Source organism: Bemisia tabaci, chromosome 2 (genome assembly GCF_918797505.1).
Source record: "Bemisia tabaci chromosome 2, PGI_BMITA_v3".
Taxonomy (NCBI): Eukaryota; Metazoa; Arthropoda; class Insecta; order Hemiptera; family Aleyrodidae; genus Bemisia; species Bemisia tabaci.
In genome coordinates this window covers 146676-218764 of record NC_092794.1, presented here as the reverse complement: position 1 = coordinate 218764, position 72089 = coordinate 146676, and the positions used below count along the sequence as shown (strand labels likewise).

Here is a 72089-nt window from a genome sequence, read left to right as displayed (position 1 = left end):
AGGAAACTCTTCGCGCGGCGGTGTTTCCTAATTTGAAGGAAACGTTTTCGTGCTTCAATGTAACAGGAGTTTTGGTTCAAGAAATCGCGTTTTCGTCGACCAAGGCAATACCGTTTTCTTCATTCAAGACTTCGTTTCTTGTCCACTTTTTTCAAGTATCCAATTTTCTTAGGTCAACACGGCGTCGCCTTGAATTTAGGAAACGTTTTTTTCAGTGAATACGACGAACACTACGAACACAACAAATACATCAAACACAGCAAAAACATCAAACACAACAAATGCATCAAACACAACAAACGCATTAAACACATCAAACACAACAAACATTTCGACGGTGCAAGTCGGCAATCACATAACTCGTTTGCGATGTCTGAAAATCTCCGCAACTATGTTACTTTTTTATAGGAGAACACATGGATAGATTCCTTGCAGTTTTTGCAGAATTTTCCTCGCACATAGAAGAAAAATCACGGCAGTTTTAAGGAATTACCGTTGAGTAGTTTTCCGTTTGAAGAATAAAGTATGACAGGAAGTCTGCGACGTCGCAAATCGAGTTATGTGATTGCCGACTTTCACCGTCGATATTAAAGCCGACGAACACTACGAACACAACAAATACATCAAACACAACAAACACAGCAAAATCTTCAAACAAGATAAACACCCCTTTTATCCCGGTTAATATCAATACATCCCGTTTTATTCCTATCTATATCAAATATTACCCATATCTATCCTGATTTATTCCATCTATACCGTTTCAAATTCATTATGCCACTTTCCCATCCTGTTTCATATCGGACAATTTATCAAAGATCTATAAGCAAAGATCGATGTATCGAAGGGTGGGATAACCCTACCTATCCTGTTTTATCCTTATCTTTACGGTTACACACTGATTATTCTCCTTCTCTAAAACTTCCTCCATTTCACTCAATTAATATCAATGTCGTTCCCCATCCCGTTTTATCCATGTCTATCATATTTTATATCGTACTATATATCGAAGATCGATAGACATTACCCTGTTTTATCACTATCTGCCCTGTTTAATTCTAATCTACCCCGTTTCACACTGATTATTCCCCTTTTCTTAAAATTCCTACCTTTTATCCCGGTGAATATCAATAAATTCCGTCTTATCCATGTCTATCCTGCTTTATATCGAACGATATATCGAAGATTTATGTACAATACAATATTTTATCCCTGCGAATGAAACCCCAACATATGATGGTAGGGGTGCAAGGCATGCCATAAGAAAAAAAAATATAAATAAAATTAGTTGGGGGTTGGGGGTACGGGAGTTAGAAAAATGAGCTGGGAGGAGAGGGGTAGAATAAATGCTGGCAAAAAAATTAGAACTAACCTAGCAATGATTTAAAAAAAAAAAAAAAAAAAAGTATAAAATCCGTTGACTTGGCCGAGAAATGGAAATAAAACATCAGCTGATAGCAAACAAAGGTTACCAAGGAAACCAAGGAATGGAACTTTCATAAAAACAGTTTAGTGGAAAACAGCGTAAGTAGGGCACTTACGTTAATTACCGTTTATAAGTAAACGGTAAATGCGATTTAAGCGAAAATCTATACAGTTCTTCATCACATCAAAATGGACAAAATTACAAAATTTGAGACTGTTAACGTAATCTAACGATAGTTATCGTGAACGGAAGAATTGCTGACATAGATCCGGTAACTATTATAGGTGGGATGTGATGGGATTTTTCCTCTTCTTAGAAACGTTACACAACACCAAAAATTAGGTATGAGTGCTTTTTACAAAACGTGTTTCGTAAAAATCGTAGATGTTTTACTTTGCTAAATTATCTGCGGGAACGTAGGATTCTTCTAATTTTTTTTTAAAATAAAATCACCAGTCTTGTTAGTGAAAAATTCAGAATACCTGTTATAAAATTTCACATGACCAAGGCTGATACATTTAATATATCGTTTTGTCATTTTTAAGTATTTTAAGCGATATTTGTAAAATGGATTATAGAACGATATTTGCAAAATTAAAATGATGCAAAACGGTGTAGAAAAAAAACGCTGAAATATGGTTTTGTCATAATAGCATATTAAGTAAAGGTAAAATTGAAAAACGCATAGGTAGGTATGTATTATTATCAAAACGAACATTAATTGTTCGCATGACAGTTGAAGAAAAAGTACTAAATGGTGGTCACATTATCTTTACATTTTATATAAAGGTAAAATTGAACAACACATAAGTAATACAATCAAAATAAACGTTACAAACCAAATTTGGGAAAAGACTTGCGGGGGCCTTCAACTCCCCACCCCCCAAGTTTTAAAACTCCCCGTTGGTGAACGGCTGCAGTACCGATTTCGCTCAAATTCTAGGACATGAATAGTTTGTGTAGAGTGGACTTTTGAAATATATTTGATGTATGCAAAATTCCGTGAAAAGCCATCAGTAAACAGCCATTTTACGAATTATAGCCGCCATATTTTTTTTATCATATATTTTTATCTTGATTCCAAAATAGGACAAATTAAACATCAAATTCGTAGTTCTCGGTGCAAAATACCCCCACATACCAAATATTGTGAAAATCCGTCAATAAACAGTAATTTTAAGATATGGCCGCTACATTCATTCTATCACTTTGGATTTAATAAAAAGTAAAAGATGACTTCAAATTCGCATTCCTTACATCAAAATACTTGCGAATTCGAAGTTTCAAATGAATCCGCCAATCAATACCCATCTGATGGCTTTTGAGACCTGAGATTAGGATTTTGAAGTAATTGAAGTTTAAGTAAATGAATTTTATATCACCATCATATCTGGATTTCTCCGGCCTAGCAATTGAAAGCTTGACTACGAATACTCACTTTGGACCAGAGGTGTGGGTTCTAATCTTGACGCGGACGGGCAAATTTTAAGGTAAGTCAATACAACAACTGGCTCTATGACGTAATGTTCTGAGTGCCAAATTGATAAAAAGATGTTTTGAAAATTAATGGAAGGCGTTTTGTAAAACTACAGACCCGGAATGTTGTTGCCATTTTTTACAAACTAGATGAGGAAACGGGAAGGGAACTTTCCCCGCTGCTATTTTCACTAAAATTTTTTCTCGGTGAGTTGTTTTTATTGTAGGGTGTGCTAAGATGTTCACGGCCGTGGCAAGATGATAGTATTTGCAGAAAAATGAGACGGTGTATGTTTAAGGTCGGAAGGATACTCACGAATTCCTGTGGATTCTATGCGAGATGCGGTATTGATAGTATCACCAAAGAGGCAGTAGCGGGGCATGGCAGTGCCGACAACACCTGCGACGCAGGGTCCAGTGTTGATACCGATGCGAATCTCCAGGCGCTCGTTAGGCCGATGCGGTATACGATACCCGTACATCCCACTCAGCAAATCCAAAGACATCATCGCGATCTCACCTGCGTGACGATTCCCTGTAATTAAAACACCCTGCTACAAATTTCTCATGGGAATGGACAGGGGGTCCCCTGTGCTCCCACGAATATGGCAGAGGATCCCCTCTGTGTTCTCATGGGAGTCTGGGGATCTCCAGTCTCGTCCCTCCGTCCCCGCGCGTCCTGCAGCTTTAAACCTCGGTCGGTGGACCTCTGGCTTCTCGGTTGTTTTTTTTTAATTTTAATTACTTTTTAAACTTTTTTTTTATATATTTTATTCATTTATCTTATATATAAAGTAAAGGTCAGATTTGACCGTTTTCCAAATGGAGGCCATACCGTTTGTCCCATCTTTCCCTAAAATTTGTATACCGAGCCTCTCCATGAGTGACAGTGGCTGTTTCAATTTCCTCCTTGTCGTGATTTCTGGATTTTATCGTCAAAAAATGTTAAAATTGGGGAGAGGAACGGGCCCACGGTTGCAAGCCATGCGTTGCTATGCACCTTCAAGCGCATTTTCGTTGATGATCGGTCGAGCCAAAATGCCGCGACAATGGCGGTGAGATCATAATCGGGTTGTTAAACATTTGAGGTTAAACTTCCGAAATTGATGCTGGTCATCTTCATTAGGTCATTTCTAAACCATTTTTTTGTAGGATCATATTTTGGCTCCCACGTTTGCAAGGTTTCCACCTTCTATCCGTCTGGTGAGTCCCGATGTTGTTCCGAAAAATTATGATCGCGTCAAAACAAAATTCGAAACCGCTTTATCCACCCATTTTGGTTCGACCATTCATCAACGAAAATACGCTTCTTGTTTGCGATGTATATCGCCAAACATGCGATCATCGATCTATACATGGATACGCAGATGTCGATATGCTTTATGTTTTTGGTGTGTTTGTTGTGTTTGATGCGTTTTTTGTGTATTATGTTTTTGATGTGTTAGATGCGTTTTTTGTATTTTTTGTTTGATGTGTTTTTCGTGTTTGATGTGATACATATCGATATACATCGATGCATATCGATATATACCCATATCGACATACATCGATGCATATCGATTTATATCATATTGATATATATCAAAATATCGATATCCATTATTGGCACGCTCTGATGAACTGATTCATTGCCGAGAAAAATCCGGAAAAAAACTTGAATTTGTTTTCCTTAGACATGTTAAACTAACGTTTTTGTTAATTTTCTGACGTTTACAACGCAAAAACTGTTATGCAATGCAAGCGAATACATATATTCATGTAAGTTGATTGGAATTGTTTGGATTTTTACTTCCATTAAAAATTCTGCATTATTTAAAATTCATTTCGTTTTCATTTCATTTCTTCCAGGGTGACTCTCCTCTCTTGTTTTCATGTTATTCTCTTCTTTTTTTGTAGGTATTAAATGAATCAGAGGAAATTTGAAAAATTATTCATTCCCCTGTTAGGTACTTTTTTCGATTTTAATATAATAATTATGGTTCTACTATTTTCTCTTCTATTTGAAATTAATAATAATTCAATTCATTATTATTAATAATTGCATTTTATTAAGAATAATTTCGAGGCAGAATGTCTTACTCTGAATCAAATCATTCAATACAATTCTCTTCTCTTAATGGACTACTAGATAAGGTACGAATTTCAGCATTCTGATACATGTGTCTTAACAAAAATTTTACGTAAAACACGATGCAGACAACGAAAATTACCGAAATTAACTCCTTACGAAGATATTCAATGATTCTTAGTGCGTGAATTCAAACCACCCGCTCATGAAAATTCAATACTCTACGTGATTCACATCGCGCGCTAAACGTTATCATGACAGTCTCTGCGATTTAAAAATCTGGCAACCTCACTCTTGACGCTTTGGCTCAGTTATAGCAAATTGCTAATAGTTTGAACAACACATGGACAGCTTTATGCAATAAGGAACTAGGGTCGAATTTTCGATTTTTTTTATGATGAATTCCGTATCAGAAGGGTATTTACTTACTATTGAGAAAAAGAAAATCCTTAAAAACGATTTTTATCCCGCTTCAGCGACACCGCAAAAATTTTCCGTCGCAGGATCACGCGAAGTTCATTTTGCGATTGGGACCTATAGTGTGGTTCCCTATTGCGTAATGCGAAACTCGGATTTCCCATTTTGCAATTCGGAACTATAGGCAAGGGGCAAAATGCTATCTCGGCATTTTCGGCTCCTATTCGATCGATCTTGCTGATTTTTGATACCAGTGGGTATTTTTCGACGGGAAACTCGAATTTCTGGTCAAATTTTGAAAATTCAAAAATCCAAGATGGCGGATGTGGCCTAAAATGCTATCTCGGCCCCTGTTAAATCGATCTCACTGATTTTTGGTATCAGGGGGTATTTTTCGACGGGAAACTCGAATTTCTGGTTAAATTTTGAGAATTCGAAAATCCAAGATGGCGGATGTGGTTTAAAATGCTATCTCGGCCCCTGTTCAATCGATCTTGCTGATTTTTGGTGTCAGGGGGTATTTTTCGACGGGAAATTCGAATTTTGGTCAAATTTTGAAAATTCGAAAATCCAAGATGGCAGATGTGGTTTAAAATGCTATCTCTGGCTGCTCAATCGATCGTGGTGAATCTTGGTTGTGTAAGGGGTATTTTTGGACGGGAAACTCTAATTTCTAGCCGAGATTTGAAAATTTGAAATTTTTTCAAATGTTTACAATGAACCTGTTAAGTAATTTTTGATTTTTGCGTTTTTTGAAGTATTTACTACGCATAAGCCACAATAATTTTCCCTGAAATTTTTCGCATTTCAATCCACGAAAAACAAGTTTGAGGTTGCGTCTTCTGAGCTCCCCTTTAAACACGTGTATCCGAGGAATGAAAGATCCCCCAGGGGATACTTACTCAAGTAAGGTCATTTTCGGCCACATCCACCATCTTGGATTATCGAATTTTTAAAATTTGATCAGAAATTCGAGTGTACGTAAGTATATGCCACTTTTATAGCGCTCTTTGGCGCTCTGCGACCCCTAGCCGCCAAAGTCCCCTATCCTCCCAAAGCCCTTCAGGGAGTTGGCAAACCCTCATTTCCTCTAAAACCCCCTGTCGCCACCCTTTCACTGGGCGTCCCCTTCGTCTCCTTTCAGGAGGATCCCAATCAAGCAACCTCTTTGGCAGCCTTACGTCCGTCATTTGACATGACCATACCAGACAAGCTGTCTGGTCATGACGTTGAATATGATGTCATTTTCGACTCCCATGATCTGATGCACTCTTTCATTGCGGACCCGATCTCTCCTAGAAATTCCTGCAGACCTCCTCCAGAAATCCATCTCCGTTGCTCTTAGCATCCCCTGTGTCCGCTCCTTCAGCTGCGAAACTTCACATCCATATGTAAGAATACTCTTGACTAAAACGTTGTAAATTCTCCTCTTGTTCTCCTTGGAAATCCGCAAATCCCAGAGGATTCCATTTAACATCGCTGTAGCCTTCCTTGCCAGGGTGTTTCTTTCCTTAATCGCCTGATTAGTTCTTCCATCCTGGGTCAATCACACTCCCAAGTATTTAAAATCCGCACAGCCTCTGATCTGCTGCCCATCCTCCAACTCAATGCTTTGCTGATCACCTCCCAAAGTCAGTTTCTCGGATTTAGAAATACTGACTTCCAAACCCCACTTCCGATACTCCTCTACCAACTTGCACATCGTGTACTCGGCGTCATCTTGATCTTGTGCAATCACCACTTGGTCATCAGCAAAGCGCAGAGTGAACAAAGTTTCAACCTCACTCGAGGGGAAACCCATCCCTCCACATTTTTTCTTCCATTCTTTCAACACATACTCAAGATATATTTTGAATAATGTTGGCGACAAACAACATCCCTGTTTTAAACCCTTAGTCACATAAAAACTCGCTGACAACCCCCCGTGGCACTTAACTTTGGTAAAACTCCCTTTATAAAACCGCTTGACAGCATCTATCAACCCCCCGTCAAAATTCGATTTTTCCAAAGCCTCCCAAAGTTTCACCAACGGCACACTGTCATACGCCTTCTGGAGATCCACAAAAATCAAATGCAGCTCCTGAGCCACGGCCATTTTCTTTTCAATGACCTGAACAATAACAAAGAGGTGATCTATCGTAGACCTGCCAGCTCTAAAATCAGCCTGCTCCTCTGCTTCGTGATCTTGCCATTCTTCCTCGATCTTCGCTTTTAGTACCTTTCCGTACACTTTGCTTATTGTCCTGGTCACTGAGAGCCCCGGTAGTTGTTACAATCGTCCTTCCTTTCCTTCTTTTTGTAGATGGCCTTGATCCAGGACTCCTTCCACTTCCCTGGCACCTCGTCACCCCTAATGCATTGCTGCATCAGTTTTCTGAGGCACTCGAAGAGCTTAGAAGTCCCGCTCTTAACCAACTCATCAGAAATTCGAGTGTCTCGTCCAAAAATACCCCCTGGTACCAAAAATCAGTCAGATCGATCGAACAGGGGCCGAGATAGCATTTTAGGCCACATCCGCCATCTTGGATTTTTTAATTTTCAAAATTTCACCAGGAATTCGAGTTTCCCGTCAAAAAATACCCCCTGACACCAACAATCAGCAAGATCGATCGAATAGGAGCCGAGATAGCATTTTAAGAAAAATTCCTAATCTTGGATTTTCGAATTTTCAAAATTTCACGATTCACGGGTTTGTTGACCTATTCAAGGGTTTATCGATCAATTCACGGATTTTTCGAACAAATTACGGGGTTGTCAATCGATTCACGAATTTGTCGATCAATTCGCAGGTTTTTGATCGATTCACGGTCGTCAATCGAATCAGTGCCGATCAAATCACGTCAATCGGTTCACGTTCCAACTTTTCGATCGATCCATGTCGGTCATGTCGGATTCATGACACCGATTTTTCAATAATTTGTCGATCGAGTTGGTGTCGATCGATTCACGCTTTCATTTTTCGATCGATTAACGTCAATCGAATCTATAAACCCTCCCGTCCAAATTGCATGTTAATATTTGCCGCACCATTCTCGATATATGTGTATAATTTAATCACCTTAAATTTCTTTTTTTTTTTAAACTTTTCCCGAAATTTGGGGACTTGCCAACGTAATGTTGAACTAATTTTGACCTTACTGAGATAATGTGGAGGCAAATCTAGGGGAAATTGCCTTTTTTCGCGGGAAAATTAAATGACCTTTGAATTGACGTATATGGGGGTCCGAGCCCCCCCTTAAAATTACAGCGAAGTGATTTCTGCAATTTTTACTAAAAATCGGACACAATTTGGTAAATTTTTCCGTTTTATTTTTTTCTTTACGATAATTTGAACCGGAGTTATGATTTTTTGAAAATAGGTCAAATTTGACCTTTGACCTATCATAAGTCGGTCAAAAAATAAGATATTGATCTGCGGTTTGCGCCAAAATTCTTAGTTTTTTATGCTCTTTCGAATGATGTATCACAAGATAGGGGTTGCCATTTGAAAAAAAAAAGTTGGGGCCCCCCGCGCCCCCCCCTGAGAGGGGACCAAAATTTTGACCCCCCCAAAAGATGGTCCCCTTTGAGATAGGAACATTCCCAAAGTTTCATTACCCTAGCTCAATTCGTTCAAAAGTTAGCAGGGGTGGACGGACTTTTGGTACACCCTGTATAGTTCCTAATTGCAAAATGAGCTTCCCCGGATTCTTCATTTTGCAATAAGGAACTATCGCCTTTTTTTGTAATTTTTGGCAACAGTGTGATGTTTTCGAAGAATCTGTCAACACAGAGTGTTAGAAGAACTCCATAGCTATAAAATGAACCATCAAACCGCAACATCGATCGTTTTGAGGAAAAACGACAATGGTTTTTGCAAAAGTTGCTCTCCTGAAAACCTACCGTACTGCCTATAGTTCCGAATTGCAAAACGCTATCCACATGATGGGAAATGAACAGGGGCGGACTGGCCATGAGGGCGGGGAGGCGATCGCCTCCTAACAATCTGCCGCGGAAGTCCCGAAGGGGCCCCCGCGACGAATTTTTTTCGAGTCATCGTTTTTCCCCGTAATGTTGTAATTTTCCTATCCATTTCAGTCATTAAAAGGCCCTAAAATCCTTGAAAATTTGTCTATACGAGACATGAAAGGTCGCCTAAAGCTTATGTGATGAAGGGGCCCCCGAGGAATCCTGAGAGTGGGTTATTTTGAAGTTCAAGTGCTGTAGAATTTAACTCCAATAATGCTTAAAATTGCGTTAAAAAAGTGTGAAATTTTCAAAATTTTCCGGGGGAGGGCCCCTGGACCGTCTTAGAGCGGCCCCTGAACGACAGGAGGGGCCCCCACATTCAGGTCGCCTCCTAACTTTTCGACTACCAGTCCGCCCCTGGAAATGAACATTGCTCGATTGAGAAGCTTGCTGAAACCGTTGTAGTGGGCGATTTGACTCACGTAGAGTTTTGAGTTTCTTGTGAGCGGGCAGTTCAAATTCGCTCGTAACCAATGTGAAATAAAAACGTTAATATCTTCGTTAGGAGTTGGTTTCCGTAATTTTCGTTGTGTGAATCGTTTTCTACGTGAAATTCTGGTTAAGAAACATGTATCAGATCGCTTAAATTCGTACCTTGTCTAGTGGTCCACCTACTTCATATATTATGTGATGAAAAACGGTTGAGCACTTTTCCACCACTCGGTTTTTTAGTTTTGAAAAACATGAATATATGGAAAATAGTTGGTTATGCGACAGAGGAAAACGAGCAAGTAGCAGAAATTGACTACAAAATAACTGAACATATTAAATCAGAAGAAAAGAAATATTTTTCAATTAATGCCGGCCTGAACGATGATGACAAATTACATTACCTACCCAGCAGAATTCTTGAACAGTTCGGGAGGACCAGGTTTACCCAAAAATGGATTAAAATTGAAAGTTGGCGTACCAATAATTTTACTAAGAAACCTAAACCCACCAACGTTGTGCAATGGTACAAGACTTCGCATAAAAAAATGCACAAAAACTCAATACCTATAGAGGCAAAAATTCTAACAGGGAAATGGTGCAAGAGATACAGTACATTTACCACAAATAGTGATCATACATACCAATTATCCTCTTCAATTCAAGAGAATACATTTTCCAATTAAATTATGTTATGCAATGTAAAGGGCAAGGACAAATGTTCAAGATAGCTGGCATTAATCTTACATGTAGATGTTTTCCGCATGGTCAATTTTATGTATAGTGTAAAGCTCCGTGTACCTCCCGTGTAAGGTCTGCAAAAAACTTATTTATTGTTTGCCCTAATGGGGAGACAGAAAACATACCTAGCACCTATGCAAAGAAGTATTAATTTTACTTACAAATTTTTCTTCTGATTTCAAAATTAGTTTAAAATGTTTTTGATAAAATCAATAAAATAGCTAAAACAGTAACTGTCATCTTATTTTTATGAAAGAGAGACTAATATAAGAAATACGAAAGTGCAAAAAAATGATGAAATTTCAGGCAACACAGCGATACATAACATCATTTTTCAAAAGAGCCGATGAAAAAAGTGCTTTCAAGTGAAGTGCGGCCATTTTTACCGATTTCTAACCAAAAAATATGTTTGTTGTGAGTCGGAAACAAAGACATAAAGACGGAGGGCTAAAAGCAAAAAATGAAGCTTCTTTTCAACCACCTCTACGATTGGCTAGAGGATTGGTGGCGAAATCGGGACAAGTTTGAAATTCAAATGTAGGGCGGGAACTAAATAAAATTGCGGAAACAAAGTATTTTAGGTTGATTTTTGCCCAAATTCAGGTACAAACTCATATTTTTTTAACTCTAGATTAGTTTCCGTCCGTCGTCGACCGATTAATTTCATTTGGGAGTAACGTTGATCTAGAACTGTAACGGCCTGTTTGAACCCGCAGAACCACCATGAGCAGAAGAAAAACTAACTTTATCTGAGATTACTGCCTGTTACCGAGCAAAAGTAGGTGTATTATGTTAGGACGCAGACCGAACTTTCTTAGTATATTCGTTTTAGGAATTTAAAATACGTTTCGAAGAAGAAATGTGCAAAAATCAAGAGGACAAGTTCAAATCAAATTTCCGTTTGCCGCCATGGATTCCCGCGCTCATTTACACACTCACACAAGCGCGCAGCGCCGAACCTAGCTTCACTTTTTCCCCGTGCTTTTAGATACGAGCGCTCCGTCTTTATGTCTTTGGTCGGAAACTCAACCACGAAAGCATGCAGAAGATAGCACTTACGGCTGTCATGCCTAGAAATAACCTAAGATGAAAATGAAGTATACCCCCTTTATCAACTTGAAATAACATCGGTCGAGTTTCAATCATCTAAGAGTGTTTCGAATGAATTCTTGGCAATTTAACAAAGAACAGAGGCTTCTCTCAATAAAATTTCCAACTAAGGCGTATAAAGTAAAAAATAGAATTAGATACATGATTTTGCAAAGGACTATGCAAGGTTCTTATGGAAAATTGCCCCCGGTCAAATGAGTTGAAACTTCAGTTATTGTGCAGCATGTCATCATGAACAAAAGTCCCCAGGGGGCCAAACAAGATCCCATGTGCGGTTTTCGAGATATTCGCCGTTTTATGTGCGTAAACGGAGGTTTCGCTCGCTCCCACCGGAGACCATACCATTGTGCGGCGCCGCTCGTGAACTTCCCTTTTAGTCATCTCCGACCCCTCTCCGCTGCCCCGTCACCTATACCTTGGCTCCTCTACCGCTCGTACTCCGACGCTCACGAGGCTGCGCCCATAATTGGATAGCATTTTGCAATTCGGAACTATAGGCAGTACGGTACTATAGGTTTTCAGGAGAGCAACTTTTGCAAAAACCATCGGCGTTTTTCCTCAAAACGATCAATGTTGCGGTTTGATGGTTCATTTTATAGCTATGGAATTCCTTTAACACCCTGTGTTGACAGGTTCTTCAAAGACATCACACTGTTGCCAAAAAATACAAAAAAAGGCTATAGTTCCTTATTGCAAAATGAAGAATCCGGGAAGCTTATCGCAGAAAATTATTGTGGCTTATGCGTAGTAAATACTTAAAAAAAAATGCAAAAATCAAAAATTACTGAACAAGCTCATTGTCAAAATTTGAACAAATTTCAATTTTTCGAAACTCGGCTAGGAAGTCGAGTTTCCCGTCTAAAAATACCCCCTTTACAACCGAGATTCACCACGATGGATCAAGCAGCCCGAGATAGCATTTTAGGCCACATCCGCCATTATGGATTTTCGAATTCTCAAAATGTGATCAGAAGTTCGAATTTCTCGTACAAAAATACCCCTGGAACCAAACATCAGCAAGATCGATCGAACAGGAGCCGAGGTAGCATTTTAGGCCACATCCGCCATCTAGGATTTTTGAATATTCAAAATTTGACCAGAAATTCGAAATTCCCGTCCAAACATACCCCCTGATACAAAAAATCAGCTAGATTGATCGAACAGGAGCCGAGATAGCAATGATAGCGTATTGCCGTCCTACTTATAGTTCCGAATTTCAAAATGGGAAATCCGAGTCCGGGAATAATATTATGCAATAGGGAACCATAGTATAGGTCCCAATTGCAAAATGAACCTTGCGTGATCTTGCGACAGCAAATTTCTGCGGGGTCGCTGAAGCGGGATAAAAATCTTTTTGAGGATTTTCTTTCTCTCAATAGTAAGTAAATACCCTCCTGATACGGAATTCATCATAAAAAAAAAAAAAAAAAAAAAAAAAAAAAAAAAAAAAAAAATCGAAAATTTGACTCCAGTTCCTTTAGTCCAACTAGTGTCTGTGCTTCCCATGGCGCGTTCCCCTCGTGCCCCTTTTCCTCATTTTAAAGAAGTAGCCCAACAAATTACTGAGACTTTGGCACATAGCGATCAGTAGCATGGGCAATGGTAGGAAGCTTGATGTCCAGTCCATCCTCTCCCTTACACCGAAAAAAAAGAAGTGTTACGCTAACAACTAATGCCGCTGATTTCACGACCCGAGGTTGTGAAAAAAATGTGCCAGGACGGCATGCGTTACTTTTACAGCTTCGGTTAATGTTAAAAATACACACCTGTTATATCGACGGTGAAAGTCGGCAATCACATAACTCGGTTTGCGACGTCGCAGACTTCCTGTCATACTTTATTTCTTAAACGGAAAACTACTCAACGGTAATTCCTTAAAACTTCCGTGATTTTTCTTCTATATGCGAGAAAAATTCTACAAAAACTTCAAGGAATCATGTCCATTTGTTCTCCTTTAAAAAAATAACATAGTTGCGGAGATTTTCAGACACCGCAAACGAGTTATGTGATTGACGACTTGTACCGTCGATATGTATCTTCAACAATTGAGGACGTAAAATGTACGTCCAATGCAAGATGTGAACACAACAATCTCAGATTGTGCAGTCAACGTTCCAAGAATAGTTAAAGCGACATCCCAGGAGGTAAAATTTATTATATTTTTATAAAATTAAAATAAATTGATAAAATAAAATATATTAAAATAAATAAATAAATAAAATAAAATATATTGAATAGATAAATAAAATAAAATATATTAAAATAAATTAATAAAATAAAATATATAAAAATAAATTAATATAATAAAATATATTAAATAAATTGATAAAATAAAATTTATTAAAATAAATTGATAAAATAAAATTTATTAAAATAAATTGATAAAAAAAAATATATTAAAATAAATTGATAAAATAAAATATATTAAAATAAATTGATAAAATAAAATATATTAAAATAAATTGATAAAATAAAATATATTAATATAAATAAATATAATAAAATACATCAAAATAAATTAATAAAATATAATATTTTAAAATAAATTAATAATATAAAATATAATACCATAAATTAATAAAATAAAATGTATTAAAATAAATCAATAAAATAAAATGTATTAAAATAAATCAATAAAATAAAATATATATTAAAAACAATTAATAAAATAAAATATATTAAAATAAATCAATAAAATAAAATACATTAAAATAAATTGATAAAATAAAATATAATAAAATAAATTAATAAAATAAAATATATAAAAATAAATTAATATAATAAAATTTATTAAATAAATTGATGAAATAACATTTATTAAAATAAATTGATAAAATAAAATATATTAAATAAATTGATAAAATAAAATTTATTAAAATAAATTGATAAAATAAAATATATCAAAATAAATTGATAAAATAAAATATATTAAAATAAATAAATAAAATAAAATACATCAAAATAAATTAATAAAATATAATGTTTTAAAATAAAGTAATAAAATGAAATATACTAAAATAAATTAATAATATTAAACAAATTCCGTTATTTTTTTTTAGATCCTATAAGAGAACGTGGGATTTCGTGTGTATTACCATGGGAAATTCTTGGCTGTACCAGCATCCCAGGACGTAAAATCCACTTCCTGAAAGATGCGGACGCAACATTCCTACAGATCGCGCTGTCAATGTTCCAAGAATAGTGAAGCCAGCATCTCAGGACGTAAAATTTACGCCCTAGAAGGTGCGGACGCAACAATCTTAGAGATTGCGTATTCATCGTTCCAAGAATATGTTCGACTAGCATCTCAGGACGTAAAAGAGCGACGCCAAGAATGGCAAAATTTGGGTCAGCGGGGAATTTTCTGAAACTGGGCCCAAACGATACCTTACGATACCCTAAAACTCTGGTAAAAATTTTAGCTCGAGTGTACCCACGGTTTTTGAGAAATGAGGGGGCAAAGTTGCCAAATCACCATCATTCTGGACAGCATTTCTACAGCAAAAAGGCGGGAAAAACGGACGAAAAAGTTACACCTTTGATGGGTTTCAGCTGTAAATGTTCTCATTGGGCCCCCAAGCAATTAACTGTGTTCAGTTTCAAAAATTTTGGTCGCACAGTGGTCCAAAATAGGAAGAAATCGTCGACAAATCAGGATTCTTTGTCAAATTTTTAGAAATGGAAGTAAAATTGTCGGTCTGCTGCAGTTCTCATGGCTAACAATGTTCTCATCGGTCCTCAATGCATAAAATTGTGTTCAGCTTCACAAATTTACATCGCACAGTGGTCAAAAATGGGGGAATTAGTGGACAAATTAATGATCCTCTGTTAAACTTTTTAAAAATGAAGTGAAACTGTTGGTCCCCAGTAGAATTTAGATCCCGGAAAATTCTTTAAAGTCTTTTTTTGACTATTTAAACTTTTTTTTTTAATTTTTTCTCTCCATTTGTCCTTCTTTTATTAAATTTCTGAAAGTTTGCATATTTTATGGAGATAATGCTACAAAGTCTATTCTATAACAACGTTCTATAAACAATACGGTCTGACATGTAGTAATAATTAAACAAATTTAAAACACGAATTTTTCCGGGATCTAAATTCTACTGGGGACCAACAGTTTCACTTCATTTTTAAAAAGTTTAACAGAGGATCATTAATTTGTCCACTAATTCCCCCATTTTTGACCACTGTGCGATGTAAATTTGTGAAGCTGAACACAATTTTATGCATTGAGGACCGATGAGAACATTGTTAGCCATGAGAACTGCAGCAGACCGACAATTTTACTTCCATTTCTAAAAATTTGACAAAGAATCCTGATTTGTCGACGATTTCTTCCTATTTTGGACCACTGTGCGACCAAAATTTTTGAAACTGAACACAGTTAATTGCTTGGGGGCCCAATGAGAACATTTACAGCTGAAACCCATCAAAGGTGTAACTTTTTCGTCCGTTTTTCCCGCCTTTTTGCTGTAGAAATGCTGTCCAGAATGATGGTGATTTGGCAACTTTGCCCCCTCATTTCTCAAAAACCGTGGGTACACTCGAGCTAAAATTTTTACCAGAGTTTTAGGGTATCGTAAGGTATCGTTTGGGCCCAGTTTCAGAAAATTCCCCGCTGACCCGAATTGTGCCAAAAAACGGTCGTTTTTGGCGTCGTTCTTTACGACCTGAAAGGAGTGAAGGCAACAATCTTAGAGATTGTGTAGTCAACGTTCCAAGAATATGTTAGACTGGCATCCATGATTGTTGGGCCAACATCCCTCGTGGGATGCAAAATTAACACCCTGTGAGATCGTTAATCCCACTTTTAAAGCAAGTTATCGTAACAACCACAGCCGTTGAGGCAACAACTAGACTGGACGTATTTTTAACAAACTTTTACAATGTTAATGTAGCACCTTCATTTTTTTCGGTATAAGAACCACGAAAGCATCGTTGCTCCGTGGAGAAGCCTGAACCTCCCAGCAGCAACTGCTCGGACCGCCCGATTCGCTGAAAGAAAATTTTTCCCTAGTCCGCTGATACACAGGGTGATCCAAAAGTCCCTTCCACCCCCTCTAACTTTTTACCTAATTGAGGTAAAAATTTGAAACTTGGGGGATATTCCTAGGTCAAAGGGAGCTACTTTTTGGTCCTCCTAAAATTGTCAGGGGGGCCCCCCTTGGTAGGGGGGGGGGGCAACGGCCCCCAACTTTCAATTTTCAAATGGGAAGACCTCCTTTGTATAGCTCTTTCGAAAGAGCATAAAAAAAGAACACTTTTCGCGCAAACCCAAAGTCAATATCTCAAACCGTTTCAAAATGGCGGCCGGTTAAAGTTCAAAATGGCCGAAAACTCACACCGGTTATTTGTCGATGGATTTGCGCGAAAATCGGTATGTAGGCGTATTTTGACACGAGAAAAACGAATTTGACGTTAGATTTAAAAAAAAAAAAAACCGAAATTTCCAAAATGGCCGCCAGATAAAGTTTAAAATGGCCGAAAATTGTCACCTCGGTTTTTTCCTGATGGATTTGCCTAAAACTTGGAATTTGAGAATATTTTGGCATAAGATAAACAAATTTGAACTTAGATTTTCAAAAAAATCAATTTTTGGTAATTTTGAACTTTAACCGGCGGCCGTTTTGAAACGGTTTGAGATATTGACTTCGGGTTTGCGCGAAAAGTTTTCTTTTTTTATGCTCTTTCGAACGAGCTATACAAAGGGGGTCTTCCCATTTGAAAATTAAAAGTTGGGGGCCGTTGCCCCCCCCCCAAGGGGGCCCCTCCTTCAAATTTTAGGGGGGCAAAAAAGTAGCTCCCTTTGATCTAGGAATATCCCCCAAGTTTCAAATCTTTACCTCAATTAGGTAAAAAGTTAGAGGAGGTGGAACGGACTTTTGGATCACCCTGTATAGGGTTATTCAAAAGTTACGCTCCACTGGCCATAACTTTAGTTCTAATTATGATATAGATTTGCGGTTTGTGGCGTCATTCCTCATATTGAGGGAGAAACTTTTTGAGGTACTTTCCAGTTCTTCGGCCCTCCAGGGGGAGGGGGGGCGGGTGGCAACTCAAAAATTTCAAATGGCAACCCCCATCATGTTAGAAAGAGCATGCAAAAATAAATTTTTTGGCGCAAACCGGAAGTCGATCTGACCCCCTATCAAAAGTTAGGGGGGTCCAAAGGTTATTTAGAGGGTCTGTACCTTCATTTTTAGAGTAGCTTCGGCGGCTCTTGGACGTACCGTTTCTCTTTTCAAAGAGTCCTCGAGTACTCCAAGTCTGATACCGAAGTCTTCATATTGCCCCTGGGCCACAACAGCCCCACCTTAGGGGGGATGGGCCTGTTACAATGAAACATTGCATTAAATGAGAAACAACTTAATCAGCCAAAATACACATAATAAAAGAAAAACTTAATCTGGGGAAAAGGCTGCAAATAAAGAACAAAGAATAAACAAAACCCGGAACGTTTCAAAATAGTTACAATTTTTTAAAATATTGCATTAAAATGCGAAAAGTCACAGAAGAGCTTCAAACTTAGGATGAAGTCTGAGTGGAACTTCTTTCCAATGTGAACGCAAACGCAACCTTACGACATGAAAGTGAGTTTTCAAAACTCTGAGCCCCCTTCCCCCTCATTTTTCGTTGCGGAGCTGATAAAAACCGAGAAATTCGCCAGAAATGATGCCCGAAACTAACTGTCCAACTTGACGAGGACCCTCGAAACGTTGCGACTAGTCGGATTATTGAAATACAGGGACTGCCGCCCCCTTAGTATGCGGAAACATCCAAAATACCCCCGCTGCCCCCTTCATTTTTCGTTGCGAAGCGGTTAAAAACGGGTAAAAACCCACTATTTCAATGCTCCGACTGGTCGCAACGTTTCAAGGGCCCTCGTCAAGTTGGACAGTAGTTTCGGGCAACATTTCTGGCGAATTTCCCGGTTCTTACCACCTCCGCAACGAAAAATGAGGGGGCCAGCGGGGGTGTTTTGAATGTTTCCGTCCTTAAAGTGGGCGGCAGTCCCTATATTTCAATGCTCCGCCTTGTCGCAACGTTTCAAGGGTCCTCGTCAAGTTGGACAGTACCTAGTTTCGGCAGTCCCTGTATTGCAGTCCTCCGACCGGTCGCAACTTTTCAAGGGTCCTCGTCATGTTGGACAGTGGTTTCGGGCATCATTTCTGGCTATTTTCCCGGGTTTTCCCCGATCTGCAACGAAAAATGAGGGGGCCAGCGGGGATGTTTTGGATGTTTCCGTACTTGAAGGGGGTGGCATTCCCTGTATTCAATGCTCCGCCTTGTCGCAACGTTTCAAGGGTCCTCGTCAAGTTGGACAGTACCTAGTTTCGGGCATTATTGGTAGCACCTAGTTTCGGGCATTATTGGTAGTACCTAGTTTCGGCAGTCCCTGTATTGCAGTCCTCTAACTGGTCGCAACTTCTCGTCAAGTTGGACACTACCTAGTTTCGGCAGTCCCTGTACTGCAGTCCTCCGACCGGTCGCAACTTTTCAAGGGTCCTCGTCATGTTGGACAGTGGTTTCGGGCATCATTTCTGGCTATTTTCCCGGTTTTTCCCCGATCTGCAACGAAAAATGAGGGGGCAGCGGGGGTGTTTTGGATGTTTCCGTACTTGAAGGGGGTGGCATTCCCTGTATTCAATGCTCTGACTGATCGCAACGTTTCAAGGGTCCTCCTCAAGTTGGAAATTAGTTTCGGGCATTATTTGTAGTGAATTTCCCGATTTTTACCCGCTCTGCAACCAAAAATGAGGGGGGAAGGGGGCTTAGAGTTTTGAAAACTCACAACTTCGCATTATAATGCAATTTATTAAAAAATTGTAACTATTTTGAAACGTTCCGGGTTTTGTTTATTCTTTGTTCTTTATTTGCAGCCTTTTCCCCAAATTAAGTTTTTCTTTTATTATGTGTATTTTGGCTGATTAAGTTGTTTCTCATTTAATGCAATGTTTCATTGTAACAGGCCCATCCCCCCATACGGTGGGGCTGTGGTGGCCCGGGGGCAATATGAAGACTTCGGTATCAGACTTGGAGTATTCGAGGACTCTTTGAAAAGAGAAACGGTACGTCCAAGAGCCGCCGAAGCTACTCTAAAAAATGAAAGTACGGACCCTCTAAATAACCTTTGGACCCCCTAACTTTTGATGGGGGGGTCAGATCGACTCCCGGTTTGCGCCAAAAAATTTCTTTTTTCATGCTCTCTCTAGCGATGTATCTCATGATGGGGGTTGCCATTTGAAATTTTTGAGTTGCCCCCGCCTCCCCCCCCTGGGGGGGGGGTGGCGAAGAACTGGAAAGTACCTCAAAAAGTTTCCCTCTCGATATGAGGAAGGACGCCACAAACCGCAAATCGATATCATAATTAGAACTAAAGTTATGGCCAGTGGTGCGTAACTCTTGAATAACCCTGTAGATGCGGGAGCTCAAAATCGAAAGCCACAGAAAAATGCGGAAGTAAACTTAGGTAACTTCTTTAAACACGGAAAAGTATCAAGCCAACTTACTTTACGTTTGTTGTGAACTACTAGGATTCTCCTTGCCTTTTGTCCTTTGTCTTCGGGAGTTCGCTCGCGTCCGAGTCCTGGGAGACGCCAGTGAGCTATGCCTACGGGCGCCTGCGTATATTGTCCTGCTGGGGCTGGGAAATCTTTGCTGGGGGATTCCTGACGATTTAGCTTCACTAACTACTAACTGACGTACAAAGTTACAGAAAATGATCACGAGGCAAGTCAAAAAAGTCGAATCCAAGGCACATTTGGCCTCAAATTGGGCATCGTCAGCCGACTAATTACTCTCAACCTCCTTCACGTGATTTGGAAAGAAAAAAAACCCTCAACATCATCTTCCAACAAAAGTTACTTCCACTACTTCCACATGAGAAAAATGAAGAAGAAAAAAAAAGAAAGGAAGAGGGAATAAAATGAAAAAAAAGTTTGTTTTATTTAGCGGTCTCCTAGGCATTCCAACTGAACAACTTTATGCAATAAGGAACTAGGGTCAAATTTTCGATTTTTTTTTTTTTTTTTTTTTTATGATGAATTCCGTAGCAGGAGGGTATTTACTTACTATTGAGAGAAATAAAATCCTCAAAAAGGTTTTTATCCCGCTTCAGCGACCCCGCAGAAATTTGCTGTCGTAGGATCACGCAAGGTTCATTTTGCAATTATTGGGACCTGTACTATAGTTCCCTATTGCGTAATATGCGGAACTCGGATTTCCCATTTTGCAATTCGGAACTGTAAGCAGGACGGCAATATGCTATCTCGACTCCTGTACGATCGATCTTGCTGATTTTTGGTATGGGGCGGTATTTTTGGACGGATAACTTGAATTTCTGGTCAAATTTTGAAAATTCAAAAATCCAAGATAACGGATGTGGCCTAAAATGCCATCTTGGCTCCTGTTCGATCAATCATGCTGATTTTTGGTACTACGGGGTATTTTTGGACGGGAAACTCGAATTCCCAGCCGAATTTCGAAAAATTGAATTTTTTTCAAATTTTGACAACGAGCTTGTTCCAGTAATTTTTGATTTTTGCATTTTTTGAAGTATTTACTACGCATGAGTTACAATACTTTTTTCCGATATTTTCCGCATTTCAATCCACGAAAAACACGTTTGAGGTTGCGTCTTCTGAGCTTCCCTTTAAACGCGTGTCTCCGAGGAATGAAAGATCTCCCAGGGGATACTTACTCAAGTAAGGTCATTTTCGGCCGCATCCACCATCTTTGATTTTCGAATTTTCAGATCAGAAATTCGAGTTTCCCGTCCAAAAGTACCCTCTCGTACCAAAAATCAGCAAGATCGATCGAACAAGAGCCAAGACAGCATTTTAGGCCATATCCGCCATCTTGGATTTTTGAATCTGAAAATTTGACCAGTTTGAAAAATTCGAGAAGACCAAAAAATTCGACCAGAAAAGTTCGAGCTTCCCGTCCAAAAATACCTCCTGATACCAGAAATCAACATGATCGATCGAACAGGAGCCGAGATAGCATTTTAGGCCACATCCCTAATCTGTGATTTTCGAATTTTCAAAATTTCACGATTCACGGGTTTGTTGACCGATTCACGGGTTTATCGATCAATTCACGGATTTTTCGAACGACTCACGGGGTTGTCAATCGATTCACGGATTTGTCGATCGATTCGCAGGTTTTTGATCGATTCACGGTCGTCAATCGAATCAGTGCCGATCAAATCACGTCGATCGGTTCAAGTTCCAAGTTTTCGATCGATTCATGTCGGTCATGTCGGATTCATGACACCGGTTTTTCAATAATTTTCCGATCGATTCACGCTTTTATTTTTCGATCGAATCATGTCAATCGAATCTATAAACTCTCCCGTCCAAATTGCATGTAAATATTTGCCACCATTCTCGAAATATTAGCAAGTCTGTAGGTATCCATATTTTTGGCACACCCTGTTTTTGGTAGAATATCTTTCCGCAGGGACAATGCACCTCCCCCCTCCCTCGTATGACGGGAGAAAGGGGTGTTTTCTCTGTTGGGGTTAACTCTCCAGTGTGTAATAGTGACACCAGGGTCGTCTCCTCTATGCAGTCAGTGCTAAAACAATCTATAGTTCCTAATTGCAAAATGAGCTTCCCCGGATTCTTCATTTTTCAATAAGGAACTAGGGGAGACCGGGGCTATGTTGACCAGATTTTTTGAAAACTTGTGTCTGAAGAAACAGAAGAATAGAATGTCATTTCTTTAATGCTCTAATCCTTGAGCATACAGTGTAAAATTAAAATCAACTGAAAACATTGTACAAAATACTTTAATTTTGTGAGTTTCGTGCGTTTTTAAAAGAAAATCCATTTTGGTCAACATAGCCCCTGCTTGGGGCTATATTGGCCACCCTCGGGGCTAAGTGAGCCACCTGTAAGGAAGCTATGTTAACCTTGTTCAGTTGATTGTAATTGCACTTAAAAAAGCTCAGTATTATGCCCTTACACTTATCTTTCGTAATGTTTGTAAAACTCAATACCTTTGGAGCTGAAAATTTAAAAATTAAAACAAAAAAATTATAAAGAACAGTATCAAATTTAGTAAGTGAGTTGGCGTGAAAAGCAACTTTAAAAAATAATAAGAAGATCTACTTCTCCACTAAATAGGACCATTTTAAACTCAAAGAAAATGGATTTGAAACCTTACTCAAAAAAAAATAAAAAATGTATGTTTTCTTAGTAGGTCAACATAGCCCCAGAAAAATGGTCCACATAGCCCCGATTGAGGTTACCTCAAATCAAAGTCATCCAACTAAGAAACAAGGAGTCAAAAGCCATAAATCCATACACTAAAATCAAAGGAAAGGGGTCTACTTCAAATAGAAATAAAGATTAATAAGATACAAAATAAATACTCGCCACAGCAAACAAAATTCAAAATTAAAAAAATCGCATTTTCGGGCTATTTTCGAAGGTAACACACAGGAATGTTACAGCTTGGAGCATAACAAAGGGGGACACCATCGATGTTGATATTTTAAATTGTTAGTCTACATCGCTGCCAACCTATTTTCTCATCAAAACGTCAAATTTACGTTTTCCTCTACAAAATTCTCACGATGGTTATCAGCCCCGTGACCAACATAACCCCGGTCTCCCCTATGGCCTTTTTTTTTGTATTTTTTGGCAATAGTGTGCTGTTTTCGAAGAATCTGTCAACACAGGGTGTTAAAGGAACTCCATAGCTATAAAATGAACCATCAAACCGTAATATTGATAGTTTGGAGGAAAAACGCCAATGGTTTTTGCAAAAGTTGCTGTCCTGAAAACCTACCGTACTGCCCATAGTTCTGAATTGCAAAATCGTATCCAGTTCATGATGACATGCTGCACAACATACTGAAGTTTCAACGCATTTGATCGGGACAATTTTCCATGAGAACCGTGCATAGTCCTTTTGCATAGTCACCTATTATCTACTTTATTATGTATCATCAATAATAAAATTTAGAAAATTCATTATGAAGTACTATTATTTATTATTTTAATTTATTGACCTATTCTGATTTGGATCTTCATGATGTATCTATGAGTCGGAAAAATTTCTTCACTCAATATTTCTAAACAAATGTAAGAATTTTACCAGGTAAACGCGGCAAGAAGATGTAGATGACACTGTTTGTGCGTAGCACGGGTTAGACTGCTAGTTTTTATATATTTTTCAGGTGTCTTATAGCCAAATGATGCCTTATTTGGAGCGAATCTAAAACTATGAAGGAGAGGCCCCAATTTTGTACCCAATGTTTCAGCGACTTCCCGAAGGCGGATTTCCTTGAAACTTTGTACGCATGTGCGGTTCGTGCTGAAGGGGTGCAATTCGTCGTCCGATTTTCGAAATTTTGATTCTAAGGGTTGAAAACACGCTAAAAAGGGGTGACTCGTGTTTTAGAGCGGTGTTCCGCAATCGATCGTCGTCATCTGGTCGTCGAGGTTTCCCTTCTTTTATTGCGTCTCGATCAGCTGTTTTTTCTGTCTAATTTTGGAGATTCCGAACCGGAGCAGTGTTGCCGAAATCACGAAATCTGTAATTTCACGTTATATTTTTATATGTGTTAAGAATGTTTTGCGTTCATTCTTGAAAGTTGATGTAATTAGAGGATTGTAAATTGTTCGTTCTCGGTCACCTGATGACTCGGCTGCCCGAGGCGTTCGTCGTCATGGATAGGTATTCGTCGTTTATGAAGAATTCCGATTTTTTCGTACAGTGCGCGTCGTCTTTTGAATTTTGTTAATATTTGTCGTGTATGAAGAATCCCGAATTTTTAGTAAAGTGCGCGTATTCGTTTTGATATTGGGAATGGATCGGAGTCGAAAACGTGGGCGTCCGGCGAAGCGTGGCAATGTTTCTCGCAATTTATCCGCGCGACGCGAAGTGCGGCATGATGGCTATCTCAGTGAGATAGATAATGTACGACGTAGGGGTGAACAGGGAAATAACCTCAATTCATTTTGGCAGAGCACTGATAATTTTATCGAAAATGATTATCCGGAAAATAATTTCGGACTTTTAAATGTGAAGTGCCAGTATTGTAATGGAAAAATTATTGAAATTTTATTTTTCCATCGAGAAGCTGGTCATCATAAAACTTAAATTCTCCATGATTTTTCGTATTCGATAGCAGAAAATTTGGTTCAAAATTTGAAGTCGTAAATTTGGATTGTTTCTCATGGAAGAGATGATTTAAGAACGGAAATTTTAAAAAACCGCAACGGATATACGTGGTTTCGCACTTCAGTCGTGCGATACGGACATCCATCAAGTTTAAAAAAATGCATCAAGTCCCCGTCACCGCCGACCAACGCGTTTGTCGATCGAATCAACTACAGGTAGTATGAGCAGGGGGTCAAAACGCCTTCAATTTTTTGAACGCAATACGGACATCCGTCGAGGTTATATAGTTGTATCAAGGCGCCGTAGCAAACGCGTCCCATTGTTTATCGTTACATACGAATATAAGTTGAGAGAGGCCAGTCATAATGCCTTCAATTTTATACATACATATTTTTGGGCAAAATGAGAGACGACGTTTCTTCTTTTGCGACGTTGCAGACTTCCTTTGAAATTTTATTTTTATTTCGAGAAGCTGGTTAACAAAAAAACTTCAATTCTCCATGATTTTTCGTATTCAATAGCAGAAGATTTGGTTCAAAATTATATGAGCTTTGGAAGCAGAGAGAGATGCAAAAGCCATACAACTGTTGTACCTCAAAATGTTGGTCATGAAAATAGGTTTGGAGAAGAGGTCGCGAAGTTGGTCTTTGATTCCAGGCTCGGCAAGTCTGAGAAGACCATTATGACAGCATCTGTTAAAATGGCCGTTCACCGTTTTTACCTTTTAAACACGTTGCATGGTCGGTTATTGAAGGCGCAAATAATCATGATTGAACGATGGTAAGATCCTGATTAAATCATTTTTCATGTCTACTTTTTTACCATCATGTTTGAAACCACGCAAGCATTATGCGACCTGCAGGATATGGTTGTGGATTATTTCGAATTTTTTTTTTTTTAAATGATACTTTTTTAATAAAAAGTAACACAAGTAACAAATCTACAGATGCCCCATTAATTGATGTGCAATTACTAAAAATTATCAAGAAGGAAAAAAAGCTCCAGGAACTCGAACAGAATCATTCGAGGAGCAGAAAATAGTTTCTAAAAAAATCTTGATTGTATCATGACAAAATCATGATTTAATCGCAAAAAATCGTTACTACGTCCCAAGAAAATCTCTAGTAAATCTTGATTATGCAATGACTTTAAAACAACATGAAAAAAATTCAATCAACTCATTATTGTTGTTCATAATTGTTGAAGCACATGTGAAGCGTTTTCAATTCTCTGTGAAAGTTTGATTGCATTAAATTAACATAAAACTTTTTTATAAACAATATTTTTGGTTTTAAAAGTTGGTTGTAGAACAAACAAATTTTCTGGAGAACTAACTCTTGAAAAAACTAAGTATACCTGTCCATGTGAAAAGCAATCATGCCTTAGATCTACACCAACTGTTTTTAACGTTTGACCTTGTGATTTATTTATGCTGATCGCAAAACAAAGTTTCACAGGGAATTGAAAACGCTTAAATTGGAACGGCAAGTGTGATGGAATTATAGGAATTTGGGGAATGAATACAGTTTCTCCTTCATTTGGGCCTGTAATTATTTTTGCTTCAATTAAGTACTTATGTAAAGCAATAATAATTAATCTGGTACCATTGCACAATTTAGGAGGTTTTAGATTTCTTAAAAGCATAATGGGTACACCAACCTTTAAATGCAATGTATGTGGAGAACAACCAGCAGGATTTAAAGTGTTTAAAAATTCAACAGGATAGTGAACTGCATTTTCAATCTCAGTTGTTGAATCAATTGATACGTAAGTATTTTCCGGAGATTCAATATTTTTCAAACGTAAGTTGTTAATTTCAAGAACGTCTTCATTCCTGGCAGACAAAATTGCTCTTTCTTCAAACGATGAATAATGAATTGATTGAATTTTTTTCATGTTGGGATAAATTTTTGCTATTAACTCATAAATTGAATTAACAACTACACACGTGTTATCATCCAACACAATTCTATCGTCAACTTCATACCTTGTGTCGTTGCCAATCTCCTACAAAATTTGAGCAAATTTCTCCATATTTTTTTCAGAAAGTAAATGCATTGTTGCCAAATATATATAAAACAATTCTAAAGAATATAGTGACAATATTAATGTATACTTACGAATTTTTACATGATATAATGAAAAAGAAAATAGCGCGCCAGTACTTCCTCTTTTCTTTTTCCAACTACATTTTTTTTAACTCCTCCTTACTTTCGTCAGCTCCAGCGCCTAATGCTCTTAGCTTCACATTTGGACTGCATTTTGCAATTCGAACTTATAAATTCTGGCTCATTTGAAGAAACACTTATGTGCAAAGGGAAACTAATGGCACATACGTTGTTTTTAAACAAGGCCGGAATTTATAGTTCCTAATTGCAAAATGTAGTCAATTTCACGTTCGCTCTTTAACTCTTTGACAATCATGTAAAAAGACTTTAAATAAATTTTACCTAAAGCGAGTTATTAAAAGACACGGTGTTCGACATAATTTTCGTTGTCCACATCTCAGATTCAAACTTTAACATTTCCCCTTAAAAAACTAATTAAAAACAAATGTAATCTATCTTAGAATTATTACAACGCCAATCACATAATGTTCGCAACTCAAAAACGCATAAAATTAGTTCTAGGAACAAACATTATATACCAATTAATTCAGCTCAAACAATTTTATAAGTATTTTCAGTCTATTTGTACCTCTAAGAACTATTGGACTGATGAAGGGGGGGGGGGGAGAGAGGAAGATTATCATAGCATAGTTGAATGAGACCTATGTATAGGTCTATGTAAAGGTCATAAAAAAAATACATATACAAAAAGAAAGAGTACATAACAAATAAACAAATGGATTTCGTGAAGGAGACATGCTAGCTAATAATATAATATTATAGTGTAATACTATATTCAATACTTACGATGAAAAATGTCCACGTCAAAGTCGACATCCAAAATGAAGTTTTCAAGAGACTTGTAAAACTCTACTGGAACCTCACTTTTAATTGTCCACATACAGTTTAAGCCATTACACCTCGCAACAAAAGACTTGTCAAAAAAATTCACTTTTACTTCCACTTTTGCATTAAAGGTGTTTCTTACTAATAAGAGGACATATACAATCCGCCAAATTAAATATCAGTATTTTTTCCAAGAAATTAAAATCAATCTGCGAATAAATACAACTTCCCAAAAAAAGTGATGAAATAAACTTTAAAAAATCACGTTCACCTTGCAAACGAACCATTTCACAGAATGAGAATCTTCTTTTAAAAAATCCATGGTAACTGTAAGAAATAGTGTGTCTTTGCTTTGAGTTTTTTTCTTTCCTTTTTTTGGTCATCTTTATTTAAAAAATGAATATGCATTAAATCTCCCTCCCCTTTCCCTCTAATTACATCAACTTTCAAGAATGAACGCAGAACATTCTTAACTCATATGAAAATATAACTTGAAATTACAGATTTCGTGATTTCGGCAACACTGCTTCGGTCCGGAATCTCCAAAATTAGACAGAAAAAACAGCTGATCGAGACGCAATAAAAGAAGGGAAACCATGACGACCAGACGACGACGATCGATCGCGGAACACCGCTCTAACACACGGGTCACCCTTTTTTAGCGTGTTTTCAACCCTTAGAATCAAAATTTCGAAAATCGGAAGACAAATTGCACCCCTTCAGCACGAACCGCACATGCATACAAAGTTTCAAGGAAATCCGCCTTCGGGAAGTCGCTGAAACATTGGGTACAAAATTGGGGCCTCTCCTTTATAGTTTTAGATAGAGATAATTTCTTTTACCTACAACACTTTGGAGGGCAGTTATGCATTTATACTTTGATTCTTCCCGGTAACTCCCGTCATCACTTGTAAGAAAACAAAAAATGAGAATCAAATCACTCAGGGTGACCAACTGATCGTTGGTAACAATGTACTAGCGCACAAATTCTCTAACCTCAATATTACGATCTGCATGATATCCATCCGGAATCGCCCTATTGCGGAAGGGGTAATTCCGTCTGCAATGGGGTAATTCCGGATGCTATAAAATAATTAAAGAAAACGGCGCTCCGTGCCGTTTCATTCGGGGGGCTTCGCCCCCCTGACGCACGCTTCACCGCGCTTTTTAGTTCGAGTGTCCGGCCTCAGTTGTTCTGTCTCTTTAAGGGACCTGCGTGTCCACTGCGGGAAGAGTGTATTTTCCGAAGGGAGGGGGATCAATCTTTTGAGGTCATATATTGGCGTTTACACTGTTGGAAAAATTGATTATTCGAAGGACTTCATGTCGCCGGACTGCAATTAAAATCCCAATCTGCAATAATTAAATGTCAGACATGAAAAAATTTCAATAAACGATGTGGCAAGCTTGAATGACGATGGCTCAATCTCCGTGACTCACTGTGCGACAACATTGTCGTCGTGCCCACCAATTTTCAGTTCGTGACCCACTGTGCGACAACATTGCCGTCTTGTCCACCAATTTTCAGTGCGTGACCCACTGTGCGGCCCTGCTCCCCTCTAGCCGCGCACCCCCCGTCTAAAACTTTCAAAGCTCACCATATTTTTAAACGACGCGGCCAGTTTCAATCAAATTCAATACCAGCCTAGTACTTAGTAAGATCTACCTCCTATAAACATTTCGGGGGAAAATCTCGTAATTTGCGCGAGTAATCGCGACCAAAAAATTGAACCTCCCCCTACTTCTTACCCCTACAATTTGAAATCTGATCTGCGATCTCGGTTTTTTTTTCGCAAAACGATTGTCCTGTTCCTCTACTTTCAATCGCAAAAAGTTTTACCCGAAAAACTTTGAGAATGAGGGAAATATAACCCAACAAAAATCGGAAATACATACATAAATAAACAAATATGTAAATACCGGTTGTTTCAGACCACCCGTCCACTATCTTTTTCTCGAAAATGGCAGAAAATTGAGCTTCGGGACTAAAACTTTCATGGGTTGATCGACCCTAAAGAATCGAATGAAAATATTTTCAGCCCCTTAAAATGGCCCCTTGAGGGTGTTTTTTTTTTTTTTTTTTTGGGGGGGGGGGGGGGTATCCCCCGTTTCTCGCGATTTTCAAATTGGAAGGGTATGTTTTGACTTAGGATTCGGCAAAAATTGAGAACATTTTGCTCGTTGCACTTTTTCCCTAAACCTCCATTTTTTGGAATTATGGGGCATTTTCGGGAATTTTTGTAGCAATTTTCAATTCTATGCTGTAAGCGGCCAAATTATTCAAATTTCAAAATCTGAAAGTCTCCTGAGAGAAGAGGTCAATATCTTTTCAATGATGTACCATATGACCGCTGTTGCACCAAAATTTTGGGGGCCACGACCTCCCAAAAATTTTGGGGCTTTAGAGGGTTGTAAGTCGAAATTTTCAAATGACAAGGGCATGTTTTGACTTCAGATATGGATTCTACGCGAAAAGTTACGTAGAATTGATATGACATATGGCCTGTTTGCTTGAATTTTTTTTTATCCCTTATTTTCTCCTAAAATACACGGCTTCTTATGGGAAAATGGGGTTCTTTAGTAATTAGGAGCAAACAGGCCATGCGCCATATCATTTCTACGTAACTTTTCGCTTAGAATCCATATCTGAAGTCAGAACATACCCTTGTTATTTAAAAATTTCGACTTACGGCCCTCTAAAGCCCCAAAATTTTTCTGGGGTCGTGGCCCCCAAAATTTTGGTGCAACAGGGGTCATATGGTACATCATTGAAAAGAAATTCACCTCTCCTCTCAGGAAACTTTTAGATTTTGTTTGAATAATTTGGCCGCTTACAGCATAGAATTGAAAATTAACCCAAAAATTCCCAAAAATGCCCCATAATTCAAAAAATGGGGGTTTAGGAAAAAATGCAACGAGCATAATGTTCTTAATTTTTGCCGTAGATTCCGAATCCTAAGTCAAAACATACCCTTCCAATTTGAAAATCGCGAGAAACGGGGGGGGGGGGGGCACCCCCTCAAAACACCCTCTAGGGACCATTTAGGGGGGCTGAAAATATTTTCACTCGATTTTTTAGGGTCGATTAACCCATGAAAAACTTTGTCCCGAAGCTCAATTTTCTGCCGTTTTCGAGAAAAAGATAGTGGACGGGTGGTCTGAAACACCCTGTGTATATACAGGGTGATCCAAAAGTCCCTTTCACCCCCTCTAACTTTATCTAATTGAGGTATAGATTTGAAACTTGGGGGATGTCCCTAGGTCAAAAGGAGCTACTTTTTGGCCCCCCTAAAATTTTCATGGGGCCCCCCTTGGGGGGCAACGGACCCCAACTTTTAATTTTCAAATGCGAAGACCCCTTTTGTGATAGCTCGTTCGAAAGAGCATAAAAAAAGAAAACTTTTCACGCAACTCCGAAGTCGATATCTCAAACCGTTACAAAATGGCCGCCGGTTAATGTTCAAAATGGCCGAACATTCACACAGGTTATTTGTTGATGGGTTATCACGAAACTCGGTAAATAGAGGTATTTCGACACGAGAAAAACGAATTTGATGTTAGATTTTAAAAGAAACAGAAATTTTCAAAATGGCCGCCGGTGAAAATTTAAAATGGCCGAAAATTTGTTTTTTTAGAAATCTTAGTTCAATTGTGTTAATCAATACCCTAAAATTCTAAGTTTTAGGCAAATCCATCAGCAAAAAACCGAGGTGGCAATTTTCGGCCATTTTGGAAATTTCGGCTTTTTTGAAGTCTAAAGTCAAATTCGTTTTTCTCGTGGCGAAATACCTCTAGTTATCGATTTTCGTGAAAATCCATCGACGAATAACCTGTGTGAATTTTTGGCCATTTTGAACCTTAACCGGCCGCCATTTTGTAACGATTTGAGATATTGACTTTGGGTTTGCGCGAAAAGTTTTCTTTTTTTACGCTCTTTCGAACAAGTTATCACAAATGGGGTCTTCCTTTTTGAAAATTAAAAGTTGAGGTCCGTTGCCCCTCAAGGGGGGCCCCATGAAAATTTTAGGGGGGCCAAAAAGTAGCTCCCTTTGACCTAGAGACATCCCCCAAGTTTCAAATCTTTACCTCAATTAGGTAAAAGGTAGAGGGGGGGGAGAGACTTTTGGATCACCCTGTATATACAGGGTGTTTCAGACCACCCGTAACAGGCCTTTTTCTCGGTTGGTTTAGGTCGTACGAAGTCGGAGACCGCGGGGTTGAATAGGGAATCGACCCCAAGGAATTCGAATTTTGTGGTCCCGAAACCCCCCCTCCCCCCTTTGGGGGGTAAAAGGGGGGTCTTGATGCTAAAAGTCACGGTTCCCGACCGAATTGCGGATCGATCGCATCAGAATTGAAAAGCACGGAAAATTTCACGTGGAATTGACCCCTAAAAATCCAAAATCGGACCATCCAAGGCCCAAAAATGATCCCCTAAAGAGGGGGACAGTACCCCCCTCCATAATTTCTCTTTGGTCTCAAAATTGACGTAAATTTTCCAGAAAAAGACGGTTTCCCAGGTAATCGACCTCGAGAAATCCAAATTTTATGGTCCCGAAGCTCCTCTAGCCCCCTTGGGGAGTAAACGGGGGGGCCCAATTTTAAAAATCGGGGCTCCTTTCCGAATCGCAAATTTATTGCATTCAAATTGAGGAGCAGAACACATTTACATCTTAAGTGACTCCTGAGAGTTCTAATAGACCCCCCTGAACGGCAGAAAGTAATCCCCTGAGGAAGGGGGCCTCACCCCCGCCAAAAATTTCTCAGGATTCCTCTTTGGTCGCAAAATTGACTTCGATTCTCCAGAAAAAGACAATTTCCCATGTAATCGAACCCGAGGACTCTAAATTCCATGTTCCTTGAGCTTCTTGGGGTCGATTACATGGGAAATTGTCTTTTTCTGGAGAATCGAAGTCAATTTTGCGACCAAAGAGGAATCCTGAGAAATTTTTGGCGGGGGTGAGGCCCCCTTCCTCAGGGGATTACTTTCTGCCGTTCAGGGGGGTCTATTAGAACTCTCAGGAGTCACTTAAGATGTAAATGTGTTCTGCTCCTCAATTTGAATGCAATAAATTTGCGATTCGGAAAGGAGCCCCGATTTTTAAAATTGGGCCCCCCCGTTTACTCCCCAAGGGGGGCTAGAGGAGCTTCGGGACCATAAAATTTGGATTTCTCGAGGTCGATTACCTGGGAAACCGTCTTTTTCTGGAGAATTTACGTCAATTTTGAGACCAAAGAGAAATTATGGAGGGGGGTACTGTCCCCCTCTTTAGGGGATCATTTTTGGGCCTTGGATGGTCCGATTTTGGATTTTTAGGGGTCAATTCCACGTGAAATTTTCCGTGCTTTTCAATTCTGATGCGATCGATCCGCAATTCGGTCGGGAACCGTGACTTTTAGCATCAAGACCCCCCTTTTACCCCCCAAAGGGGGGTGAAGGGGTTTCGGGACCACAAAATTCGAATTCCTTGGGGTCGATTCCCTATTCAACCCCGCGGTCTCCGACTTCGTACGACCTAAACCAACCGAGAAAAAGGCCTGGTACGGGTGGTCTGAAACACCCTGTATATATATATATATAACTCTTTAGCCTAACTAGCTCTCCACAATATGAGGAGCTGACTGATTAAAAAAAATGTTGAATTCAATAAGTTTGACCTGTCCAAACCAAAGGTCAAAGTACAAATTAGGTTTCAAGTACCTACCTATCAAAATCGTCCGGATATTACCCAACCGACCCTACATTTCCTAATTGTGCATCTTATGTTGATCAAGATTAAGTTTGGTTCACCGTAAAATTCTAAATAAAAATTTGGAGGAAAGTTGGACCTTAAATTAAACCTTATTTGAAAACACCCACCTATAATTTGCATGGGATCGTAAAACACTAGGATCCAAGTCTAGAAAAAAAAAATATTTCAACGAAAACTGAAATGATAATGACAGTAACTTAAATAATATGGTTCCATCAAGATACATATATCTTATACTAGTATTTTGGTTAGTAAGATACCCGCAGAACGAAAGGCTTAATACCATTCCTTTGAGGAAGCCCTGAGACAACCATGTAGGCATCTCCGATGGTTTCAACCTTATAGACATCGTATTTCCGAATCTTGGAATCAAAGAGTTTGTAGAGAGTATTGAGCATGTTGACCACTTCCATCGGAGAACTCAGCGCTGAAAGCTGCGTGAAGCCTACTACGTCACTGAAGTAGATCGTCACCGACTCGAAGTTTTCCGCTGGAACCTAAATGATCAGAGTACTAAAAATCACTGGTTTTCAAAAATATTAAATTTTCATTGTAAAATAGCCGAATTATAAGCAATCGTTTTATCGAGAAGACTTTAGCGATAAATTTGATAACAGTTTTGAAACTTCTGGCTCTATCTGGCGAGCAAAACACTGCACCTAATACAATTGCAAAAATACGTTGCCAATTGCGGCGACATTCTTTCTAATGTTTTTTCTCGCTTTAATAAAATAAACGTTTCTGTTCAACATAGCAATTTTCTTGAACATTAGAGTCTGTTTTTGGCAGATATTGCCAAAGAATTCATGATCAGTACTGATTTTCTAACGCAAGTTGTTCTTTTGCTCCAAAATCGCGGGGTTGGCGACGCGTAACCGATCGGACATTTTCGGCCTTTGAAGTCTTTTACCTATTATTAAATACCATCATAATTTATCATATTTTTTGTAACAAGGATAAGTTCAGGGACATCATTCCTGTTGGTTTAACTATCAATTTGGATTTCAATCGTTTTGCCTTAAGTCGTTTATAACCCGCACGGCGAAACGACTACCTATTCCTCTTATCGTGAAATCAAAAATCTCGTTTGAAAAAAAAAGTTTTACTAGAATTTGAGTGTCCTGTCACGGTCGTCTCAGTTATTTTGTTGTCTCAGTTACCAGTCTCAGATGTCTCAGTCTCAGTTATTGTTAAGATGCGGCGTGGAAGAAAATAATCACACAATGTATGGTACATTTATATTTTCAATAATTATCGTGTAAGTAGAAATGAGAAATAGGCGGAATAAGTTGTGAAATTTGAAGAAAAATATTATAATTGAATGTGAAGCTGAAAGAATGGAAGACTATAGAGGACTGCTGAGGTACCTAAAGGAATAGTGTTGGTAAACGAGTTGGAGTGCAGTGGTTAAGAATTCAGATCCTAATTGATCGAATATGCCACAGAGGAAAGTTCAAAAAATTATTAAAAATCACGTAGTGGCGATAATTATTTATTGAAAGCAACCCATAGTACCTATTGGCGATTGGATTTTCGTGTAAAGTCTTTTACAGGTACATTTTGAACTATCTAGTTATTTTGAATTGAACTTTTTGTAAAACTGATCTTGTCTGTAAATGATACTTTGACGGGAATAACACGTATCGTTTCGGTATCATTTACTTGAAATCAGTGAAGCAATGGGCCTGATGCAAACTTTTGCTAGAGCAGAATGAGGAGTTGTTTCCTATGGATAATGCCTCAAAAATCATGATGAGCGCATCGGCAAAATCTGAAATGCACTTACAAATTCACAATCTGCGTAAGAAATTTGCGTTATTTTGAGCTTCCCGCTTCAAAAACGATACTACTGCACAGGTGAACATTTTGTTAGAGGAGTCGCTCCATCGTCGGCAATATTCATCATGGCCGACGCTTGCGCAGTTCCTCGCGTAATTCGAGGAGAGTTCAAGGTCAATTAAGGTGGGCGAGGAAAATATGAACGTAAACACGCCGATTGTTATCTGGTTTAATCCTGTTCAGGTGTTATCTCGTCCCATCACACGTGTTTTGGCGGACTGGCGTCGGCCATGATGAGTATTGCCGCCAATGGAACGACTCCTCTAACAAGATTTTCACCTGTACCGTAGTATCGTTTTCGAAGCGGGAAGCTCAAAAAACCGCAAATTTTTTACGTAGATTGTGAAATTATGAGTGCATTTCAGACTTTGCCGATGCGCTCATCGTGATTTTTGAGGCATTATCTGTAAGAAACAACTCTTAGTTGTGCATTATCTGCTATTTCTCGTTGAAATTTTTTCAACTGCCATTGTTTGCGAGTAACGGAATTTCGAATGAAAATGTAAGTAAAATATCCACTATTTTCAAATGAAATTAGGGAAGGTTACCATACTGCCGGGTAACGAGCGCTGCTGCAAAGCGCGGGAAAACGTCACGTAGGTAGAGCGCGGGAATGGAGTTCGATTTACCATCCTGATGGGTCATGTTACCGTGATCTGTGTTTGGTAAAGTTCTTATGATTAATATAGTTCTTATGAAAAGCCGTATATACATGTGCCGTTTTTTTATCACACAGTATGGTAAATCTAAATCAATTCGTGGTTGTGTACCTTATATTTTTTCCGTGTTCCTGAACCATACGGTCATTCTGAACAGTGACGTCCGATTCGAATTTTTTGGATAACACTTTTTTCTGGTAGGTACCAAATATTATAAGAATCCATCAATAAACACCATATTACGGACACAGAGGCCTGCGATGGTTTAAGAGATTGAATTTAGGGGCCCTTTCATATCAAGCCTGGCTGGTCTAGTAGTAAAGTACTAAACTTCGGATCTCAACTCCATCCCGAGGTTTGGGTTCTAATCCCGCCCAAGACAGCGCGGATCTCAAGGTAAGTAACAATTCTTCGAATCTCCTCCTGCTCTACAAACGCAAATGCACAATCGGAAGAAGATTAGTACAAAAAAACGTCTCATAGAGCGCGCGCATTAGGTTATATTTTGCTATTGCAAAAATCGCAAAATGAGATTGCTAGCTTTGGTATCAATAATTTTGCAAATCGGCAATTTTATTCGGCTAATTTTGCATTGCTAATATGTGGATAAACTAGCAAATTTATATTGCGAAAATCGCATTTTTATACTTTGATTTCCCAGCAAAAATTTGTTTTGTTATTTTATCACCCACATTGCAAGTCCCGTTTTTAGCAAAATGAAATTTCTTTTTTACCTACCCTCGTATTAGAGCAATGTTTTTTTTCCGCGAAGGAAAATAAGAGGATAACTAACAAAAAGAGAAGAAAAAATACGAAGAAGGAAAAGGCATTCAAGTTTCCTTGAAACTTTAAGTTTAACTTCCTGTTTCTCAGAACCGTATTGAATAACAAACAGAGAGAGTAGTTGTACTTTAACCTTCACGAACATGAAGAAGCGTGCACCCACACTGCAACAATTTTAAAAGGCCGGGAATGATTATTCTAGAAGAATCGAAATCATGATCCAGAACATAGACATTTGAAGTCTGATGTGAAAATTCTTGTTGAGAAAAAAAAAATTGACCTCCGGCCAATTTATGCGCGACGCAAGCGCCGCGTGCCGACGCCTCGCGCCGGCATGTGGGGGGGGGGGGGCTTCGCCCCCCCCCACCATGGTGCGAGGATCGCACAACACTTCCTCGCTTTTGCCGGCGCAGAGCGCCGGCATAGACACTCATACTGGAGTACTTAGAAAAATACTGCCAATTTCACAAAATCATAAGGTTTGATAGGAATTTTGATCGCAGGATAATAGTTATGAAATTTTTATTCAAACCACTGAACTTTATTGTAAATGTCTTCGTGAATGTGATGAATTCATACAGGGTTATCCAAAAGTCACTGACCACCCCTGTAACTTTTTTCCAAATTGAGATAGAAGTTTGAAACTTTGGCAATGTTCCTCGGTGTAAAGTAGCGACTTTTTGGTCCACCCAAAATTTTGGGGGGGCGGCCCCCCCTAAGGGGGGCGGGGGCTAACTTTTTTTTCAATTAGCAACCCCCCCTTTGTGATATCTCATTTGAAAGATAATAAAAAAGGACAATTTTTGGCGCAAACCGCAGGTCAAAGTGTTGATTTTTGACAAAATGGCGGCCGGTCAAAGTTCAAAATGGCGGAAATTTGGCATCTCCGTTTTTTATCGGCGGATTGGTTTGAAACTCAGAATCTTAGGGTTTTTTGGGGCGAGTAAAATGATTCTGGCATCGGTTTTCCAGAATAGTCAGTCCTTTTCAAAATGGCGGCCTAGAGAGAGAAGTGGATATTTAGGCTGCTTATCGTTGGATTTGCATGAAACTTGGTATCCGGGGGTATTTCGGCACGAGAAGAACGAATCTTTCATTGGATATCTGAAATTCTGACGAATTTCACAATGGCGGCGGAAAAGTGGCGAGAAGTCAGTTTCATGGCTGTTTACCAATGGATTTGCATGAAATGCGATACCGATTATTTAGTATTTCAAGAATTAATGAAAGATTCCTTTTATCCAGCCAAAAACCACCAGGATATCGAATTTCATGCAAATCCATCGATAAACAGCCGTAAAACTGATTTCTCGCCACTTTTCCGCCGCCATTTTGGAATTCGTCAGAATTTCAGATATTCAATGAAAGATTTGTTCTTCTTGTGCCGAAATACCCCCGGATACCAAGTTTCATGCAAATCCAACGATAAGCAGCCTAAATATCCACTTCTCTCTCTAGGCCGCCATTTTGAAAAGGACTGACTATTCTGGAAAACCGATGCCAGAATCATTTTACTCGCCCCAAAAAACCCTAAGATTCTGAGTTTCAAACCAATCCGCCGATAAAAAACGGAGATGCCAAATTTCCGCCATTTTGAACTTTGACCGGCCGCCATTTTGTCAAAAATCAACAAAACCTGCGGTTTTCGCCGAAAATTTTCTTTTTTTATTATCTTTCGAATGAGGTATCACAAAGGGGGGTTGCCATTTGAAAAAAAAGTTAGCCTCCGCCCCCCTTAGGGGGGCCGCCCCCCAAAATTTTGGATGGACCAAAAAGTCGCTACTTTAGACCGAGGAACATTGCCAAAGTTTCAAACTTTTCTCTCAATATGGAAAAAAGTTACAGGGGTTGTCAGTGACTTTTGGATAACCCTGTATATTCGGACTCGACTTGTCGATATTATGATGCATCTTCAATTAAATTTGTAGGTAATTGATTAATGATGCCTCCTATTAAAGACGGCGATCCGTAAAAATCTTAGCTTTTTTACGATTCATTAGGATCCATTAGATTCATTGACATCATACTTCAGATACGATTATATATTATAATCTCTCCTTAAGCACGGTCAAAAGCCATCAAAAATTTACTTTAATGGGTAGAATGACTATTCGCAAATTTAACGATTATCGCTGAAGGTCATTCCGACAAATTTCACGATCATCGGGGAGTGATGCACCGATGCCCTCCATTTTCAGTAAAACACATGCAACATGTGCAAAGGGCAGAGGGAAGGTCCGTTTGGCCGCCGGATTCGGCTCCGCGTTAGTGGGAAATTCTCGGAAGTGGACATCGGGGATGTTGCGGAAATGGCTCGGGTAGGCTGTTACGCTGTGAGACAAAATACATTGATGTGATTTACGACGAGCATGATTTCCGGAAAGGCGGAGACTGGAAATTTCCGGTCGTGGCGGAGGAGTACTGTGATTTGACACCGGGGGTTGCTCTCGGTATCACGCTAGATTTTCAAGACCATTCAAATCCTAGGTTTTGAAGTTAAAAAATCAAGATACATACATGAAGTCGCTTTTATAGCGCCACCTCGCGCTCTGCGACGCCCAATCGCTATTGCCCCCTGTCCTCCCACAGATCATCAAGCAATTGGCAACTTCTGATCTCCTCCTCCACCTCTTGTCGCCAACCTTTCACAGGACGTCCACGCCGTCGCCTTCCGGGAGGAACCCAATCGAAGACCTGCTTGGGCAACCGATCATCTGCCATCCTTCGCACATGTCCATACCAGACCAACTGCTTGGACCTGATATCGTGCACGATGTCCTTCTCCACACCAATTATCTCGCGTACCCTTTCATTGCGGATACGTTCTCTTCTCGATATCCCAGCAGACCTTCGCCAAAAGTCCATCTCAGTTGCCCTAAGCATGTCTTCAGTTCTTTTCTTGAGTTGCCAGACCTCACTCCCGTAAGTTACGATACTCTTTACGATGACGTTGTAAATTTTCCTTTTGGTCTCCTTGGAGATACTCTGGTCCCAGAGAACCTCATTTAGCATCACGATAGCTTTTCTGCCTTGCACATTCCGATCTTTAATAGCACGATCCAAATTTCCGTCCTTAGTTAACAAAACTCCTAGATATTTATACTCTTCACAGTCCAAAATCTTCCGGCCATCCTCCAGTTCAATGCTTTGCTGATCTAAAAAATCAAGATGCCCATTATATTTGTCAACAAAATAACTGTTATTTACGGAGAAATTCATTTATTTCTGTCCTTTTGAGAATCACTCATATGCTTGGCGTCAACAAGAAATTAAATAAATAAAGAAGTAAAGAAGGAGAAGAAGAGGAAAATATCTGCGTTGTTGTAAATGGGTCAGCACTGTGCATTTGAAATTTTTATTTTTAAATGATGGGGTTCTCATAAAGGGGACTTTAAAACTTAAGTAGGTAGATGAAAGCCAGGAGTTTATTTCATTGCAACAGTTCAGTTTCATCTGACAATGTATTTCTTCACGCTAAACAATCGCATTTTTTTTCTTCCTTACTTTTCCTGTCCTAATAAATGAAAGATCCCTCGCAGATAGAATTAGAAAGGGTCAAATAAAATGCATGCTTATGCTAAGAGCCGAGGAAGAATTGAAAAATGTGAAGACAATCATACTTTTCAGCATGTCACCCACCAAGTTGACAGATGAAGAAAATTGAATAACTCCGCTGTTACGTATAGTGTATTCAGTATTCAGTATTCAATATCAATTTTCCGGGTTCCTTTGATTTATGGACGTGACAATGAAGTGGATTTAAAAAAAATAACATTTATTCTGTATTTTCGAAAGGAATCTACGAGTGCAAAATCGTTGATATTTCAAAATTTGACTCATTTTTGTCCAGAGAAATTTTGGGTCGGCGGGCCTGATGGGGCCGATCTTTCCGCTCCCACCAGTTAAGTAGGTATCGATACTCATAAAAGCTCATCATTTCTTACTGTGATTGGAGAATTTGAACCTTTTGGCCTTGTTTTCCCTGTAAAATAGGATTAATCCTACACCTATTTACCTTCTAAGCAACTTAAGAGAGTGTAAAGAAAAGGAAGTGCAGCTATATACAATAATATATTGAAACGTCACGCGTGTGCTTATGTAACCTGAGTAAAATACAAACGTATAAAAGCGGGGGAGGGGGTGGGGGCGGCGGTTCACCGCCTGAAAAATTTTACATTATCGGCGTCGTTTTCCCTCGTTTCAAAGCGCGCTCTGATTCATGACATCGATTGCTGTTTTGCCAAAATATTTTGCAGGAACATTGAAAATTCTGGAAGAAAATTCGTATAAAACTTTCGGGCTTAAAATTTTCAGGCGGCGCCCTCCCCCCCCACCCCCGTGAACTGATGAAAAACACATCCCCCGGTAACACTTAGCGATGAATTAAATAGTAGTGCTACGAATGTCAACCCGTAGACGGCCTCTTTGCAGCTTTTCTAAGAGGACTTGATCAATTATTGAGAATTGGTCCAAATGGAACTTTAATCGTGAATAACTCGGGAGCGAAAAGTCGGATTGATCTCCGGTTTGCGCGAAAATTCTTGTTTTTTTTATCCTCTTTCAAACGATGTGTCACGAAAAGTGTAGGCAAATAAGTAGAAGAGCCTGCAAAAATTCCGGGTAGCAATGTTTTTGTTGATTCCTGTGTAATTTTTGACGCTGATTCCGAATTTCAACTCTGCACCAAAATATTTCGACCGGATAATTGCCAATAAATTTGGCAAAAATGGCCAACAATCGACCTTTTTTCGGATTATGGTCTGTAACTTGCCTGAAGTAGATCTGACGATAAAATTAGTTATTTTCAGAAACAAAGCTCGTTAATTTCCTATAAAAAGTTTCTTTACATTTTTTTGCTTAGGACAATGTCAAGCGCGCTGGCAGGCACCGAGCTTTGAAAAATGAGCGAAAATTGCGTTTTTCGCGGTTTTTGCCCGATGTCTCCTTTTTCAATCGTCTGACGAGTAATTTCTGGACAAATTAAGAGAAAATGATAAAATGTACACTAAGTGAAATGAATTGATGTAAATTTTAAGGAACCCAACATACTACAGTATGCGCAATTTTCGCCCATTTTTCAAAAGTCGGAGCCCACCAGCGCGCTTGATTTTGCCTTGAGCAAAAAAAAGTATAGGAATTTGTGTATAGGAAATTTAACGAGCTTTATTTTTGAACGTACCTAATTTTATCGTCAGAACAGTTTTTGGCAAGTTACAAGCCATAATCCGGAAAAAGGCCGATTTTTGGCCATTAATGCCAAATTTGGCAACGTTTCGGTCCGAAGTTTTTGGTGCAAAGTTGAAATTCGGAATCAGCGTCAAAAATTACATAAGAATCAACGAAAACATTGCTACCCGGGATTTTTGCAGACTATGGCCCCTTTTTTGCCTTATTTGCCTGGACTAACACCAAAAGAGGAATTTTTAAGCATGTTGCCCAAGTAGCATTTTTCAACGTAAAAATTGATATAATGTATCAATTTATAGGTATAAAGTTGTAAAAAATATTGCAATAATATAGCTATAAAGTAGCAATTCTCAGTCAACATTTGGACGATTTTTCCCGATTTCGTCAGGTCAGATCGATAAAAAAAATCTATACTTCATAGCAATGTCATTGCTATTTGTGGCGGTGCCAAATGGTTTTAGGAAAATTGAGGAATTTATCAGTCTACCCTAATTTTTACAACGTTTCAGAATCCATTCGAAAATCCGATCTTGCCGGAATTGACAGGAAATTCATGATTCAATCATCCAGCACCCTTTAAATTCTTCTGTCCGAGGCGGGATTAGAACGCGCAACCTTCGGATTACTGCCGTGCGCCGCCTTTACCGTTTGAGCTAGCCAGGCTACCTGTCGGGTACCTCACTTTTCACACATTATATAGCTCCGACATGAAACGAAACCCTTACCGGCGCATTTGCATGAAATAAAAAATTCAAAGAATTAAAAGTAACAAAAACAGAAACGAAATAAAAGGAGGAAAGAAAGGCATGAAAGAAGTAGAATTAAATTTCCCAGAACTTGGTTAAAAGCATAGACGATATTTATTTTGATTGACTGGAAATTCAAACCTTTTAAAAAAGCATTGAAATTTTTAAAGTTTCAGATTTATCGAGTTTGAGCTATTTCGAGAAGACTAAATTGAGGAAAAATGGTTGTTTCATCAAATTGTTGCGATACATTCCTGCATTCATGCTAGAGATTTGAAAACAAGTTACGGAAAGGAACACGCGGGAGTTTTTCATCATACTTAATAGCAAGATTATTGCGATAATTTTTGCGCCTTGCAATTAGCAGATTGGCAACAGGTGACACAACCAATAATCGGAATTTATTGCTACATCATAGCAACAATATAGCAATAATTTCCGCGCCTTCAAATGAGGGAGTAGGCAATACGCATGGCAAATATATTATAGCAACATTCCTACGATTTTATGTCCATCTATTGGTATCCTTGCTACTTGGGTGGCAGCGGTATTTAAAATTTCTATGAAATAAGAGTCACCTTTATACCGTACATTACATTTATTTTAGTTAAATTTGTACACACGCTCGAGTCTCGAGTGACAGATATGCTGCGATCTAGTGAGCTAAATATGTACTTTCGATGGCATGTGTTAAGTTGGTTTAACTCTGATTATCAGTAGCATTTGTTTTCATTTCTCTGTCGGTCTTGGTCTTAGATTAATCCTGATTTGCTTTGTTATGTACTTCGTCACTTGTCTTTTATATTTACCTGTAATATATGCGTTAGTATGTTATAATTTGAAAATGGAGTTTGTGTGCTCAATGCATTATTTATTATTGTAATTATGTGTTTGTCGTAGTGTGTAATTTTAGTAGTGCTCTTGAAGATGAGGTAATCCCGAAAGGCCTCGAGCGTATGTACAAATTTAACCAAAATAAATGGAATGTACGGTTTAAAGGGGTGACTCTTTATTTGATAGAAAAGAGGAATTATTGTGAAAATAACAGATGACTTATCAATTTCTGACCAACATTTCTATTTACATAAAAAATATTTCGTGTATCTCGGAATTTTTATTTTAGGAACAGAGGCGTACCTGTCGTTTCTGGCGCAGCTGCGTTACGACAGCTGGCGGTAGCATTTGAAAAAGAAGTCGGTCGCTTTTGCGCTTCTCGCAGCGGAGCTCAAGGGTGCGGCTCACGAGGGTTCCTGCAAAGTGCTGGATGGTCGAAGTGGCGTGCTGCACCAATAGGATAATAACCGGTGAAATGAAGAGCACCAGACAGAGCACTGCCACAGACATTGCCTGCACATTCCACGTTTTATCTTTGTTCGTTGTTAATGTGTCCCTGCGCAAGAGAAAACGACCTCCCGTCACTCAAGAGTTAGGTATAATCCCACCACAAGCATTTTCATGTAAGGATGAACCGCCAAGCTGAACGTATAAACATTAGTCTCCCGAAATGAAGTGATACACCACAAAATAGACGGCATGTACCTACCTAAGGAGGTGTGTGAAAAGACAGTCAAAAATTCCCAAACGCATCATCGAATTTTGAAAGCTTGATGTGATTAAGTAGCTCTATTTGTACTGGTCCCGATTTCCCATAAAAACGCCGTAGGTATTGCGACTTTGCCATTTTTTCAAGTGAAAACTTTTAAAAATTCATAACTAGGTACTCGGCATCTCAACCGAATTTAATGAAATAGTTTTAAAATGCTCCTCTTAAATACACCTTTCTAACGATTTATAGCTAGGTACTTGGTTCTTTCTGGCAATGGGTAACACTTCCAAAATCTGAACAAAAATCAGTCAAAATTGTTATTTCAGCCTTTCATCTTTTTAACGAGCACAAGATCATCCCAGGGAAACTTCCTGTTTCCACGATACAACCGCTCAAAGTTATGGTCGAAGGCGGTTTATTCTATCGGAAACTACAGACAAGACTGCACGGCGTTCCATTAATCGTGCAGAAGGGCGGCTCTCTTATGATCCATTTATTACAAGGAATAGTCAGATATCTGAATTAGACGGATTTTTTAACACAGACTTCTGGGTTACGACATAGCCATCATTTAAAGTGAAAATCTTTCAAAATTCATAACTCCGCTGCATTTTACTCAAATTCGATGAACTTTTTTTTTTAAAAAAAATTTACTCTTAAATAAAGGTTTCCAGTGGTGTGTAGATCAATGAGTCCACTCTGCACTGGGTGGCGCTTTCAAGGTTTGGACGGATCATTAGAAAATTCCTCCAAAGAACCTTTTAATTCTCTGTAATTGTATACGAAATCAGGCAAATCCTTTCTCGGATATTCATGCAATAAAATCTTGACACTTATTCTATGCTCATTTTTGGTCGAATTAAAATAAGGAGACAAGAAGGGAGTCTAAAGGTCCTCTATACCTACATGCATGCAACTGATAATAGAGGAGGAAGGGTCAAGCACAACTTGGCATTCAGTAAAAGTAAGGTGAAGCGCTACTTTTTCAGAAACTTTCAATCGTAAACAGCGCGGAGCACTCAGGTATTCCCGGAGTGGGTCCTTCTCCTGTTTCTTTTTTTATTTTGAGGATCGTGCCCACATATCCCACATACCCTACATAGGTCACATGACTTGAGGACAAGGTTGAGCACTGCTTGACCTGTTGTCAATCTTCGGAACGCGCAGAGATGGTCGGCGCTTAGCGTCACGCTAAGTAGAATGTGGGTCGTAAGCTGAACGCCAAGACGAAACAGTCCACACAATTGATTGATTTAGTGACATCGTCATTCGATATACAATGGAAGTCAGTGGCTCAACCCCTCCCACCCTCCAAAAAAAAAGAAATAAAAAATACATAAACTCATTTACACATTCCATGTGAGTTAATTGTGGTAATTCATCAGAAGTTAGTCAGTTAGGTGACTATGGACGTAAATAAATTACGGACTGAAACACGAATAATTTCGATTGCATGAAACACATAGATTCTTTTGTTGGCGCGTACACGTGGTATACCGCCTTTGCGATCGTTTCGACCCCCTACTCAATACAATAACCGCGTCCCTTAGTTCCTTACCGGAAAGTGACTGGCGCGAACTTTTGAGATTTTCCAAAGCTTGTAAAAAGTTTACTAATTCGTCAATAATTATGATTTAAATTTTTTCGTCATCCTGGGGCTCCCTAGTTTATGTGCAATGAATACCAAGAGTCTACGTTACTTGGTTTTTTTTTGAAAAAACCTAAGAATGCTCCGCGCTAATTTAAAATATGCATATATATGCAGAAGCAAACACACTGATTCGAGAATGGCTGAGCAGTTCAGCACTCTTCGAATGAGAATTTCACTCCTCCGTTTTGTTTAAAACGTTGCTTTGACAGATCTCTACACCCCTGTAATGCTTTTCAAAATTTGGTACCACTGCTGCGATAGGCAGGGCCAGCCAGGGCAGCCGTAAGTGCAATCCCTAGTAGCATGATTCACTTTCCCCTTCCTAACAAACGTATAAGGAATTAATACCGGTTATATAAGCACCATTTTAACTAAAGTTTATGTATCGTGTGTATAAGTTTTATATAAAATGCCCATGAAAATAATTATTCATATTTTCAGAAGATAACGTTTATATAAAATTCATATAATTGAGGAAGGGTTTTTATAAATTTTCTTTACACGCATAGTATCCTTTTGCTTAATTTGCTTAATATAACTGTTATATAAATGACCTGAATGACTTTAACGTAAACCTATCTCATTTTCATGAATGATGATGGTGATCTCATTTCAATGAACACCCTCGACTCTCAGACTGCGTGGGATAGGTATTATTAGAGGTATTAGTGGCTCCGAGACGAGTTAAAAGGGGATATTTCGGCACACAATCCGAGGAGCCCTGTTACCTCAGTTGGTAGCGTGTCTGGCTCATAACCCTGCCCAGTTAGACAGCAATATTTTAAAAATATTTTAAAAATATTGAAATTTAATATATTTTTAAAATGTTTTTCATGTATTTTTAAAATATTTTCAAAAATACTTTTGAAATACAATCAATGAATATTTTTAAAACATTTTAAAAATATATTAAAAATATAAAAAATTAAAATTTTTAAAATAATATCTTATAATATTTTTAAAGTATATCATAATTATTTTTGTTAATATTTTAAACATATTATTAAATATTATTTTAAAAATTTTAATTTTTTTTAAAATGTTTAAATTAATATTATAAAAATTTAAAAGAAAAAAGGAAATGAAAATAATAATAAATAAATAACATAAATACATCGACATAAATTCAAACTAGAAAAAGGCCCAAATAATAAAAACTGAAAAAAGACGCAATTATAAAGTTAAAAAAAATAGAGAGAGAGAGAGTTAAAAAAATGAGAGTTAAAAAAAAATAGAGAGAGTTAGAAAAAATGATAGTTAAAAAACATGATAGTTAAAAAAAAAGAGAGAGCTAAAAAAATGACAGAGAGTTAAAAAAAGTGAAAATGAAAAAATTACATCATTAAATAAAAAGCAATAGATAAATAAATAATAAATAATAAAGTCTGGTAAAATATCATAAGAATCCGTCAATAAACAAACATATTACGGACTCAGAGGCCTGCGATAGTTAAGAGATTGAATTTAGGGGCCCACCCATATCAAGCCTGGCTGGTCTGGTGGTAAAGTACTGGACTTCGGATTGCAACTCCATCCCGAGGTGTGGGTTCTAATCCCGACTAAGACGCCGCGGATTTAAGGTAAGTCACAACTCTACGATGATCCACCACCTGGTAGTATCGCATATGAAAACTTGCACACTTCATAACTAGAGTGCGCTACCAGCCAGGGAGAAAAATGAAAATTCATGGTATACACTGTTTGAATTTGGTTATATAACTTTTATACTAAGGGTTACATAAAAAGCGTATTGATAATGTAAACTTTTAACTAAAAAACTTTACATCCATTACATAAACAATGAATATTCTTTAGCTTGTGGTTATTTACGGTTTATACTTTTAAAAACAAATTTTTTATATAATTCTGCTACTAGGGATCTGTGATGAGCCTTGAGACTCATTAGACCATTTGCTAAACGTAGCTTATACAGGAATCCACTTACCCCTCTCTTCCCCACGCGCCTGATTGCACTGCGTCGGCGTCTCGAGGAACAATGGCCTTGAGTCCCGGCGCGGCCGAGACCCTTACCCTATTACTTGCGCTTGATTGACCCTCTTCACCGTCACGCTAGGATTCATCCAATTAAAAAAAAAAAAAAATTGTCTCGCGTGTATTTAGCAATGTTTTTCTTACTCTCCGTTAAAATACGAATTAAAAGAGATCTCATTCATAAAAATTGGCCGAATAGAAGAAAAGTTACAGTATTCGAAATTCGAAAAAATCAAATAAACTTCTCCACACAAGAAATAAAATGAAGGGAAAAAGAAATGTATAAATTACAATTAAATATAATTGACCTCAGAATTTGACGAGCAATTCAATTATATAACGGAGAAAAAATTGGGAGAAATTACAAAAAAATTCGCCTCTTGTAAGGGGCTTCTTCGTACACTGAAAAAAAGGATTGCTGATTCACCGATTTAGGGTGGAGCAAAATTTGCTTCACTTCGTAAAGCTTTCTTATCCGTGCACGGTGTTGAATCAAGTGAACGACTAGCACGAATTGCTACACCGATTTGCTACATCTGCGCGCCTTCAAGCAGTTAATCTTGCATCGAGTGGCTTGGAAGTGTAACTGCTTTTTTGGTATTGGTACTATGCAAACAGTAAAAATAGTTCAATAGTTAGGCTGAAATAGCGGAATTCACGGAAAAATAGTGAAATTTACGGAAGAATAACTAAAAAGGTAACAGACGTAGCTTTTCAGAGAGCACAATCACCTACACGCGTGTGTGTAAGTTAGTTGAAATTTGTGTAGCGATTTTACCTGCATGGTTTGCACGTTCGTTTTTTAGCTACAACATGCCATGAAATACCCGCGTGCACGGCAATTTCAGCAATATTTTTTTTCAGTGTAGGAATTTTGACCTGAAGACAAGGGTCGAATAGCAGCAGTACTCCATACAATACACCGTGAGCCTGAACGAGTTCAACATTTTTTATAAGTTCAAATCGAAAATTCTTTATATTTTTAACTACAGTGTCTTTTGAGTCGTTCAAGCCAAAAGAAAAATTAATCTGCAAAGATGATAAGTTACATAAAACTTAATGTATGTTAAGCTTGTTTCATTTCTCCATTATGCTCATTCTCTCTTCTTTATATGAGCAAATTGAAAATGATACAAAAATTTGTCAGGTAATATTATTAGGGACCCAATGCAGAGTTATCGTTGAGTTAGGAGTTTATCTCCTTAGGATCCTAGGTGCTTTAATGCACCTGTTACTTTTAAATGTTTAAAAATCAAGTTGGTACAACTGGGATACCGGGTTTTTATTTCACTTAACATAATAGCCCCTTCCTCTTATAACCATCAGAGCTTTAAGATCTAAATTCTTCTCAAAAAAGTCTTATGAGACAGTTTTTACTCTTGGAATCTTTCTCTCAAAAGTCTGAAGCCTCAAAGATAATGGAAAATTTTTGACCATTGCTGGAAGGATCTAGGTATTCAAATTCTCGTTTAAGGATTTCTAGCTAATGTCAATCACACGTACATTACCTGGGCACGACGTCAACGATTGTCGACGTCGTGCTCAGGAAAGGAACGTAGAAATGGACTCTGAGCATGGTGTCAACGATCACTGTCCCTGGTAAAACTGGCAAGTGTTAGGTCAGTGAATTTTCCACTGAGGTCAGTGCAATTTGCTCTGAGGTCAGTTCAGATTTCTCTGACGTAAGTGTTAAAGCACTTACCCAAGAAGTCAGCATTGAGGTAAGAGGCACTGACGTCAGGAGAAACACTTACCTAAGTGCATAGATATCTGTGGGGTAAGCGGGACTGAGGTCAGGACTTGGTTCAGAGGGTAAGTCTCTGACATCAGTCTTAAGCGAACCGTACTCACTCCCAAAAAGTGGATATGGCTCCCCCTTCCCCCACCCTATTTCATTTTCGTGGGAGAATATTTCCTCGGGATACGGGGACCACAAACTTTATCTTTCAGGGAGGCATATTTTGTAAGAGGTGGGATTTTCTAAGAGGGAAGGAAAACTTGTTTAGGTAGCCCTACTCTTGAATAATTTGTTTTACCCTCTTCGTTTATGATGGCACTTAAATAACTAAAACACACAAAAAAAAAATGAGATCGGTAAAAATATTATCACTGCTATAATATGTATTTCGATGCATTTATTTAAGCATTATTATTTTTTTAACTTAAGAGTTTTTTTTAAAAAAAATGTTTTACATTTGGTTTTAATTTTTTTCAGTTTTAACTCTTTAAAATGTTTCAGTCTTAATTTTTTAAAAATTTTCCTAATTTATTTTTAATTCTTTTCCAACTTTTTTACTTCTTTACTTTCAATTTTTGTACCTGCTAATTTATATTTTTTGTATCATTTCAACTTTAATTATTTTTTTTACATCCTTAGCTATAATTTTGAATTTTAATGCGTTCCAATTTTTTTTGTTTTCAATGAAACATACCTTATAAAACTATATTTACATGTTGATTGATTAAAAAAGAATGATAAAAACAATTAAGTATCGGATTCAAATTCAAAGACAAAATCATCATTTGCTGGCAAAATTACTCCAATGAGGCCATGAAATGGCATAATTACGCCCCTAGCACATACACGCGCAGTTAGTGTAGTGATTCAATCGCTAGGTCAGTCACCGAAGTTAAGCTACGTCGGGCGTAGTTAGAACTTAGATTGGAGACCGCATGCGAACGAGCGTTGTCCCCTGAAGAATTGTGATAATTACTTGTGATTGAAAACTCACAGCAGCCCTCCCTGGTCGTCAAATAGTGACTTAACGTACCTGGCGGATCGGTAATTAACTAAATATTTGCCTCTACAGTATTTCTGGGAGTTTCCACTCCGCTTACGTCTGAGACACTTAGGTCAGTGCCACTTACATCAGAGGCACTTGCCTTTGGAACAGACCTAACACTGAGGTAGCGGATCAGCGCCCGGCAGCACTGACATCAGTGTTTAGGTCTGTTCCAAAGGCAAGTGCTACTGATCTGAGCACTTGCCATTTTTACCAGGGGTGTCAATAAACAGGAAAATATCCTTCGTATAAGCGAAATAGAAAAATTAAGTTTACAGTATAGGTTTGGGTCACGTATGGTTAGATTAGGTAGGGCAGCACATGTACGGTTAGATTAGGCAAGTACTGTTAAAGTTAGGTGGGGTACTTAAGGTCGAGGAAGGTTATGTTCTGTGAAAGTAGGTTAGCTCTCATGAGGTAAATTTGGGTAAGGATAGGTTAGGTTAGAGTGAATAACACGAAAAATCAAGACTTGAAATTTGAAAGATGTAACTGAAGAAACTTTAAAGCTTCGTTGACATCCTGAAATTTGGAGTCAGAATTTTTAGAATTTAGATGATCATGGTATCAACAAGAACTTAGAAAAACTGTTTGTTGACACTATGCTACGTTTTCTTTGACCGTTCTCCTACTACAGTAAAAAAACCAGCTATGGTAAGCTAGCTTCACGCCCAAAAACGGTTTTCTTTACTTTTCCGGAGAGCTGTTGGTGAAAACAACAGTGCTGTGCGACTAGGGGGCAATGTCCCCTGGCCGCTACGCGGCCCATCCCCCAGAGGGCGCTTCGCGCTCCATTAGGCCCGATTCGACAGAAGAACGACCAAAAAGTGAAAAGATCTTCATACTCGACGTTCATTTTGTCCAATCTCCCTTTAGCCGGGAGTGACGGAACCAATAAGAATCGAATAAAAAAAATCTGCAATTATTTCAAACTTCTAGCAAAGACTGATACGAAACGGAACAAAGGATTCCATAGCTTTTGGGTAGTCTGTGCCTAGAAAGCATACCACCTATTTACCTACCTAACACTACTAACAGACCGAGATTCTGCATTTCCCGCTTAGTTAAATTTTCAGCTAAATTTAAAATCCCGCCATTTTTTATTGGCGGGAATTTCAAATGTTGCCCCCTTTTTTAGCTTCCTGGTCTTCTCTTATATAAAAAACCTAGGCTCTATTTCCGAAATCTGATTAAAGCGGGCTCATTCAGGACCTATCACCTGTCGATCACCGCGAAAGTCGTGGAAATCGGTCTAGTAGAACACTCAAACGCACTATCACAAAAAATATAAATTCACATTGTTTAAATGGGAAAATTCGTAACTTTATTATGTAATATTAAAAAACCCTGGTTCATATTTTGAAAATCTGAACACAGCGGAATCGGCCCAGCACAACGCTGGAACCAAGCGTCACCAGTTATGCAAAATTAGGAGGCCTTGGAGCTTAAAGTATAAATGGTTTAATCGTTCATTCAATATCCGAAGAGATTTTTCAAGTCCGTTGAACCGTTCCCTTGCCACAGCCAAAAAACCGAGTCTTGAAAAGCTAAAGCGGCGTAAAAAGAACTTTCTTTCAAATTGCCGGAAACCATTGTGCTTTGCGTCCAATATTTAGTGCTTCAATTGTTCTTTCGATATCCGAATAGATATTTGAAGTCCGTCGATCCGTTTCTTCGCCAGAGCCAAAATACCGGCCCCCAAGCACGCTGATCCGGCCCCGGTTTGAATTTCCCGCGCAAAAATTCCGGATCTTCAGTATCGGCGATATGTGACTGCGGAAGAATCGAGTTCCGGCCGCGGATGAATTGGATTTTCTTCCGGGATTTCACCTATTCATTACATTAATTTTGAAATAAATCTCCTTCATAAAAACAACTTTCATTTTTTTGCAAGGGGAAATTTTATTCTAGGTGCCAACATCGATCCCGGTTTGTATACAGGGTGGGCCAGAAGTATCAGGACAGTCGGCTCGTAGTATACAAATAGTAGGTATAATAGTATAAAAGTGTAATAGTACGACGGTACATTTCGGTACAAAACCCTTAGTATACATTCTGAGGGTTTTCGTGTACCTAGGTCCGTTTTTTCGAAAATATTTCTCCAGCCCCCCCCCCCCTACTCTTGACCCCCTCGTAGCTCCCCTATTGTGAGGGTACACAACTTTCTTTGAACGATACATTTTGGTACAAAATTAGTACAAAACTTTGGCTATAAAAAAGGGTAGAATTTTAGGAAGGTGGAGGGTCTGGAGAAATAGACCTTCATAAGGGTATCATAAGAATAAATAGGAATAATATTCTTGTCACCCTGGTAAAAATGATCAGTTAAAATTTGAACTGATATCGGTTGATATCAGTTGAGCAGCAACCGATATCAGTTGAACTTCAACTGATACCAGTAGATGCTCAACTGAGCCCGGACTCGAGTCAGTTCACGGAAAAAAAAAGATTTCCTGAATTTAAGTAAACGCGTCTACTTGGATTTTTTGCTTATTTCAAAACGGGTTTGACTTGGAAGAAACTAACGGTTTTCTTAATGTAAGACAACATGATTCGCTTGAAACAAGCGAATCGTGTTTTCTTAAGTAAAATAAACGTTGTTTTAAAATAAACCAACTTTTGCTTGAATGAAGAAACCAGTTTCTTCAAAACTAGTAAACGGCGTGAACGCCTTCCGAGTCCGGCCGTTGCCTCTTTTTAAGTCAACAGCTTGCTTGATAAAGTAAAACGCGTTGCGTCAAAAGAAGATACCAGTTTTCTTAAAATTAGGAAACGGGGCTAACTCCTTTCGAGGCGACCGGATGCAATTAGCAATACACCCGTTGATTTTTTTCAATTCAACAGCTTGCTTGGTACAGTGAAACACGTTGCGTTGAAAGAAAAAACCGGTTTCCTCAAAATTAGTAAACGGGGCAAATGCCCTCAGCGGGGGAGGATGCAATAAGCCAGATGCTGTTGCCTTATTTTAACCCAACAGCTCGCTTGGTAACAAAAAACACGTTGTGTCGAAAGAAAAAACCTGTCTCCTTGAAATTAGTAAACGGGGTGAACACCTTCAGTGGAGCATGATACAATTAGCTAGTCACTGTTGCCTTTTAATAACCCAACAGCTTGTTTGATGAAAGAAAACACGCTACGTCAAAAGAAGAAACCAGTTACCTTAAAAGTAGTAAACGGAGTGAGTCCCTTCCGCGGGGAACGGATGCGGCATGGGACATGTGCGGTTGCCTACTTTCAATACAACATTTTGCTTCTAAGAAGAAACCAGTTTCCTTAAAATTAGTAAACCGGATGGTGACGCCTCCTATGAGAATGATGCATGCAATTGCTGCCAGATGCATGCCGTTAGCATCTGCTTAAACCAACACCATTTATGACGGAATAAAAGGAGACGGAAGTTAAAAAATTAAGATGCCCATTATAATTGTGTACAAAGTAATTAATATTTAGGGAGAAATTCATTCAATGTGTCCTTTGAGAAATCACTCATATGCTCGGCGTCGACAATAAATTAAATAAATAAAGAAGTAAAGAAGGAGAAGAAGAGGAAAATATTTGCATTGTTTTAAATAGATCGGCATTCTGCATTTGAAGTTTTAATTTTTACTTTTAAGTGAAGGGGGCCTCATTAAGAGGACTTAATACTTGCATCAGTTCAGTTTCATCGAACAATGTATTTCTTCACACTAAACAATCGCATTTTTTTTTTATTTTCTTCCTTACTTTTCCTGTCCTGATGAATGGAAGATCCCTCGCAGATAGAATTAAAAAGTGTCAAATAGAAGGCATGCCTATGCCAAGGGCCGAGGAAGGAATTAAAAAATGTGGAGAGAATCATACTTTTCAGCATGTTACCCACCAAGTTGACAGATAAAGATAATCGAATAACTCTGCTGCTACGTAGTGTATACACTGTTCAATATCGATTTTCCGGGTCCCTTTGATTTATGGACGCGACGATGGAGTGGATCGAAAACAAAATACAGTTTTTTCTGTATTTTCGAAAGGAATTTGCAAGTGCAAAATTGTTGATATTTAAAACTTTGATTCATTGGTGTCCGGGGAAATTTTGGGTCGAAGGGCCTGTTGGGACCGATCTCCCCCCCCCCCTTCCTCAGTCTTGTACGGATACTCATAAGAGCTCAACATGTTTTACCGTAATTGAAGTATTTAAACCTTTTCACCTTGTTTCCCTGCAAAATAGGGTGGATCCATCCAGCACTTCTTTACCACCTTCCTATCAACTTTAGAGAGTGTAACGAAAATGAAGTGCAGCTATACAATAAAACATTAGAACGTCACGCGTGTGATTATGTAAACTGAGAAAAATATAAGAGTAATCGAAGATTGAACTTTTTTTATGAATAAATTGTGACTGTCCACGGAAAAAGATGCCTTATTCCAAAAAATCTCAAACCTTAATTTTCAAATCTTATATTTTAAAGTAAGGACTATATTTTTAAAACTATTAATGTTTCTTTTAAAGTGCTCACATTTTTCTTTTCCGCCCGATGTGAATTAATTAATTAGAACTATTGAATAGAACTATTAATATTCTAATTGAAATAGAAAAGTCTAATAAATGGTCCAAAATATTCTTGAATATTATAGTCGAATTAAATAGGACTTTTAATATTTAAAAAAATGTAACAATCTCAGTCATCAAAAATAAAAAGTTATTATGTTACAAAAATTTTCGAAGAGTTTCCTACTTTATTCGTATTTTTTAAAGTCAGCGATTCTTCAAGGAAAATGAAGAGAGAAAATTTTAAAAAAGGTGAATTGTATTAAATTCTTTTTAAAAAGATTAAAAATTAATATAAGATGGGAAAGAAAAAAATATAAACGTGAAAAAAGTGACGACAGTAACACGCGTATTTCTTATTTGCTCCAAATTCATCTTTTCGAGTTCAAAAAATCTTAACCCATCAGGTCTCACGCATATCGACGGTGAAACTACCAAACCACGTATCTCGGTTTGCGACGTCGCAGACTTCCTGTCATACTTTATTTTTTAAATGAAAAGCTACTTAACGTCCAGTCTTGAAAATTACCGTGATTTTTCCTCTTCGTGCGGAGAAAATTCTGTGAAAATTTCAAGGAATGATATTGATTTTGTCTACTTCAAAAAAATAAAATGTGAGCGGAGATTTTTAAACACCGCAAACGAGATACGTGGTTTGGTAGTTTCACCGTCGATATTCACTATCACAATAATGGTGAGAGCCTAAGTCAATGACTTATATAGTGTAAATTCGGCCAACTGAGACATAAGCCCCGATGGCTAAGTAGGTAGGGTGTTAGGTTCGTAAACTGTAGGTCCCAGGTTCAAATCCCGATAGGTAGGCCAAAATTTGCAAGTCGGTACTTGCCATGTCGAATCTTCGATACTTGCAGACACATACAATTCTATAATTTTTTTCATCAAAAATTCGATAAATTAATCCATTTTTTGCAATTATTGATTAATAATAATACATATGGTATGGGTGCAGTGTGCATACCTGCAGTGACTATTAACTAAATTTAAAACAACAATTGGGTAGAAATAAGTAAACGCTTCTGAGAGTTATGCAACATCCATTCTTGCCGGGCGTCCCCGTTTACTAATTCTAAGACAACAGTTGGTTTCAATAAAATAAACGCGCATTCCCGTCCAACACGCCGTTTACTAATTTTAAACCAACCATTAATTTGAAGCCAGTAAATGCACGTGGGAGTTACGCAACCGTTTCCTATTTCTAAGTAAACAGTTTACCTAGATCAATACGACAGATACTCACCTACTTCAAACCTACTTACTTCAAACCTACGATAATTTCTTAAATTTAGGAAATACTTTCACGGCATGGAATGTTCCCTTTTTTCAAGTAAACGCTTTCTTTTTTTAAGAGAACGTGGAGCGTTGGCTTGAGAAAACGCTATTTCTTGATCCAAGGTAACTCCGATGTCTTAGTTCAAACTTCCGTTTCTTGTCGATACTTTTTAAGTATCCGGTTAACTTGGTCTAAGACGGTTCCACCTTTTATTTAGGAAACATTTTTTTCAGTGTTGAGATCCAATTGGTACCACTTGAGGCCGGACTCGAGTCAGTTGAGATCCGACTTGTACCAGTTGAGGCCGGACTCGTGTCGGTTGAGATCCAACATGTGGTACATAAGGCGGGACTCGTGTCGGTTGAGATCCAAGTTATGTCAGTTGAGGCCAGACTCGTGTCGGTTGAAATCGAAACTGTTTCAGTAGTGGATCGATTCGGCATCAGTTGCGGGAATAGGTTTAGATTCAAGCATCCAATCAGAGTACAGCTGGATTATGCCTTCTAAATTTGCTATTTTCCGCTATGGGGCCGTCCTATAAATTACGTAAGGCACTTTTTCCAGTTTTAAGACCCCCTCCCTCTCGAAAGAAATTTTCTGCCCCTCGGCCACCTTACTTCAACAATACCCCTAAGGCAGCCCTTGACACCCTCCTCCACTGCCTTGCGTAATTTGTGGACGTAATGGGCCCGGCAGCGGAAACCAGTGGTCTCCATTTTGAAATCTCTTAAAAATGAGAAACTTTTTTTTTTTATTTTTTTTTTATTTTTTTTTTATAAAGTTTCCGTATAGATGAATGGCTAAGTGCAAATTGCCTATCCTCCTTCTTGAAGGGGCTAAAATAAATTCGTTGGAAAAAAATTGCAATAGATATGGTACAAAAAATGGTAATAAATGTCAATGTTAGGTTGAATCGCAGGTTCTTCACATTTGTATGTAAAAGAGCCCCACTTTAAAATTAATTTGATAAAGGATGGCAAAAAAAAGAGAAACTTAACCAACATTGTACTTAAGGTGATTGCAAATTTTACCGCAGGAAATGACTCTGTCAATTAGAATTTTTGAATTAATATTGGCGATACCCCAGTTAGAACAAAATATTTTGAAAATCTTTTAGAGATACTGCTGTTGTTTGGAAAATATTTTCGAGAAAATAATTCCACGAAAATACTGTAAAAATAGTTTTACAATATCTTTTGAATCAAATTTTAAAAATATCAAAATTAATTATTTTTAAAATATTTTTGCAATATTTAAATGAAAATGTTTTTGAAACGAGTGAAGTGGACCACAGAAGAGTATAAAGAAATAATATGGTGCTACTGGTACATCAAAGAGAGCACTCAAAGCTGCAATATAAACGCCAACTATGACCTCTGGAGAAAAAGGAATCCGAACACCCGCCCGCATATCGATGCAAACAAGCTCGCCACACAAAGACGATTCATTGCGAAAAACCAAAAACTAAGTGAGGCACAAATTGAAGAAATCAAAGCTGATGTAGCCGCAAACCTAGCAACACAATGTGAACCGGGTGTCACCAGAAAAACCCAAAATACCAATAACAACCAAAACTCCCCTACCACAATGAATAATGCAGCCAACCACACCCAGAGAGTACAATGGACCGAAGAGGAATACAAAGAAGTCATATGGTGCCATTGGTTCGTTAAGGAAAACACGGGCATCCACAACATAAAGGCCACCTACGAGCTATGGAGGCAACGAAACCCTAATGCCCGCCTGCATCTCAACGCTAATAAGCTAGCCACGCAACGAAGATACATCGAGAACAAGAAAAAACTAACCGAACAACAGCTTCAAGAAATTAAAGACGATGTTCACTCCACCATAGAAGCATCCACTAACCAACACACAACTGAAAGCTCACCAGGTGATGCCACAAACGACGAGAACCGCCCGTCGAGACGGAATGATCCAACTGACACCAGGGAATCAGAGTCAACGCCAAACATACCTCAAACCAACGAAACTCCCAGAAGAAGTAAGCAGCTAAGAATACCATATCCAGAACCAGAACACGAAACAACTCCCCAACAGCAGAACACGGCGAGCACACTAGAAACAACGACCTCTACATCAAAGCTAAGAAGCGTGTATCAAGAAGTTCTCGAGATGAATCTGGAAGAAAGAGAGCCAATAAGGAAAATAAAAGGGGCGAAAAAAGACCAAGAAATCATCATGCGGACTAACAATGAAGTACAAAATGTGCTTGAGAGCGAAGAAAATCTCGACCTGTGGAAAATCAACTGCTTGCTCTACGCTGCAGCCCTCACAATCAGTGACGAGTCGAACGGCCCAAAAGGAACTAAAATGAACAAGAAAGAAAGTAAGCCCCTATGGCAAAAAAGAATTGAGTTCAGAATCCAAGATCTGAGGAGGAACCTTTCAGTACTAGCTAACTTCAAAATAACGAGCAAGGAAAAAGGACAACAGACAACCCACAAAGTCCAGTCAATCCTGGATAAATACTCCGCGGAAGGAGAAGAAAGCAGTATAGACAATGTAATGGAGCAACTGAGGCAACGTATTGCTGTCTTTAGCCAAAGAATAAGAAGATACCAGAAAAGATCAAATCAATTCTCTCACAACAGAAGCTTCGAAACCAACTGCAAAAGCTTCTACAGGAACATCAAAGGTGACTCCTCCGACATCGGTGAAACCCCAGAGAAAGAAAAGGTGGAAGAGTTCTGGAAAGGAATCTACGAAGTCCCTACTCAGCACAACTCGGAGGCTGGGTGGATCAAAGACTCAGAGGTCACGAACAACAAAATGGAATGGACAGATCTCGGTGATGATGAACTGATAACTACCATAAAAAACCTTGCAAACTGGAAAGCACCCGGCCCAGATAAGATACAAAGCTTCTGGTTCAAAAAAATCCCTAGCATCCATAAGTACCTAACAGCCGAGTACAATAAATTACTGAACGGGAAAGAATTCCCACCATGGCTGGCCAAAGGGACTACATCTCTGATAGCAAAGAATAGAGAAACGGCAAATCCCAAAAACTATAGGCCCATAACCTCCCTCAACATAGCGTATAAGATCTTCACGGCACTCTTGGCCGGAAAAACGTACAAATACCTAGAAAGTGCCAAACTACTCCCTATAGAGCAGAAAGGGTGCCGCAAAGGAGCTAAAGGGTGCCTTGACCAACTCTTAATATCCAAAACCATCATTGAGGACTGCAGGAAGAACGAGAAGAACCTATCGATCGCATGGCTGGACTACCAAAAAGCCTTCGACAGCATGCCTCACAGCTGGATCATCCGTGCACTGGAACTCATGGGAGTGCACCCGAATATAGTAAACGCCTGTAAGAACATGATGGAGCACTGGTCAACATGCATCCAACTAAGAGGAAAAACAGATACAATTATCACCTCTGAAATTAAAATAAGACGAGGAATCTACCAAGGGGACGCGTTCTCCCCCTTCTGTTCTGCGTTGGATTAATACCCCTCTCTACACGACTAAACAACATGAACAATGGATATAACATCAAGGCAGGCCATAAACAACTGACGCACCTCCTGTATATGGATGATCTGAAACTGTTCAGCAGCAGCGACGAGAAACTGCAAAATCAACTCGAGACGGTGAAAGAATTCAGTGACGACATAGGTATGAAATTTGGCCTAGATAAGTGTGCCAAGGTAACCTTCAAGAAAGGTAAATACATCCACGGAGAAAACATGGATATAGACGTCGACACCAGCATCCGACAGTTAGACCCAGGTGAAACATACAAATACCTCGGAATGGAAGAAAGTATAGGTATCCAACATAAGACAATAAAAGAAAAGGTAAAGAGAGAATACATACGACGAGTAAGAGCAGTACTAAAGACAGAGCTAACGGAAAAAAACAAGATAACTGCAATCGGAGCGCTAGCCGTACCCGTTCTACAGTACGGATTTGCAATTCTGAATTGGAAAATAAAAGAAATAAAAGCGCTAGACATAAAAACAAGAAAATGTCTGACAATGCATAAAATGCACCACCCATCCGCAGACGTTGACAGGCTATACGTGAGCAGAAAACTAGGAGGACGAGGACTTAGGCAAATTGAATCAACATACAAATCTTCCATCATCAGTGCGAAGTACTACCTCCAGGAAAAAAAAAAAACGAAGACCCTTTTCTCAAAGCCGTATATGCCGTCAACCTTGCTCTACACAAAGACCACATTGCGAAAGAAGCAAACAAGTTTGAAGCCGAGTTTGGAGAAAACTTTGAAGTGGCCCCCATAAACAGCAGGAAGCAAAAAATCAAAAAGAAAATCTCAGAAAGCATCAGAACCAAATGGAAAGGAAAGATCATGCACGGGCAGTATCCACTGATGCTAGAAAATGACTCTATCGAGAGTAATCTCTCTACCATCTGGCTCAGTAAAGGTGTACTAAAAGCAGAAACAGAGAGCCTAATTGTAGCGGCACAGGATCAAGCCTTAAACACAAGGTACCGAGATAGGAAAATCCACAAGAAACATGTGAATAGCAAATGCAGAATCTGTCACCAGTTCGAAGAAACCATTGAGCACATAACATCAGGTTGCCCAATTCTAGCCCAAGAGGACTATATCGAGAGACACGACAGAGTATGCACCCAACTTCACTACAGCCTCTGCAAAGAATATGGAATCGAAGTCGACGCAGATAAATGGTATGAACACAAACCGAAAAACACTGCAACAACCAGAGATGAAGAGACAACGATCCTGTGGAACTTCCCTATCAGAACCGATAGAACTGTTGAGGCAAACAGACCGGACATCATCCTACGTAGGAAAGGCCAAACGTGTCTGCTGATTGACGTCTCTATCCCAGCAGACAGGAACATCACAAAAAAGGAAGCTGAGAAGAAACTAAAGTATAAAGACCTAGAGATCGAAATCAGCAGGATGTGGAAGACCGAAACCCGAGTCATACCCTTTGTGATAGGAGCTACCGGAGCAGTCTCTAAAGACTGGACTAAACTGAAGAACGAAATCCCTGGGAAACATTCGCTAGTATTGGCCCAGAAGTCTGCTGTGTTAGGCACTGCCAGAATCCTCCGGAAGGTCTTAAGCTAGGTGGAGCAGCGCGAATACACCTAGAACGTTCCCACACACCAAAAACACCCCTACCGCCTACCACCTCAGGAAAGAAACCTTTAGGCAGGCGCCCTTCAGACACCTACCCTGCCTCGGTTCCTAAAACAGGTATCCTAGTCCGTGACGAGCCACCCCCCAAGGGGAGTGAAATAACCACCACCCGGCCACCCAAACCACAAACAGCCCTCATACCTAGGAGCATTGTTTGCCCCTGTGTGAGGGCTTAAAGCAACCCAGCAAAGCTGGTGACAGCAGTGAATATGAAAAATAATAATAATAATATATCCATAATAATAATATATCCATAATAATATATCCATAATAATAATATATCCATAATACGATAATCCAATAATATGATAGCTAATATCCAGAGCGCTTACGCTGAGAAGATAAGTAAGTACATGCCTTTGGCGGACGAAATCAAGTGCCTCTGGAAATTGGACAAAGTAATAATTGTGCCAATTATTATTGGAACAACGGGGGAGATTCCTGTGAAGTTGTTTGATAGTCTTCGGAAGATCAACCTTAGAGAGAAGCTGTTTCAACAATTACAGAAAGCAGTTTTGCTAGGGAGCTGCAGGATTGTAAGGCGAGTTTTGGGTGATGGATAGTTACCACCAACCGAAAAATTAACCTGCATTTTAAACTTAAATTTTAAATTTCTACTCCAATTTTAAATTTTTAACTCCAATTTTAAAGTTTTAACCTGAATTTTAAGTTTTTTTTACTCCAATGTTAAAGTTTTAATCCCAATTTTAAATTTTGTACTTCAATTTTAAAGTTTTAATCCCAATTTTAAATTTTTACTTCAATTTTAAATATCAGGACTCTTCTTTGCATTGAATTGCCGGGGGAGGACTAAATATCTACCGGCCTCGAGCTGTGAATTGAGATACGAGAACATAATAATAAATAACATAAATGCATCGATATAAATTCAAACTAGAAAAAGGTCCGAATAATTAAAACTGGAAAAAGACGCAATTATAAAAAAACAGGAATTTGGTTTTTAAAAAAAAATAAAAAAAAAATGAGAGAGTCAAAAAAAACGAGAAAGTTAAAAAAAATGAAAGAGAGTTAAAAATAAAAAAAAATAAAAAAAAATAAATAATTGAAAATGAAAATTTGAAATACATGAATATGAATATCTTGAGTGCAATTAATAAAGAATTTGAAACATAAATTACACGATGAAATAAAAAATAATTAATAATAAATTATGGTAAATTATTAAAAGAATCCGTCAATAAACAAACATATTACGGACTCAGAGGCCTGCGATAGTTAAGAGATTGAATTTCGGGGCCCTTTCGTATCAAGCCTGGCTGGTCTAGCGGTAAGTTACTGGACTACGGATTGCAACTTCATCCCGAGGCGTGGGTTCTATTCCCGACTAGGGCGGCGCGGATTTTAAGGTTAGTCACAACTCTACGATCGATCAATTTGAAATGACACATGTGCACCATCGAAGGAACGTTAGTACCAAATACATCACCTAGAGTGCGCGCTCTCTAGATGCAATATTTGTGCAATATTTTCAGAACATTGATTATTTTTAAATTGATCAACTGATCAGATATCTACTGATGTCAACTGACGTCAACTGACAATTTCTACTGATATCAACTGTTCAGATACCTACTGATGTCAACTGATTTTTTCGCACCAAAACACAGTTGACGGTCAACCGATAAGATCTCAACTGATCATTTTTACTTGGGCAGTAAATATTCTTTTTTACTTAGGGACTATCTGATAAAAAATGTCAGTAACATAATTCTTTGCACAATTCTAAACTCAAAATTCGAGCACCATCACAAAACTCCATTAGAAATAAGGCTCATATGTCTCGACCGAAATCTGAGTATCTATATGAAGTAAAATACTATATTGCCTGACAACGAGAATGATGAACGAAACATACATCACCGAACCACTGATAATTAATGACTAAAATGCGCCCAATTCGGCTCATATCACAGTATGACAAATTAAATTTCTTAAATCCACGCTATTGACTATTTGTAATTAAAGAATAGTCTAAATATATGAGTGTGAAAATTACCTACCTAATTATTTTAGGTACTATTTTTGTTTACACTGATGGCAGGTCACCAGCCGGTCACCGCCGAGGACCATCTGGCGCTAGCGCCATTTTTTCTACGAGCATATATCACGTAACTAGTTACTTTTGCTCCAAACGTTTTTCCCGCGTCTCCCTCCGATGGATGCGTTCAGACGAAAATGGATGCGAACTACTGCTTGCAGGATGCAGGGTGCCTTATTAACTGGTATAATACGCTTTTGGTCGTAGATATCATGTGTAAAGTTAAAACAGCCCCCCGGTCAAAGGGATTGCCTTAAGATGGCGGCCGAATTTGAAAAGCAATAGGGTGCATTTTTATGAGATTACTAGCAGCAAAGAGATATTGTGTCGTGAGAAACTAATTGTTTCTTCTTTTCAATTTATCTTTCGTAAGTTTTCATATTTATTTTTACATTATGTTTTACATTTTTTGAGCTATTGCACTCAAAAAATGTAAAACAAAGGTAATGTAAAAATAAATATGAAAACTTACAAAAGATAAATTAAAAAGAAAAAATAATTAGTTTCTCACAACACAATATCTCTTTAGTGAATACTTTTCATTGTAAATGAGTAATTTCGATTCGGATATAGCATCCATACTTTTTAAGTTACCACCTATCAAACCATAGGTCCTCTGGCAAACTGTTGGGTTCTACCACCTGACTATCTATGTAGGTCTGCTTTTTAGCGGACGAACTACTTTTTTCAGTTTAATTTTGTTATTTCAGAACTTCAGGATAAACCACACGTTTTTAGTTTTACCCCCAGGGGCTAAAATGGTTAAATTTTAAGAGAACCGGCCCTAAAAAATGCAACGTACAGTTGGCCATGAGAGAAATCAATGATAATCTCAAGTCGGCACCGCAAAATTTAATTGAGTGCCCTCTTTGTGACTTGTTTATTATCGTTATTGAAAAACCAAGTCTAACTGGAAATTGCAATCTCTTAAAATTGAAAGGCAGGTCAGCAGGAATAATGGGTATCCGTGGAATGAATACTGTTTCCCCTGCTCCTTTACGAGTCAAGCTTGATGCCTCTATGACATTGCTAAGCATTTTTTTACGCACAGGTACCCTTGTTCCGTTGCAAAGATTGGGTGGGTCTAAGTTACGAAATAAGATTATTGCAGATCCTAACTTTAATTGGAAGACTATGGGGTGGCAAATCAACTGGATTAAGAGAGTTTAGGAACTCTGTTGGGTAATGTACAGTTTGGTTTTCATCCAAAACTGTATCTATTGATCCGTATTCGTTTTCTTTTTTAACAAATAGATAAGAGCGAGATTGACATGGCAAAAAATTGTGGGAGTAATGTAAAGAAATAAAAAATTAAATTAAATTAAATACAAATAAGTATTAATAAACTATAAATAAACTATTTATAAACCGTACATTGATTAAATGACGGTGTTAGCAGCCTGCGAGGCCCCAGTAACCATCCCCCCCAGGCACTAAATAAAACAGCAAAAAAAGTAATAGCATCAAATTAAATGCAAAATAATAATTTATTTATAGTACATCCATAAATGATTGTAATGGCAGCCAGTCAGGCCGCCCCCCCCCCCCACCAAGTTCAAAACAGAAAAAGACAGCAACAAAAGTAATAGCAGCCCGCCCCTCCCCGGCCAAAAATAAAAAACGAAACAAAAAAAAGGAAACAAAGGCGGGTCTGAATTTAATTACTGCATTCCTGAACAAAAGAGAGAGAAAACAATAAAAAGTAAGTTGACCCAGCACCGAAGCTGAAGTGACGTCATACAATCTAAGTTGATCGGGCAACGCAACCGAGTGGTGTCGTCGGAAAGAGACGCGTAACCAAGACGGCCATAGCTCGGTCACCTAAGAAAAATAATAATGACAATGCAAAAACCGCATAAGTGAGGAGGAAGAGATGTCGGACATACATACCCCTAGAAAAAAATCTGAACTCTGATTGACTCCCACTTTCACCGATCATCGGCATCACTCAGCATTCATCAATTCGTTTGATGAATGACATTAGATCGCGAAAATTCGCTTAAAGTGTCGTCGGAAAGAGACGCGTAACCAAGACGACCATAGCTCGGTCGGCTGAGAAAAATAATAATGACAAGTGCAAAAACCGCATAAGTCCCTATGTCTCGGGAGGGACGCTTAATAAAGGAATACTGAGGGTATTTTGGAGATGGAGACTTATGACCCCCGCAGTGCTGATCCCTTACTTTCGTAGTAAATTCCGGTAAAATTTCGAAGTAATAGACAAATTGGCCGAGGAGGAGATGTCGGATATACATACTCCGTCCGTTTTTATTAATATAGACTCGGAGCGGTAGCGACCCCTTATTCAAGCCTGTACAGATCCTTAACTGAGAATGGGAGCCGCTACTGTATCGTACAAGAACCCGTTCCGAGGTCGAACGGTGGTTAAATTTTCGTATCTTGTTCAGGAAAACCTAATTATGACGCCCGAGTTTTTATCACCTTTCAAATTTTAACGTCGTGCTGACGTGTTTTAACGCGAATATTCACCAAAACCTTGCAAGTTTAGGGCCTTCTGACCCCCCCCCCCCCCCCCCATCCCTTGGCGCCCAGGGCCTCAGAATTTTGGGCGCATACTTACAAAATTGAACCTTCTATAGGTAAAGATGACTCCTGAGAGTTCAATCCTTTCTTCCGCATTAATGTACGATTGTTATGCTCAACCACCCCACTAATTACCTTAGCCGTCCAGAAGAGGTGGAGTTCCAAAACATTGTACGGATAGTTGTCCTTTTGTATAGGATAACTATTAAAATAAAAACTAATAAAACCTTTATCCAAGTCATCCAAAGTACCTACTTAATTGTAAATGGAAGGGAGTTGGCAGCCCCTATCTTCACCAAATAAACTGTACCTACTGATGCTACGGACTCCTTTTTAGGGTTCTTTAAGACGAATTTTCAAAAACTTTTATTCGTCTGATTCCTTAGACTTAACTCCTGATAGACGAGAAGATTTTGAAAATTAAAGCAAGTTGTTTTTTTTTTTTTTTAGCAAACTAGGTTTCTAAGTCCATTTCTTCCTTTTGAAGAATAATAAAAAGTAATAATCTTACCCGTAAGTACACAAAAAGTAAGGCAAAGAGAGGCAAAAAGTTGTTGAAAATACATCCAATAGATCCTGAGAAAAGTGTACCTTAAGGTCAGAAAACGTAGTTTTCAGGAAAACCTGTTAAAAATTGGAACACACATAATGGTTGCATTACTCTGTCACAAAGCTTTACGTGACTCATTCAAATATTATCAGATTTAAAAAAATTCAGTTTTAAAGTACAGTTGAGGATATGTAAAAATTATTGGAAAAATACTGAAGAAAATGTTTTTGGGGAAAAATGACTGCCAACTCCTCTTATAAGATCAACTTAAAAAATCTACCTGATATTAGCGTATATGGCTTGTTGCATGTTCTCCAGTTCATTGAGCATTTCACTCATGGCGGTATAGTAGGAACCAGCCAACTCCGGATCCGGATGACGTGGCAGGTTCGCATACAGCTCATCTCGCCTGTTCCACAGAATAAAATAGGTAGGTGCGTCTTTGCAAAGAACATGCTCCTATTAAGATATCTACTGTGTATTTTCCGCGGGTCCTTTTTCATCACAATCTGGCACCCGATGTGTTCTGCAAAGCTCACGATGGGGCCTCGATTATTCTAGGGTAAACCAAGTTACTATCGCAAGCCGTCCTGATGTTTTTGAGGTATCCTCTGGGCAGAGCACCTGTAAAGCGGAAGTAGGTATAGACAGCTCGCTGCATGGAGGGCGTAGGGCCAAAAGGGCAGAAAACTTTCCTACACAAAAAATTTCACTGCAGGTCTTTAGATTCGACAATCATCTCAGGAGGGCCATGAATGTTTATAAATAAGCGTTCTCTTGCAAAAGTGAGCAAAAATGTATGCAAAAACAAAATAAAACACGTGATTTATCAACGATGGCGTCGCAACAATTGTGATAAAATAGTGAATCGTTCTGGATAATTTCAATTCATAGGTTGGCTTCGATTTTGGGCCAGATTTTATTTGCAGAGGTGTCGGTGAAGGCCTGGTGGATTTTCGGAATTTCACGTCCGTCCATACTCTTGCTGTACAGGTACTCTACTTCTGGGGCTCCCAAAAACACTTTTTTCAAGCTGTCAAAATGTCTGTGTCCTGGGCAACATATTTTGAATGGCCACCATGCCAAAAATCTTGTTTGAAAGGAACACGCCCGCCTTTCACGGGCCTCGGTTCTGCTCAAGAATTCCACCATAATCGTATTTTGGAGTCCAAAATTTGTCGTTAAAGCCTTATTAGCTAATTTCATAACTTACGAACGGTTGTTATTACAGTAGACTCTCGATAATTTGAAATTGAAGGGAAACGGCTTTTTCTTCGAATTAGCGAGGTTTTGAAATAAAGAGAGTTCGGAGTAAAGAGGGGCAAAAGGACGGATTTACGCCAAAAGGAACCAAAAATATTAGTTTATTTCTTTACGGAAGTAAAAATTACGCTAGTTATTATTAATTATTTAGGTATATTTAATTTTAAAATTATTAATTATTATTAATTACTCTACTCACACATAAAGTAATCTAAAATACTAGAGTTTTATTTTTGGATGTAGTCTTTAGTTGTCTTCGAATGTAGAGGGAATGTACCGTCTCATTTCGAATTATGGAGGGAGACCATATTTACTTCCTACACTTCGAATTAAAGAGAGAATTTTCTTCGCAATTTCGAATTTTAGAGGGCCGCGTCAGCTTAAAAATTTCGAATTAACGAGGGGAGAAAAATACATTGATTTTCTTCGAACCATCGAGAGATTTTCAAGGGACACTGACTTTCCTTCGAACTAAAGAGGTTTTCGAATTATCAAGGTTCGAATTATCGAGAGTCCACTGTATTCTACTAAACTCAAAAAGGGTGGGCATTTTGAGTAGAGGTGAGCATATTCTTCAAAAATACGTGGTCTGTCCGGTAAGTATCAGGACTTTTTGATTATCTCAGAATGTAATGCAGATAATGAGCTGAAACTTGGGTTGGAGTTCGCCCATGTCCTCTCCGATGCACCCACACAATCGGGCATTCCCACTTTTAATCAGTCGATTGCAATCAACTGATCAAAGTTTGTGTGTCAAGTGCTATCGTCGCATTTTTTTTTCGTGAAACGACCGAGCGTGTAGATCAGAGAATTTGTATTAAATTTTGCTTTAATCTAGAAAAAACTGCCAAGGAGACCATAAGAATGATTCGGAAAGCTTTCGGCACTGATTCTATGAACAAGATGAATATTTATGAGTGGTATAATCGCTTTAAATTGGGTTGTGAAACAGTCGCTAGTGATCCGCGGTCCGGGAGACCTCCGTCAACGTGGGAAAAGTTCGGGAAGCTATTGCCCAAGACAGTCGATTAACCGTGCGGGAACTGGAAGACCAGTTAAATATCCCGAAGACCATCGTTGCGGAAATTTTAACTGAAAAACTCGGGCTCCGGAGAGTGGCAGCGAAATTTGTGCCAAAGGTTTTGACAGCTCCTCCTGTCTTGTGCAACAGTTTTTGGCAAAGCACGGAATTCCTCTGGTTCCAAATCTTCCATACAGTCCAGACTAAGCTTTTTGCGACTTCTGGCTGTTCCCAAGGCTGAAATCTCCAATGAAAGGGACTCGATTTGACTCCATCAATGACATCAAAGAGAATACGATGAGAGCACTGAAGGACATCCCAAAGGAGTGCTTTTTGGACTGTTTTGAAAAGCTCAAAAATCGCTGGAACAAGTGCATTGTGTCTTACGGAGAGTACTTCGAAGGAGATTAAAGCCAAAATGCCATAGGTAAGCTCGATTTCTCAAAATCTAAAAAGTCCTGATACTTTCTGGACAGACCACGTATCATAGGGTTTTTGGGGTTTACTGTACAACTTAACTAGGTAGCAGGAGAGTTAAATCGACCGAAAACCGTTCAGGCGAGCCCGATGGACTTTTTCCGTGTGTAGGTATCTACCTACCTACTAAGGCAGCAGCAACTGTTTTGAGGAGTTTCATAGGATTGGACCGGGGTGGCTACCACCACCTAGAATTGAGAGTGATTTTACCTTCTTCGTATATCTCGATATGGATTAACGGTTGTGTTGGGACTGGACATGTTTTCGATAGGCTGACCAAGGAACCGGCCCGATGATAACAAGTACTCGTAAGCAAGAGTGTCATAGCGCACTAATTTTGAATAATGTCTTGTGCTCAAGTCTCCATTTGTTAAGTAGTATACAAGTCCATAGATAAGAGCTTTGCTGAAGTTTTCCCTTGCTTTTAGTACGTATAAGAAACTCATCATAAACCTGTAATTCAAACAATACCATGGTATAACAAGATGGGTCACCTGAAGAGGCGCCATTAATTAACCTCGAATGGGTCGTTTTGGATTATGATCGGCCTTAGGGCGGGGCTTCAATCATCACAAGGGACATTGATTAAAATCACATAAGGATACTAGGGGGCCGTGCCCCCTGACCGCTACGCGGCCCAACCCCCGGAAGGGCGCCTCGCGCCCTCAGGCCCGCTTCGCGGGCCCTATACGCATATGTATAGGCAAAAATGTTCTTCCATTTTAATACACCATTTTGTGTTCGAGCTGCATCGATTTCAAAATTTTTGACGTAACACTCAGATTTGTAAATTATGAGGAATAGCTGGATGTACATAATTTCCCAGTCCACTTACTGGAGAAATTTCCATTTATTATGTTATTTTTAAATACTTAATTAAAAAAAAAAAAATCGGATTTCGACCGTTAACGCGACGCAGCGCTTGCCTTCTCACTTAGTATCTGCTGTAAATATTAATAGGAATTCAGCAATCAAGTAAATTGATCAATGCCACAAATTGAAGCCGGAAGAATGCAGGAAAAATTGCGTTAAACCTTATACCTTGGACCTTGAACCTTGAACCCTGAGCGATACAACCATTCCTCAACTCTTCGAATGAGGAGCCCTTCACGAGCTTTTCCATTGTTTTATTGTTTACTTATTCGAGTCACTCAGGTAGAATCCCACACCTTGACGTTTCTAGCGGAAACGACATATCTCTCACGCCATTAACATTTGACTTAGGTGACATGAGCTTTAAAAGCTCTACAACACTAAAAGTTTGGGGTTTCATAATTTTTTGCACATCTATATCTACTACAGATGACATACATGTAAAGATCATCCTTATCGGTCCAGCAGTTCGTCAGAAATAGTGCTTCCAAGATTTTGCTTGTAGCTGTATACTATAGATATAAATGATTTATATATAGAAGCTAAAGATAGTACTGCAGCCTCGATACCTTAATATGTGTTTATTTAAGTATATATTTGAGTGTTAATTTATAAGTACAGCACTTAAATATTATTAAATACATTCCTCTTCACCCCATCTGTTTCGCTAATGTTTGTTATTTAAATACCTTTTTTCATATTTATTAATTTCAATATATACAAGTGCTGTTTCATTAGTACAGCACTTAAATATTATTGACCCCCCCTGAAACACTCTGGACCTACCCTTATCTGGAACTTTAGCTCAAATTTTCTTAACGAATCTAGAAGAACAACAGACAATCAACATAAAAAATCCATTTTTATAAAATTATCATATAATTCTGTCGTCTTATGGATGATATATTCTTCATTTTCCGAAGAACTAAAAGGAGTGTCAACTGTTTCTTTGATTATGTTAATTTTATCCACCCCTGTGTGCAAATTACTATAGGACATGTGATCAATAATTAATGTAAACTTCGAAGAATTTCACTTCTTCATTCAATTCTACCTTTTATAGTCCAGGCAATAAAGGATTTTACCTTGCAAAATTTAGGTGAAATCAGGTTATGACTGATTCCTATGTAAATTTTTACGCTGAATCCGAATTTATGGTTTCCCAACAAATTTTCCTTGTGCTAACTCCGGAAAATACGAAAAACCGCGAAAAATCACGTTTTTCCGCGGTTTTCCCGAGATATATCTTTTCCAGTGCGATATATCGAGAAAATAGTTATTTCCAAACATAAAGATGATGAAATTTCCTATAAAAATGATCTGAACGTTTTTTTCATACGTCCATTAGGGAGAGTGCTGGAGCCGTGGAAAGCTCTAAAAACTCGTAAAATCGCGATTTTCCACGGTTTTTCGCCATTTGTGTGCAATAAATTTGTTCTTTCGCAAAATTTCACGATAGTCTTACCTTAAAAATTAATGCCGCTTACTTTTAAGACAAAAATGATGCCAATTTTTTCTTTTTAGGTCCATTGGGAGCGATTTTAAAGCCGTGAAAAGCCGTGAAAAGCCGTGAAAAGCCGTGAAAAGCCGTGAAAAGCTCGAAAATCGCGATTT

At 38.6% G+C, this 72089-nt stretch overlaps 1 protein-coding gene across 1 annotated transcript; it reads right to left on the bottom strand.

Annotated features, from left to right (window-relative positions):
* Nucleotides 1-33731: 33731 nt before the first annotated feature.
* On the bottom strand, nucleotides 33732-45648 carry LOC140223956 (retinal guanylyl cyclase 1-like). The gene is made up of 2 exons (XM_072296484.1): nucleotides 43868-45648; nucleotides 33732-34013 (listed from the first exon to the last, which is right to left on the bottom strand). The coding sequence occupies exons 1-2, from the start codon at nucleotides 44072-44074 to the stop codon at nucleotides 33765-33767; spliced, it is 456 nt and encodes a 151-aa protein (XP_072152585.1). The 5' UTR covers nucleotides 44075-45648; the 3' UTR covers nucleotides 33732-33764.
* Between the last annotated feature and the right edge of the window lie 26441 nt (nucleotides 45649-72089).

Bases quoted from the DNA above. Each gene is read 5' to 3' on its own strand.
- LOC140223956 (XM_072296484.1), bottom strand. From the start codon at position 44,074: ATGTCTGTGGCAGTGCTCTGTCTGGTGCTCTTCATTTCACCGGTTATT. The intron at 34,014-43,867 runs GTACGCCTCTGT...CTGATCATTTAG, and splicing joins AGCTGCGCCAGAAACGACAG to GTTCCAGCGGAAAACTTCGA.